Source organism: Leopardus geoffroyi, chromosome B2 (assembly GCF_018350155.1).
Source record: "Leopardus geoffroyi isolate Oge1 chromosome B2, O.geoffroyi_Oge1_pat1.0, whole genome shotgun sequence".
Taxonomy (NCBI): Eukaryota; Metazoa; Chordata; class Mammalia; order Carnivora; family Felidae; genus Leopardus; species Leopardus geoffroyi.
In genome coordinates this window covers 45659912-45732000 of record NC_059332.1, presented here as the reverse complement: position 1 = coordinate 45732000, position 72089 = coordinate 45659912, and the positions used below count along the sequence as shown (strand labels likewise).

The 72089-nt window shown below is 40.4% G+C and overlaps 1 protein-coding gene across 1 annotated transcript; it reads right to left on the bottom strand.

The window, feature by feature from the left end:
• Positions 1-22290: 22290 nt before the first annotated feature.
• Positions 22291-49492, bottom strand: OPN5 (opsin 5). Its single transcript, XM_045500858.1, has 6 exons — positions 49363-49492; positions 45286-45405; positions 41120-41290; positions 36970-37304; positions 25745-25986; positions 22291-22354 (listed from the first exon to the last, which is right to left on the bottom strand). The coding sequence occupies exons 1-6, from the start codon at positions 49490-49492 to the stop codon at positions 22291-22293; spliced, it is 1062 nt and encodes a 353-aa protein (XP_045356814.1).
• Positions 49493-72089: the final 22597 nt, after the last annotated feature.

Below are 72089 nucleotides of genomic sequence, written 5' to 3'. Positions count from 1 at the left end.
CTTTTGGGCCCTCTTACATATGGTTCTTTCCTCTGAATGTCTTGGAATGATGCTCCCTTTTATGAGTTCCACCTTTTCTCTAGATCTAATATGCAGATCTAATTAGTTCAGCACTTCAAAGCCAAAAAGGCTTTTTCTCTGTGCTCTCTTTGAACATCCTAACATCTACCAGGAAAGTTCTTTCTTACACATCATTTTTTCATCCATATCCCCTCTTTTCATTTATTTCTTTTTAGATCTACATTCGCTATTAATGCATTAATAGGGTTTGATGCTGTACTTATTATAGAAGGACATTTGGTTTCAGATTATAAAACAATCAGGGGCTATGAAAGCAGAAGAAAATCTTCAAATATTTCTTTCAAAACTTGAGAGTCGCTTTTCATCTTTCTTTGTAGCTCGTGATTATACTGGAATAACTGCCTCCGGTTTAGATCTCACTATGTGTCAGTCCCTGGGTGAAATGTTTTGCCCGTCTCATCTCATCTCAATCTTCACAAACACACCACAAAGTCAACACCACTCTTGCCCTCATTTTTCTGGTTAAGAAATTGGGGTTGAGTGGTTAAGTAACTTTCCCAAGATGACACATCTGGGAAAGCGGGGAGCTGAGGCTTGAACCCAGAGCTGACGCCCAACCCTATTTTCTTAACCATGCTATACTTTTTGAGAATCATGACCAGTTGTGAAAATGTGAGTCCCTGTCTGACACCCGCGAGTTAAAGTGAATATATGTACATGCTCTTGAAACTACAGGCAGCCAGGATCAATTTTCCAAATCTTCCGGGCTTTGACTAACAGGTCACAACAGGTGACTAGAATGATTGAAGGGTTGGTGGAGGAAAGTTAATGGAGGAGCCACTTGGTCTTTTGAATATATGCCGTGAGGTGTCACTCAAACAACAGCCATTAGGCTGAAAAGCCCGGGCCTCTCTCATAATTTTTCTTAAACATCCTAAAGCCATTTGAAAGGTGGCACCCAAAATAAAATTACAAAAGCCCAGGAAGGACATGTTTGCTCTGCATCTGAGATCATACTTTCCACGGTGTTACTATTTGAGCATCAGGCTCATTCTTATTAGTGGAAAAGAAAGAGAAATCTAGCTCTGCCAGGCCCTGAAACTTCTGGATCTCCTACCTGGCAGGCAATTTTGCTTTCTTAAGCATTTTGATAAGTTAACTTTGCTCTCCTGCCAAAAGGCTTCTGCTGAGAACACCCAGTTATTAGTACAAATCTAAGGAGCTATCACCCTGTCCTATTTTCAATTGAACTTGACCTTGAAGAAACATTAAGTATGACTTGTTTAGCAGGGAGGAGAAGAGAATTACTTCATTCTCCTGCCTCTGTCAGCGCTTCTTCATCAGAGGAATTTCACACCAAGAACAACCTGTGACATAATGAATCGCTGAAGTGTAAAATCCTCCAGAGGGGCACCTGCTGCTTTACCATTATGGGGCTAAAGACGTCAGACTGTAAATAGATTTTCATAAGACGTCCCCTGTCAGTTTGCCTAGTGGGATGAACTAATTTCCCCACTGCCGAACCTTTACGTTGGACATAGAAAGAAAAAGAAAATCCTTGCGTCTTCTTATAAGGGAAGTAAGTTTGTTATTATATTCACCTTCAACTTGATCTGCAAATCATATGAAATCCGTATTACTAACGTTTGATAAAAAAACAACAAGAAAGGTGGCAATTATATTGACCACAGATAGTTTCAGTTTTTTTTTAACTAATATTTTCCTTTGAGATTTGCCAAACTCTATCAAAACACCCTCTGGCGAGAGCTACATGTTTTTGGTCGACTTTCAGAATGCCCCACTTGCCACACATCTCAGCCCCACTTCAAGCTCACCTTCTTTTTGCTTTGTCACCAAGGACAACATCTCAGAGTCATTGAGTCTAACGCCATCTTCAGTCAGCATTTCCAGCCAGTCCCTGTTATGTTTTGAAATCTGTCTCATACCTATCCTTTCCCCACCCCCCTTTTCAGTGTCATCACCCTTCTCCTGGTGTGGCCCCACACAGTAACTGTTATACAAGAGAACTCTAGCTCCCAAACCTCTAGTTCTCAATTACCATCAGGATAAGGGGCCAACACCTCAACATCATTTACAAAGCCCCTGGTCTGGCTGTGCATTCTGTCCCCAGCTCCATCTCCTCATCCTCCCAGCCCCCAGAATCTGTCCCTGTCTTCCGCAACTCTGAATGCTATTTTTAATTATTCGGATACACAGAGTGGCCAATCGTGTATGTTCTCTCTCCCTGGTCCTCTTTCATTCCAGACTCCCACCCCTAGCCTGATCCATGAAAAAAGGAAACAGGGTTGTCTTCGTCTGTTTGTTTGTTTGTTTTGTTTCGTTTTCCTTTTCATACTTCTATCCTTAGAGCCTGGCTCAATCCCAAATGCAGAGCAGGAACACAAGATACATTTCCTACATAAATAAATGTGTGAATGGACTATATAACTTCATTATCTAATACTTAACTTAAAATGCTATCTCCTGCCAGTTTTCACTCCCCATCTGTGATAGGCAGAATAATGGCCCCTTAAGATGTCCATGTGTTAATCTCTGGAATCTGTGCATATGTTATGTTACATGGCAAGGGGGAATTAGCATTACAGATGGAATTAAGCTTGTGAATCAGCTGACCTCAAGGAAATTATCCTGGATTATCCACATGGCCCAATATAATCACATGGGGATTAAATAGGGAAGAGGGAGACAAGAAGGTCAGAAAGAGAGAGATGGCATCATGAGAAATATTCAACCACTGACTGCTGGTTTTGAAGATGGAAGACAAGGTCTGAGAACCAAGGACTGTGGTCAGCACTAGAAGCTGGAAAAGGCAAGAAAGCGGATTGTCTCCTAGCCTCTAGAAAGAGACGCAACTTAGGCGACACTGTGATTTTAGCCTGGTGACATCCATTTCAGACTGTCGACCTCTGGAATTCTAAGACAACAAAACTTTGTGTTGTTTGGAGGCGCTGAGTTTGTGGTAATTAGTTACAGCTGCAAGAGACACCGAATACAGTCTTCTAACAAATTTTCATCTTGCCTTAAGTTTTCATTATGTAGTCATGTTTAGCAATCTCCTTAGTCTGGGGCAATACTTCAAACTGTTTTGTGTGTAGTGTGTGTGTGTGTGTGTGTGTGTGTGTGTGTGTGTGTTGGATTGACACCTTGGAGGTGAATAATAGACATTAAATGCACCCTAGAAGTGCATCTTTCAAAATGCATAAACCAGGTAGTGTTAGAACAGCGTATCAGAAAATGTGTTGGTGACATTTTTTAAAATACATACATCCTCCCCACAAAACTCCCCTCTCTCTCACACACACACACACGTGTACACACAATAGAGACCTTTGCTCTAGAATCTGTGACAAATGACCACCTAGTCCTGGAACTGAGACAATTTCCTCCTTTCAGAGAAAGGAGCGCACTATAGTTCCCTAGCTTATAAGGATTTTTAGGAATGAAACCCAAAGTCCATTTGGGAGAGGAAACTGCCCTGTGCCCTGGATTGGGTAGGGAGGGACCCCCAGACACCACTGAGTCCATACAACTCCATCCCAGCCAGTGGAAAATGGGTGGAAGTGATGCATAACACTCCTGTAACATCTCACCTCCTGAGTTTCCATTCTCACTCTCTCCTTTTGCAATGACCTTGGAGACTGTTGTTGAACATGGAGATATCACCACGTGGAATGAGTCTGACTCTGAACAACTGCATGGACAGTCTCTTCTGCCCATTGATACTGAGTTATGACATGAAATAAATTTGTCTTATGTTAAACTACTGACACTGAGGATGGCTTGTTTGGAATTTTTGCTTTGGTTGGGCTTATTTATTCATATGTGTAATTACTATGTCATAGCATAGTCTTTGTTTCAATAAAACGTAGCAGCAATACTTTCAAAGGTTTTAAAATGTGGCTTTCACTACATATGAGCTGATTTATATCCGTGTTAATCCCTCTTATCTGTCCACATGTCTCTTTATCTCCCTTAGACACACACACACACACACACACACACACACACACACACACTGGCTCGCTCGCTCTCTTTCTCTCATGCATCTTTTTTTTCCTTTTCTTCAATACTCTCTCCCATGTTTTCTGTTTCCCTCTCAAAAGGCCTTAATATAGGATTGAGATATTTGTGTAGCATTGGATTTATTGGATAATATGTCTTTCTAAATTTCAGGGACCCCTGGTGCCATATGCAATGACCACTCTACTTCTAGTCAGTGAGAGAATCAGCTTTTCTAAAACTAGACAACGCTGCCTTCCAAAATGAAGGCAAAGAGTTTACAATAAAATATTTATTGGTTTTTCCAATTTTTAGAGAGTGACCTTGGGGGATCTGCTTATGTTTAGGTGAGGAAATCAATGCTATAACTCCCAGAGATATCCTAAGTTGCTTAGATAACTCCCAGGGCTACCAAATGTTTAGAAAAATTCCCAACCAGTAAACATTGTTACTTAAATTTTGTAGCTTTACAAAAGTCCACACAAATCATCATAATGGGCAAAGAGAGAGTTACTGAATAGTGCAATTCAGCTGGTCCCTTTAATGTAAGGTACCTTTATTTTAGTTCTGTCAACACCTCTCATTTATTACCCACTGTGCTGCTGAATCTTTAGATTTAAAATAAACAATACCAACAAAACCAAAATGATTCAGAGTGTCAGTGCAGTATATTTTCTTTATTGAAAAAAAATGCACTTGACTAACACAGTTGTGGCTTAAAAAGAAAAGAGAGAGAAATTATTTTAAATGTGTGGATAAAGAGAACCTGACAGAGGTGGGAAGAACTAATCCATTTTTTCCCAGTGCAGGAGCCAAATGTGCCCTTCGGTTCAACACACAACTGGGTTAGAGATAATGAATGAGAAACTAAAACATCTTCTGAATATTCTCACACAGAGTACTTACAAATGCTTTTACAAGTTGACTTGACACATTATGCTTCTAGAAGTTTTCCAGGTAATATTCAGAATTCTAACCATCTAAAGGAGGAAATAATTGGTTTCAAGGACATTTTTACAATAATAAATGCATCAAGAAGCTCAACTGCTGTCACAATGAATGAAAAGCTTAAGTTACCCCTTGCCTTCCCATTGCTTAGAATGTCCTTTCCATCCCGGGTTATTATTTCTCAGTCTTCTCTGCATATTGAAGAGTGAGTGTTTAACAATATACAGTACATACTGATAATTAAACTTCGGTAACAACACTTCAGCTGGCATTGGCCATGTATTATCTCAAGCTTAAAAATAAATGCGAATAACACACTATTTTTTTTTTAGAATTTAAGAAAACGTATTAGAATTTGGTATTTTTTCTGAAGCTCTAATGGACAGGTGTAGAGCTACTTGGCCTCAGAATATAGCTTCCAATTCTTGTCACAGTCACCATTATTACCATGACTCCCTCCACTAGTAAATCTGTACCTGCTGTAAACAGAGAACCACAACATTCTTGAGGTGCATCGTATCCATTGACTTTATCATCTTTATCATCTATTCAACATCTTTTCATGTATTTTCACAGAAGGCAGAACAATATGGACACCACAGTCCTAGAGCCATACTTTCTGAGGCCAGACTCTCATTTATCTATTTATTTACACACAGATCAGCAATTAACACTAGGGTAAAGAGGGAGAGTTGTTTGATTTTTTACAAAGCAGCACATTTAATGCTTGCCTTAGGTACTTTAGATAGATCCTGAGGATGAAAACCCTACAGGAAAGAGAAATCTCCAAAAGTAGTGTCTGAACCCAGTTGAATTTATAGCCAGAATAGCCTATCATATTGTATCCCACTAAGAAATGTGTAAAAGTTCTAAGCTAAGAAATGACTGCTAAGCTTCCTGTAAATAAAACCAATTGTCACAAGAGTAAGAAATATGCAATTTTCCCATTCCAAAGAAATTCAGAAATAATGCAATTATTACCACAATCTCTTTACAAAAATTTTTGGGTAAGATATGGTCTTATTGGATGCAGGTGTACATATATGTATATAAATATGTATATACACACATACATACATACATAGGATTATATAAATAGATGAATAGATTGATGAATAGATAGGAGATGATAGATGGATAGGAAGGAAGGAAAGAAGGAAGGAAGGAAGGAAGGAAGGAAGGAAGGAAGGAAGGAAGGAAGGAAGGAAGGTTGGAAGAAAGAAGGGTTGTTTCCTCAAGTTCTCCCATTTTGTAGCTTTTTGTATTTTAATGGTATTTGTGATCTTACAATCTGGGTAGCACATTGTAAATCAAAATCGCCAAAGAGATAACTCGGGCATAGTGGGATTACGCTCCATTGGATTCAGATTGAAATTTGTCTCTGCCTGAGAAATTAATTTTCCTTCCAGCACTTCCCTATGTCAAATTCACTAGGCAGAGGCAACTGCACGTCTGGAATTGAGGCAGCTATTCCTCTCCAGGCCCATCTTGTCCAAAAATACACCTGCACCAGATCCTTCTCCCTAAGCATTCCACACATACCACTATTAAGTCCTTGGTTCATTCTGTTAATTTTTTACTTGTTCATCTGTCGGTTGGTCCAAGATTTCTCTTCCTGTGCTCTGAAATTCAGGCCCATGTCTCCTCAGCTTGATTTTTGAATGTTTGCTCCATATAACCATAACCACAAAAAAGTCATATTAAATACATGTCGGTGATAAGAGCTGTCCTAAGGATACATGACAGTCACTGATTGCCTTCTGTGAAGCTTGGTTAAGAAAACTATAGTTGGTTAAGAAAATAAGGATTAAGAGAAGTCCAGTTGTCTAGCATCTAGGATTCTGCTCAGAGCTAATTTTCTAGAAATAAATTCCTCTAGGTCTGCTTCTCTGGGGCCCTTTTGTGACCTCTGCCTGACCCTAGCCCCAAAGCCTTCAGTCTAGGTCTTTCTATAGTAAGATTTAATCCATAGAAGGTAATTCTGGTTGGCTTTGATCTTGCTGAAAAGTCTCCAGCACTTTGGGATTCTCTGGTTTTATCTAAGATTTTGCCTATTTTAATTTTTTTCCCATACGTGTGAACAAGGATGCATATCACACTGTCATCACTGAAATAGCATTGGAGGAAAGGTTATCAATCATCTTTGCTTTTATACGTCTTTGTACAATAATGTTCGAATTGTTGCAGGGAGATTGTATTACTATTTTAGTTTCAAAAACTCGAATAAAAAAACTTTAAAAATTATTCTTTGTATTTTTGTAGTCTTTAGGATGAATTTAAATCTGTCCACATTTCTCTCACCTTAATATTAATAAAGTAAGAGACAAACTTAGTTACACAGGAAATAATTTTCCCCCAAACAATTCAACTTGCTACTCAGAATATTTTTAATCTACACAGGCTAGCTCTGAAAAATAGCTGGAAATCTTTCCTTTGGGGCTTCAGCATGGAGAGTCTCAAATGACAAATTCACCCCAAAAGCGTGATGACAACCAATGACAGCTACTGGCAATAGAAAGGCCTCCCTCAACCGCCCTCCATCCTAACCTAAGATGAAACTCCCCATCGTGCCAGCTGACCCACTCTTTTCACCTCCTCACCAGATTATAAGACCCATTCTCCCACTTCTAACCACATGTGCCCCCTGGGCCTTCCAAGGAGACATCACTTCATTCTAATTTGGAAAGATGATATACACTACCATCTTATTTAGGATATAGTTACGGCAGAACTTCTCATTTCTTTTGCCAGATCTCCACAAATCCCTCTGAAAGTTACCCTCAGCATATCCCAGACACTTGTACACACACTTGCTATGTTTTAAGGTCTCTTTTCCTTAACGATATTATTTTTGTAAAGTAACAACCATGCTTGGGATATTTTCCAAAACACATATTTGACTTCCACTAGGCAAAACAGGGAGAAGAGCCCCAATTCACAAAGGTTTCTCTAGCTCTATCACTAGCTTTCTGTGTCTTTAGGGAAAGCTTTGGGGCTGTCTGAGTTTCAATACCTTCAGGAGTGAAACATGGGTGGCCAGCTGACCTCTAGGGCCACTGAGTGCATTGATTTGAAAGTTTGCTGTCAGCAGGAACTCCTTAGGAGCACAGAATGGAGAGTTTTCATTCTGGATTATCACAACCTAATTAAACCAACCAGAAAATAAATAAGATTTACACTCTCACATTACAACAACCACTGACTACTATTACATATTGTACTATGTAATATTGGAACCAAGAACCAGGTGGCCAGGCCAGGAAAAAAGCACCTTTCTTTCTTCCTAGTATCACAGATCCCAAAGTCAGTATTTAACTGCATCACTTACGTTGATACTATGTGATGGGCTCTTCTGTTATTCTCAGCTAATTGCTCTTGGCTGACTGACCTTCATCTCATCAATGAAACTAGAGGCAGCATAAGGCACTCCTGTTTCAGAAGAGTGGGTCTCAAGCTTGCACACTCCCAGATACACCACTTTATACAGGGGACTTTGTTGGCATTTTCTGGGGCCTTTCTGTTCTGGCTTTACGACTCCATTTTTTGAGCATTATTATTAACACTTTGTTTAGGAATTTGTAGGTCCATATATCATATTATTTGATCCCCAGTAAAACATGTCAAGGGTTTATTATTATCTCCATTTTCAAATAAGCAATCAACGCTCAAACAAATTAAGTGATTTTCCCAAGGCCACATTGTCAAAGTATAGGAATAGATTCTTTAACGCTGGTTGTCTAATCCAGGGACCAATGCTCTTTTTGTTATATCATGGTGTCTCCATATTTTAATAAGTTTTAAATTTACACCGTCCTTAATTGTGAGAGGGAGTATAGTAGATAATGAGATCATGGCGCTTTACTCTATCTATCCCCTTTTAATCTGTCCAGAGACATGTATTTTAATCACTTACAATGAGTGATTGTTTGTTATATAATTTCATGGGCTAGATATAGACCAGACTAAAACATACTGAATTGCCCTTGGTAATTATAGCATGTGAGAAAAACCTATCACATTTGCTTCTCTCGACCTACTTTAATGAAGTGATAATGTTCAGTATTAGCAGTCACCCATCCAAACGCTCCCTATCTCCCATGCAAGTCTGTCTTAGCCAAAATAACTGTCCAGATAATCAGAGGTGTTTTCATTTATCTCGGTAAAGCTCAAATCATGTTGGTGCTTAATTTTGTGTAGCTATTACCCAACTGTCCTATTCCCCATGATACATTTGAAAACAATTGCATAATTTTCCAATTTCCCTGCATGATTTTGTACTCAGGGGAGAATATACCAAACATGTACTCTAGAAGGCAATACTTTGACCTTGGCAAGCAAAGTGAGATAGATGAAAAATAGCTACTCTTCTCAGCTACATCATGGTCACCTCTGCTAAGGAACCACTGAGTGGCTCCATAGAGCCCCTCCCATCACTAAGGAGACCTGGACCAGAGCTTCCAACCCAGGCTGGGGTGGGGGGAGTAAGAAAATCACCAAGAGCACTGGCAGAGTTCTCCCTGGGACATGATAGTCATAAGTTGTCCTAAGAAAACTAAATTTGTAGATTCCTCCTTTCCTACCCTAAAACATGAAAATCGTGATCTAGACACCGAGGTAAGCACCAGAACTTGCCTGTAGGATATTTTGAAAAGTGCATTATCACGAGTAGACTCTCCTCCATCAAGTAATTCTTGATTAAGGTGGTTTCCCTCGCACCCCTTTCCTTTGCCTCTCCGGTTTACATAAACTAAAACAAGCCAGAAGTCAGGATCATACTCTATTTGACAATGCAATATTCACAGTGCAGTCAAAACAAAATGCCCTGGACATAATATCTAGGTTCTAATTCCAAGTCTGTAATGAATCTGCAACCTTGGGCAAGACGGGGACCTTCTCTATGCTTTGTTGGCTGAATAGGAGTAACACTGATACTTCTTTTTTTTTTTTTTCAAGGCATTGGGAAGTTCTAGGACAATAGATTTGTGAATAATCTAAAATGTGCATAGCACAATGGAAATACAAATTATTAAACAAAATCCTTAGCCTACTGATTCTGACCAAATATGTTTTGCTGTACCTTTGCTTCCCTTGTCACTACAAGTGAAAAGAAAAGAAGAGTCGGTCTATCAATGCCATTAGAGGATGTCCCCATCATCAGTTGTAACTAACACCTCCTCTCCAAATGTGTATATAGCCCAGGGATTCCAGGAGCTGCACAGATATGGGAGTAAATCCTGCCCCAGTCTCTTCCCTACTGTGTAACCATTGTCAAGTTGTTTCATATATCTGAGCTTCAATTTCTTCATCTGAAAATCTCATCACAAAGGATTATTATAAGGATTAAATAAGGAAATGCATATAAAAATATTTTACAGAAAACTTGGCACATAGCAAGTGCCTAGTAAATGTTGTAAATATTATCTCTTAATGTTTCTTCCATATGATGTAAATAGGATCTGCTGGAAATAGAGTTCTAGACTCAATTGAATTTGGAAGATACTGGTTTAAATGAGTTCTAACATGTAGACTTCTCATCTCAGAGCCATTAATGTGCTAACATACAGGGTAGCCATTCAAAAAGGAGACAAAGTGTCTAGCATTTTCCCAAGGTATTTGAAGATTAGCACCCTTTATTTTTGCAGTATATTTGTAGGACAGGGTTTTTGTAGATCATACTTTGGGGAATTTTGTTCTCACAAATCAGATACTCATAAAATTGTGGTGACATCCCAGGATGTTATTTGCTTTGGAGGCGAGGGAAGAAGGTAGATAAGGGTATACATGATACAAGATGAGCCACGTATCAATCATTGTTGAAACTGGAAGATGGATACATCGTTCATTATACTTTTCTTTCTCTTTTATCTATTTATGGAAAGTTCTATTAAGTTTTTGTAAAGATATTAAGCAAACCAAAAAACTATGTACACACACACACACACACACACACACACACACAGAGTCTGAAAGGAATGGCTAATCTCCTGAGGTTCACAGACCCACTCAAGCAAAGGTAAGTTATTTGTTTCTCTCTCTTACTTGGAAATGAAACTCTTCATGTACCTGAAAGAACCTGAAGAGGTCCCCTGTGGTGTCAGTAGTCATGGAGAATCCAGCTAGCTGAATTGTTATTCATACATGCCTACCAGATGTGCTACTATAGTCAAAATCAACCAACGTCTTGGCAGGAGGAAAACCAGAATCAGTCCCTGGATGACAGAGCTTTGAATATATCAAACTCTCAATTGGCCTGGTGTAATAATTAGTAGGTTTGACTTCAAGACTCACGAGCATCTTTCATTTTAACGAAAACTGTATTTCGGGAATGCCCAGGTTTCTAGCTGCCAGGGAATCCCACGGGACTTATAGTTGGTCTGGAACTTATTTCACTTGCCACAGGGCCCAATTTATTATATTAAGAGAAATATTTCTACTGACAGCAATGAAACCACCAAGCAATGATCACTTTTTGGCTTTTTAGACAAATTTTCCCTAATTACTCTTTTGTTCTAGATGTCGTTATTTTAAACATTATCTCATTATTTTTAGTCATGCCCAATTAAAGGTGCTCACATATTTGCATCATGTAGTTAATGGTTTAAACTCACTTTGGGGCATTGACAAAATCCTATTATTGTTCATTTAACCTTTAGAAAGTTCACAGATAGCTGACGCATCTGTCACCAAGATTTGTGTTCACGCATTAGTCATTTCCCAACTAGACCACTTCATGGTCTCCTGGCAGGCCTTTTTATTCATTTCTTCTGTGTTTCCAGTCCACTCAAAATTTATAAGGTGCGTAAATTTGTTTCATCCTCTAAATTTCCTGTTTCCACTCTCCCTTTGGTCCAGCATAATGACTTTCCTCCTCATCTAAGCGTTACCTTTGAAATTAAGGTAGCCTCTTCTTATTTTGTTTCTGTTGTATAATACGAGAGAGAGAGAGAGAGAGAGAGAAAAGTAAGGAAAACAAAAGCTATTCCATTGGCTTATAAGTATAATGGGTCTCTATTTTCCTCTTTACAAAAGACACATTGATTCGGGTTACCCTGGTTTCATTTCTTATTCTCCAAAGAGTCCTGATAAGGGGCATTTTCAAGATGCTTAAGCAGGAAGAAAAAGAAGATGAAGTAATTCAGTTGTTAGAATCAGACCGCTTCTGCCTGCGTGAGGTCCACGTCTGGGAAACTACAGCTAGGACAGGACAATAATCTACACAGAAACTATAATGAGTGGGCACATTATGAGCATAGGAAGCCCACACTACTTTCACTGAAAATGGGGTTGGTCCGAAACCCCAGAGAGGTGAGCAGATACTGTGATTAAGGCATCAGGGACAAACCCTTCCTCCCTAATCAGGTGACGCTGCCAATCAGTAGAAGACCCTTTGCACCGCTTTTTTCGGTTATAAAAATACTTTTCTCGCCAGTCCACGCTCACCTCTGCCCGGCACCTCATCTGTAAGAGAACAAGGCAAATTACAGATGTGGAGTGAAGCTGCCCCAGATGGAGACTGAGACGGACCTCCTTTAACCCTCACTGTATCCAGCCCAGCTTTCACAACTGCCATAGCTTGGGATAATTCAACTAACATATTTTACTTCAATATTCATAGGGTGCATCGTTATTTGGATATTCCTTATTAATTACTTTCTCCTGACAAGGTACATGGGGTGGGGTTGGGAGTCCGGAGAACTAACACTTGCCAGCTAACTTCCCTGTATGTGCCAGACCATATGGGAGCACTTTAGATGCACTCTTCATTTCCAAAAGGTGTGCCATTCCTCTTGTAGGGAAGAAAAATTGAGTTTCAAGGAGAAGCATATCACTGGTAAGTGGAGAGATTCCAAAACTAAATTCAGATCCTAATCATACCCACCACGCCCCAACACACGTACACACTAGGACAGGGATTGGGATGGACATTGTCGTTGCAGACGGCTTCTCAGTGGATTCCTTTCTCTTCTTCCCAGATGCAATTAGTGCTGGAGATTCGAGCTTTCTGGATGCATATCATCCTGTTCCCTTCCTGGATATTCTATTTTAGTTCGGGCCCTTTTTCTTATCCATCCACCTCCATAGTCTCCCAACTCATTTCCTTGTGTTCTACTCCTACACATCACCTAGAATAAAATGCAAAACCTCTAAGACTAACCCAGAAGGTCCTCTAGGATGTGCTCCCTACTCATCTGCACAGCCTAATTTTCTCCTACACACCCTTTGATCCAACTAATACAAACTGTTCTCTATCCTCCAGGCATGCCTCTGCAGGGACCAGCCCCTCCATCTCCTCCTGGGCCTGAACACCTAACCCACCCTCTAAGTTTTTACTTCCTCCTTGAAGCCAGAGGGTGTACCCATCCTCAGATGCTGCTTTCCCTATTAGACAATGAGCTCCTTGAAGGTCGAGTTCATATGTTTTTCAACATCACTACCGAGTCATGGGCTGGAACAAAGTCACACAACTAACCGGAGGCAGAACCCAGTTCTGGAAACTCCCTTAACCAAGTTCTTTCCAATAAGCCTGTTGCTTGGGGGTTTTGCTGGAAACATGACAGGGATTTGTGCTATTCTCTTGTGCTATTTAGGACAGCCAAAGCAAACTAAATCCTAGAAAGTGTCTCCTTCACATACATGGGAGGATAATCCACTTCTGGATAATCTATGGCAGATCAGCTTGTAGATTTGTGAAGTTGGAGGATTTCATTTAGAGTATCTGATCAACAGCAGTGTGGGATGATAAAAACCGTCAATCAAATAACAGTTTCTCAGAGAGAGAAAAAAACCAGTATGATGTTGGTTCATAAGCAAGTCTTCCCCAGTTCTCTCGTGGCCAATCCGCCCACAGACGAGACTCCTTAATTTAACTAAACTGCTCTTCCTGCCAGGCTTCACATCCTTCACAGTGGCATGACAAGTTCAAAAAATGTAACATATTATATATCAGGATCTCCTTTCCAATAATTACACATTCCAACTAACTACTCTGGACATAGTTTTCTCTGTTTTAGGGAAACTAACCTGAGTGCTCATTTCTAGACTTCCTGGCTCATTTTCTGAAATGAGTGAAAGATAGGGAAGCTACTGAGCAAATATCTGAGTTGACTTGGGAGAGAAGGCAGAAGGAGGGACAATTGTAGGTGGGAGAAAAATATTCTCTATCTCATTGCAATTACTTAAGCCAGAATTTTTTTTTTTAATCAGAAAGGACATTTCCTTTTCCTTTGCTATCCATTATCCACATGCAATTAATTACCAACTCTTGTCAATCTTTAATTCCAAAATACTTCTAAAATCCATCTCTCGCTCTGCAACCCAGGTACAACTTTTCAGACCATCTTCAGTCCTCACCTAGATTAATTTTCCCCCTACGCCTTCTTAAAACCATTCTTCAATGCTCCTCAAGCTGTGAAGTGTATAAAAACATCATTAGATTTCAATATCCCAGAGATTTAAATGGGTACCACTCCACAGAGAGTCAGATGTGGGAGGTATGAGTAGGGCCAGGTGATTTACATTTACACAAGCCTCCAAGGCAACTCAATACAGGTGTCCCAACTGCTGTGTTTTGTGTTTTGTGGTCCAAAATGGAACTCTGAAAACAATCCTCGTGTACTAAAAACGCTTAAAGATTTTCCCACAGTCAACTGGAAACAAAAGAAGCTGTTGACCCTGAGATCATGATCTTCAAGGACCTTCATGAATTTACAACCCCTTCCCTGTCTCTATACAACTTCTTACAGCCTCTGTAATATATCATGCCTTTACATAGAGTGTCCTTTTCCTCACAAAGCTCTCTGGTTTTGAAGACCCTTCCAGCAATTTCTTCTGACCAACTCCTATGGGAAATTTCCTCTTCCAGGACAGGTCTCATCCCTTCCCACACCAGTGTGGCTTAGGAGAGCCCTCCTATGCTCATAAAGCTCCCTGTGCTCCCTCTCTCATAGCACTCTCCACAAGGTATCGCAATCATCCTTCACTCATCTGTTTTTCCACCGGACCATGACCTCTTTTCATATAAAGAGTGTGCATTCTTTTCAGCATAGCTTCCTGTGTAGTAAATACTCATTAAATAATGTTTACTTTAATTTATCTTCAAAGGTTATCACCTTAACACACCCCCATACAACTGATTCCCTTATAACATAAACAGAGTTATGACTTGATGCACCTGGTCTGGGACCTCCGGGCTCTATAAAAAGGGTGGAAATTGATTCTTAATTCCCCATCCCATTTGTAAATTGAGCAAGGAAGTAAAATTATTCGAAGAAACCTAGAGTAGGATTTTAGAGCAAGCAAGAGGGAAGGAGAAAATTTAAAGACAGAACAAATCTCTCTGTCAGCCCCTACACCAGTGAGAAGTGCAGGCTCTGGAGGCAGCGTGAGAGAGCTGGAGCCCCAACTCTTCCACTGACTGTGTGACTTTTGAGCAGGTTGCATAAATTCTCTTCACCTCAGTTTCTTCATAAGGAGCAAAGTATATCCCCCTCGAGGTCTAAAGACATGTAAACAGTAGAGCAGATCTTTGTGAGACTTTTTCTGTGAAGTGCCAGAAAACACATACTTTAGGCCCTTCAAGACAATCTCTCTCTCAACAACTCAAAAAGGGAAGCAGCCACAGGCGATATGTAAACAAATGAGTGGTTGTGTTCCAATAAAACTTTATTTACAAAAATAGGCGGTGGGCCAGATTTGACCTGAGGGCTATATTTTGCTGACCTCTGCACTAGAGCAATGCTTGTTTGTCACATGTTAAACTTAATAATATTGTAGCTGCTATTATTTCCCTTGGAGAAATTTAATACCTGGCAAGTAACTTGAGTTTCGACCTTTTACACAACCTTTAATCATATGGCTCTCACTACAATGAGAACACACCTCATCTATTTGCATTAACTGGAATCAATACAAAATGGGCTGCCATCTAAGACTCACAAGCTCAGATGATTTCCCACCACTACTCATTTATACTGATCATCTGAAATACAACGAGTAGAGTATTTTCTGAGAGAATATATCTCCCCCTCTAATTTCAACCATTCTGAAACTTAATTTGAAAAAACTCATAAGCCACTGTAACAGGAAACATGTACTGATAGTAGCAGCCTGACTGATGTGAATGATTTTATTCATTTGAAGATCATTTATATGGAGTGATAAACGATTTTAATTAATAGTTGTGCTAAATTAAATTAAGACAAAACTGAAAACAACCAAGACCCTAAACGGCTGAAAATGGAGTAAAAAACTCCCTTTCTTCCCACCAGGATCACATGTATACTTACAGTGCCAAAAATATGTATGTCTCTAACCTTCAGAATTATTCAGTTATTTCCAAACAGCAAGCCATGTCATTGACTCCACTACCTAGGAAATGTAGAGTACCCAAGGGGTGAAGCCAACAGCTAGATGTTGTCGTTGGGGATTTGAGCAACTAAACTGAGTACAATCATTTAACCACTTCTGGTATTTTCTCTAGGAGCTAAAAATAAATATATTTTTAAAGGTATTTAAAGAAGTCACACCTGCCTCCTTTTTATATCAACGTTTGCATGCAAACTTTTTGTAGAGTTTGTCTAGAAGTTGTTACTCTGTGCCCACATAGTTACCAGTTAATTAGCTCCTCCAAAGGTCTGTATCTACCTGCAGGCCCTGAAATAGGAAATTGCCCCTCCTGATCCACTCTTTCAGTGTATCTCCACTCTACCTCTTGTTTCTGCCTTACCCACTCAAGCCATTACACTCCAGGGGCTTTGACTGTGACCATGAACATTTTTGAGCCAGCTGTTTCTTACAGAGGTACCTACCTGGTCTTCTGGCTCCTGGGCTAACCTGACTTTCAGGACGTTCATGCTACCAGTCCACACGCCTTCCATTGCAGGCTCCTCACTGGGGCTTGCCCAGATACTTCCGCTAACAATAACAGCAAACGACTCAAAAGAGGTGGCTTGGGTCTTGTCTCACCCTGAACCATCTTCTTCGTCTTCAGAGAGGTATCATCTTTGGAAAGCGCCTGGTTTCATCCCCATCCTGAGCCAAGGGCTTCATCTATTCCCCACGTTCAGGCTCAACCACAGAATTGCATTCTCTTTTGGATGGATGCCCTGCCAATTCCCCCGTGGCAGCAAGTTCCTGCAAACTCCTAGTTTGGAAGTGCTTGTAGAATCTTCAGGCTTGGTCTTATATTTAGAGAAGGGTGCCAGTTTCTCTACTCCCTGGGAGTGTTGAGAGTGATTCTGCTTTAATACTATTATTCCTCACTTCCAATGCTTTAAAGCTTTTTATCAGTCTGGGCTCATACATGGCTTTGCTTCTACATGGACGGAGTGTCAAAATCCGTAGATTCAGATCTAATTCTAAGCAGTTTGGATAAATCCCACATGCTTGCTGCCAAATGTGGTTCATTTTTCAAGTGGATCAGATGCTTTTCTTTTCCCCTAACAAAATTAGATTTTGTTCATTTGGGTGTGCGTGTATGTGGGAAGGGTGGGTGTTACAAGTGGATGACTCTTCCAAAATAGAAAATACTTACAAAAGTGCAACTCTTGGTATTAAGGGAAAAAAGTCCTCCTCTCTGAACAAGATAGCTCTGACACCTACTAATACAGCTGTATGTGAGGAATATGCTGACTCACCCAACAGCCTCTTGTTCCCTTCCTCTGGTTTCTCAGGGAGGAGACTGGGAGCCTTGGTGCCAGCATTCCACAAGGGGCTGTTTTCTTAGATTTCTCCCTCCAAAACACCTGGTGCCACACTATCCCTCTGTTCTGAGGATGGAACCCAGCTTAGAGCGTATATATTCTTCAGAGTTCCACAACCTAATGAAAATATATGTTGAAAGTTGTACCATCTTTGAAAAACCATTCGAGGTTATGGTGGCGACCAGCAGTTTGGCGGTGGGGCTAATGGCTTGACATTGGACATCCCTCCAGTTTCTTACCATATCCCTTATAGCTCTTATATTTCTTGCCATTTACTCCTTTTCACAAGAAGAGTACATAAAAGTCAACTCTTTGGCCTTCCGGGCAATAGGTCTGCCTTGTTTTCTACAAAATTAGTTATTGAATCAAAGGCTCTTTCTACTTTCACTAACCTTTTTTTCTACAATGGCATTTACCCTCACTCCATATAAATCATCCTCTGACAGTTTGGCAGAATTTAAGACATTTTATTCTGTAGGCAATACAATATCCCACTCACTCTCCACCTCTTCCTCTCTACTTCCCCTTCCTTGTTGCTCCCTCATGTGCACTAACTTAATGGAAAAGCACTCCCACTGGCAGATTTGGGGTTCATATTTTTAAGAATCATTAAAGATGGCAATGCGTTTTTCCCTGGAAAAAGAACTGAGTTACCATTCAGTTCGAAATAAATATAAGGCTTGATTCTCCAAACAATTAAATTTCTAAGAGTTAAATAGCTGGGTTTTACTGTGTAATATATTCCTATTCCCTCATTCTACTTGGGAAAAAAAAATTAAAATATTTTTGGATTTTATTATGATTCTTGACACCCAACATTTCAAGTTATTAGGGCATTTCTATTCTTAATCCCCATTTCACAAATTCACGCACTTACTCATTCATTCATTCACTCATTCGTGAGACAGTCATATTAAAACAGCTACATAGAGGGGCGCCTGGGTGGCGCAGTCAGTTAAGCGTCCGACTTCAGCCAGGTCACGATCTCACGGTCCGTGAGTTCGAGCCCCGCGTCGGGCTCTGGGCTGATGGCTCAGAGCCTGGAGCCTGTTTCCGATTCTGTGTCTCCCTCTCTCTCTCTGCCCCTCCCCCGTTCATGCTCTGTCTCTCTCTGTCCCAAAAATAAATAAACGTTGAAAAAAAAAAATTTTAAATAAAAAAAAAAAACAGCTACATAGAAACAAGTGGATTTAAAATAAAGCATAAACTAGGGATCTAGCATTTTACACCCTTAATTCAGTACTTTATTCCATGCTTCCAGATCTTTCCCAATTCAAACCTGAAAGCCACTCTTTTGATTTCAACCATTTAATGTCTGAGTGCCTTTCCTGTGCCTGGCATAGAACCATGGAAACAGCTACCAGAGTCTAAAGGAGACTAAGCATAGTGTCTGCTCAAGGTTTCAGATTATCTCACGCAGCCTTATCAGCACAAAATATGATATGTCTATCTTCTAAGCTAAAGTAAGCTTAACTGAATTTGTTGAAGTGTTTGGGGACTACACAGAGCTTTCTCAAATCATTGGAAGCCCCAGGGAATGGTCAATCATCCAACAACAGCCCAACCCTCAAGGGCTCATTCTTTTCCTCCTTTATTCTACCCTAAGTTTTCTCTTTCCCTATCAGTACTGGTAACAATTCTGGTGCCTCCCAGCTCCTAAAGTATCACCAAAAAAAAAATGTGGAACCAGAGCATGTAGAATCACTTCTTAAGTCATATTTTTCTCCCAAAATTTCTAGTATTTACACTCTTCCACCTGCCCCTGCCCTCCCCCCACTCCCCACCAATAGCTGTGCTAATCGTTTCTTAATAGATGATTTTCTAAGCCACAGGAAACACTACACCCTAGTTAAACAGTTAAAAAAATGACAGGATGGGTCTATCTTCAGGAGCTTCTGTACAATGTCAGTGTTAAATTCTACCTTCTAGATGTTAATTGGAATGTTGTTTTCTACTCCCCTCCATCATTCACTTCCATAATCATGCCTTCAAAATCAAAACGAAACAAAAAATTCTTCACTTCATTTTCTTCAGGTCTTTTGAAACAGCCAATTTCTCCCTTAACGTTCATTCTTTTCCTACCTGCTTCACTTGAAAATTCCAATCCCCATACATCAGGTATGATTTTAGGTTATTTTTAACTGCCTATTTTTTAAAATATCTTCACCTGTGCTCTGGACACTAGGGTCAACATATCCCAAATTTGGTTTGTTGTCTGCTCCCATCCCTCTGCCCTCTTGCACGATGCAGTCACCACTAACCTCACCGTTTCCTGAGCAGATGCCCCCCTGTCATCCTTGGTTCCTTCACCTCCCACACAATCGTCAAGATCTCCCACTTAAAATATTTTAAACCTATATTTTCATCTCCATGTCTGATATTTTCATCTCCGTGTCTGATACCAATCCTTAATTCAGGCCCTCATAAACTGTCATGTCTTTATACAGCTACCCAACTGGTCTCCCAACCTCTACTCTTGAACCCTATCACCACGCAGAACAATCTACTCTCCACACTGCCCTCAGACTGGTCTTCCTAAAAGTCATAAACCTCATCACACCCTTCCCAGAGGGTCCCCATCCTTTTAGAGGTAAGAATCACATAACATCACCGACAAGGCCCTTGGGGTCTGATCTGGCTCTTGCCTGACTACAATTTCTTGCCCCGCTTGTGACCACCACCAACCACGTTAATAGTAATGACCACAATTGCTAATATGTAGGGGCTGCTCATCCGTTACTGTCTCGGTGCTAAGTGATTTATGTGGATATTTTCGCATCTAAGCCTCAAAAGGATCCTGTGATCAAGCTGTTGTCGCTATACTCACCTTACAGGCTTGCTGAAGGGCAGTGAGCTGTAGACACAGGCAGACTGTGCCCCCTCCACCATGCCACCCTCTTCCACACCTCTGTATTTTACTCATCTACCTCAAAGTCCCTTGCTCCTTATTCTAATGATAATCCTGCCACTTTTGTCCGCACTCAGGTAAGCAGTCCCAAGCCCCATGCAAGCGTGTCACTCCCTTTGCTTTAATCGGAGAGTGTTTTACATACACATCTATTGAGCACTTATCATAAGCCCTTCACACTCATCAACCCCTTCTCCACCCCAACTCTGGAGAAAACTAATAGACAAAGAAACCCAAGTACCATGTACTGAGGACTGAGGACTTGGAGGAGGGTCTGATCTCTATAAATCCTCAGATGGAAGGAGTGGAAAGATTACCAAGGGTTCTGGAAGGGCCTCTCCCTTCTTTCTCCCTCTTCTCTCACCAGCTGTTATCAGAAAGGTGGGATCAGAATTGTTGAGCAGGGTTTAGGGTCATAGCAGAAGAGGAAGGTGAATGGAGCAGGGAGCATGGGGGACCCCTGCCTAGGGCTTCAATGAAAAGAACTGCAAGGAAAATGGCCCTAAACCAATCCTCCTTGGATTAGGAAAGAAGACCGGATAGACAGGTCTTAAAGGCCAGTTTGGACCTAGTATTTACATGCCTGCCCCCTTGCATTAGTTCTTAAGGGGCAGGCATCTGCAACTGAAATCATTCCAATTTATTCTTATCTGCATTTCTTTCACTTGTAAACCTCACACGGTATTTGTTGAAAACAATGAACAAAAGAAACAAAAAGGTAACAGAAAACAAACAAAAAATACTTCCATAGAGCTATTTTCACTAAATTTGTTTCTTGAATAATTGCAGCTTGTAATAAATACCCTGTCACATCCACTGTTAGTATGTACAGCTTCATGAGGAAAATCCATGTGGGTAAAATTATTACCGGTAAGAATTGCTTTTGCCCTCAAATTCGGAGACATGAGAGAGTTTTCCATTTAGGGGTTTAAGGCAAAATTGATTTCCCTAGAGGACTGCTCCGTGGAATCACTACCGTTAGTATGACTCTTTGCCAACATCAGAAGAGAATGGTTACAAGAATCAGAAGCAGAGGGGCGCCTGGGTGGCTCAGTCGGTTGAGCGTCCGACTTCAGCTCAGGGCATGATCTCACAGTTCGTGAGTTCGAGGCCCGCATCTGGTTCTGTGCAGACAGCTCAGAGCCTGGAGCCTGCTTCAAATTCTGTGTCTCCCTCTCTCTCTGCTTCTCCCCTGCTCATGCTCTGTCTCTCTCTCTCTCTTTAAAAAAAAAAAAAAAAAAAGAACCAGAAGCGGATACCAGTCAAAGAACCACAGTCCCAACAATCACCCACCTGAATGAACCCCAAAACTGCCACCCTGGCCCTACATTAAGAAATAATGGTGACATAATGAAATTAAGTAACATGCTAATAAATAAAGAATTAAACATTTTTCTCAGTATCTCAGACTTCATACTTTGGAGCATGACAATTAGGTTTTAAATTACAATAAAAAGAAATTCCAGGGAGGCTCATCCTGGTAATAATATTCCTTACATAGAATCCTACAATCTAATTTCCACTTGGCCATTGGCATTCCCCAGCAAATCCTGGCTGAAGGAAAAAGAGGGAAAGTGTACAAAATATAAAAATATAATATAAAGAGAAAAGTGTAGTCACAATCAAACATCAACAGCAGTGAAGAGGCAAATAAGTGAATAATTATGTCCATGAGTGATGCTGTGCCCATCTTCATACCTCTTGATGGACTTCCAGCACAGCAGAAGACTTCCTGACTGTGGTTACAGTGTGCAGCCTAGATACAGGAGAAGAAAAACACAACTTAATATATATACGCACACACATACACATACTATGTATACACATCGGTCTTGTCTATCATGAAGATTATACACACAAGACTTGAACTAGAAAGAGAAGGCAAATAATAAATCACTTTAAAATATTCAAAACCAAAGGGCACCTGGGTGGCTCAGTCGGGTGAGCGTCCGACTTCGGCTCAGGTCATGGTCGCACTGTTTGTGGGTTTGAGCCCCACGTCTGGCTCTGTGCTGGCAGCTCAGAGCCTGGAGCCTGCTTCTGTTTCTGTGTCTCCCTCTCTCTCTGCCCCTCCCGTGCTTACACTCTATCATTCTCTCTCTCTCTCTCTCTCTCTCTCTCACTCTCTCTCAAAAATAAATAAACATTAGAAAAATTTTTTAAATATTCAAAGTCAAGAAATCCCTTGAGTGGAGCTTTCCAAAACCAGACCACTTATTCAAGGCACATTCCGCGTGGCCTAGTGAGTTTTCTGTCCCTAGAACAAACTACATCGCCTACCTATCTACCAACCAGTCAGTTGGGCCCTGTATCTTACCTACAAAGAGTGAAGGACAGCATTCAAATTAAGGTGGTGAGGGAAAGTTTATTACAACGGCAATGCCAGAATTTAGTACTTTTTTTATACTTTATCTTTACTAAACTATTAGGAATATAAAATGCCCCCGTCCTTCGCTATGTATTCCCCATGTCATTTGAACGTTTTTATTGCATCTAAGATTGGCCTAGCTCCTGAAGTCTGGTTTCCCTGTCACTGATGTAGATGACCTCATTGGTCTCTGTGTAAGTGGGGTGAGAGGCTTCTGAACTATTAATGTTTTCCTTTTCCAGGCTCTGGGTCACCGGCTTTCAACAATGGCTGGGTACGAGAACCATCTGGGAGAGCTAACTAATCAAACTAATGAAGGTCCAATCCAGACCAGCGGAAGCCAAATCTCTTTCCAGGGAGCATTAGTTTTTTTCCACATTCCCCAGGTGTCTCCAATACACAAACAGGGTGGAAAAGCACTGTTTGCAAAATACAGGAGACCTCATCTGGATACCCAGATGAGATGAATAACAGACAGCCTGTCAAAAAGGGCTCTTGGCCATGCTTTAGTTCATCAGCTTCTACCAAAATCTCAAGAGGACTCAATTCAGCGGGGGGAATTAGTTAACTTTAAATGAACTGTAAAAACCACTCAAAATTTATTTCCACAAGCTCATATTCAACACATTAGCTTTCTTATTTGAATGCAAAATATTTCCCACGAGGGTGTCCCATTATAAGCAAATTCATTCCAGAGCTCAGAAAAGGAAAAAAAAACAGGGATATCAATTAATCTAGTTTAAATTCAATTTAAACTGTTCTGGCAGTGCATTAACCACTCTGGACTGGCGTCTTACCACTTCGTCTCATTCTATAAGCATCTATGTTACCCACTTTCTTAGTTTTTTAATAACAAGAGCAACGACAACAAAATGTTTGCTTCTTCGCTTCTTTGGAAGGTTCTTCTCTGAAGAGAGCCTTCTAAAAATCGGCGACTCCTCACACTGCTTCTGCGTTCCTTTTCTAAAGATGTTCCAAACTTTAAAACCCAAGGGATTTTTAGTGCTACCGCCTGCTTTTTCCACTGAAAGCTGAGACCCCGGAGTAAGAAAACAGCACTTGTCCTTCAGCCAACCAACTGTTGTATTTCATAGCAACGGCTAACAGGAGCAAGTGAACTGAACTGACTCTTGGCTGGCTGGCTTTTCTGAAGGTCTGAGGCCCCGAGTCACTGCCTTCCTCATAAATTTCTCTCTTTCCATTATTGCGCCATTGAGTATTTATGTGCTGCCTACCCTGAAGAGCTAAGGCACAGAACACAGACTCAGTCCGAGGCAAGATTATGAGGTAGGTGCAATCTGCCTTCAGCCATTCCTGTCAAAGTCCCATCTCTTTCAGAGGAAGAAATGCCCATTATTTTCTCCCGCAACTGCTCTATGAAGAACACTGTAACCTGCATTCATAATAAAGTATTAATAGTTGATAAGAGAAAAGTGCTGTTACTGCCGAAATAGATGCATTTTAGCATTTGAGTTTATCCAATTCCACACAAAAGGCATGAACCACCAACAACGTGAAAGAAAAACAAAACAAAACAAAACAAAAACCACAAACAGTTGTCACCTAGCCCTTTCCAAACATGCATTTGGTGTAATTCCTACAGTTTCAAATGGTGGCTGTTACAATCAGCTGGTCCCAATTTTAAGTTATAAGTAGTTCATTTGCCCGGATACAGAAAAATCAACCAAACACTGATCTTCTACTTCCAAATTGTGTATTTCTTCTCTTGTACCAGCAACAATGACAATACTGTTTCTTTGTGCCTTTTTTTTTTTTTCATTTGATCTGTACCCTGCATGGTGAGGACGTTAAATGTCAAAAACGTAACCACTTTGCTCCAGCACACTGAGAGAACAAGATAATGACCCGTCTCTTCTCAAAGCTAGTTCTACCTTTCTTCCCCCTTCTGTTTCCTGTTTGATACAGGAAAATAGTATTGGGAAACAACCAGACATCCAGTGAGTAAGAATTAATGGAAATCAGAGAACGCATTCCTTCTCAACACCCCTCACCTCCGACCATGCATTCAGGTGCCTGATCTACACCCTACTAAGACTGGCCCTAACTGGACGCAAAGTCCACACATCACTCTCAACTCTTTACTCACACGGAGCCTTTGGGAACTATGGTGCAGGATCCCCAAACTCATCTGTTCATTTCGTAGCGGAAACAGTGTAGACTGTTTTGAAACCCAGGGGACCCGAATTGAAACCTCTGCTCTGCTACTTGCTGGCTGCGTAAACACAGGCAGCTCGCTTAACCTTCACCTTACTTGTTTTACCTTACCTCCATCTCCTTGTCTGACAAAGAGAAGGGACAACATGGGGCTCTTGTGGGAATAACACAAAGAACCGGAACAGAGAGCAGAATATGTCACCTCCCTTCTCTCCTTCCTTTGCCCGCCCAAATCCTAGAACTCTTAGCTAATGGCAGAAACATCTCAAACAGGAGAATCTGTTCTGTTGTGAGAACTTAATTTTGGATCATTGCCATGTGGAACTGTACTCTTGGGGCAAAATGGATTTGGTCCTAGGTAAGGAAGAGGGATGAATGGTGGTTGCTCAAATAGAGCATCCGTTTGGTATCATCTACCCATGACATTCAACCCTACATATCTGATGGCTTGATTTCAGGAATTTTGATGAACAGAAAATACAGTCCTCATTACACTACTCCTAAGTGATGAGCTCTAAGCCTAAGAAGATAGCATATCGGAGTGGCTTGAATCCCATAGGATTGTGAAACAGTATCATTCATTCCCAGCTTCCGAAATTTTACCTGAAGTCTTCCAAGGATTTCTTCTTGGTTGCTTTCAAGCCACCAGTTTGGCAACAGGCAAATTTGTAATCGATGACCTGGTAAATGATGGGGTTGTACATTGCTGCTGATTTTGCAAGTAGGGTTGGCACCACAGACAGTTGGATGGGGATGGAGTCTGGCCTTCCGAAAGCTGACCACACAGAGACCACCGCGTAAGGAATCCAGGCGATCAGGAAGCCAGCGCAAATCAGCATCGCCACCTGGCGAGGGCAAGTAACAGAACAGAGTCAAAACACTGGGTGGAAATGAAGGGTGGGAGGAGGAGCGGCAGCCCAATTACACGCAAGAAAGTCTATTACCTTTTTCACTTATCTCGCCCATAGGAGAGACATTTCAGATGGACTTCAGAGATGTTCAGCCTGAAGTTATTACAATGCCTTATCCCATTTACCACATCCTATCCAATCTCTACTCCAGAATTGGAATGTACCAAGAGACCCAAAGTTTAACCCTATAAACGCTGTCCGATTTTACATTGGGCATGAACTCATGCTAAGAAGACATCAGTGCTCCTGAAATTTCCAAGACTTCTCAACCCACGTTGATGGAAAATATGTTCCATCGTATATTCACAGAGGTACATGGACAATATGTTCACCTTGAAGAAATTTGAAATCACTCATTTGCCTCAAGAAACAGAAATTCTGCTCTTGTTGGAAATTTTAACATGAATCTTCTTCAGAGATTTCTATCAAGTGTTCCTTCTTTTGGCTCATTATCTCAAGTGTGAGGCTCAGAGAGTGGAAATTCACTAGATATAAAGTAAAACAGAATCGCCAAGCTTTAACCAAAGTGACAGAGTTGCATTAAGCAAGACTTTTCCAGAAAGGACTTTTCTCTCTCACAAAATTATAATTACCTGGGGAGCCTCTAAAGTTTCAGATCAGAGAATAATTAGAGACAGGGTTTTAAAATGCTCTCACTAGTTTCTCACCATCTGCAACCCAGCCCCCCTACTGACGTAGCCCTGATTAGTGCCCTGTAACTATCTGCCTGACCCTATGGATTATCTCGCTTGAATTCAACAACCCCTTTTTAGCAAGTGCCTTGTGCCAGACACAATGCCAAGCGCTAACGGGGACACTAGTACACCTTAGTGCCTGGCTGTATCCCTCTGGAATACAAACCACTGCAGTACACGGCAGAGTAGGATTTAAGTGCCAGCCCGGAGGAGGACCAAACTGCAAGTTCAGAACAGTTTCACGGGAGACGTGGCATATAACCTGCATGTTGGTAAGTTAAATAAAGGAATAGCAGTACGATCAGTGTGAGCAAAGGCACAGGTATGTGTGAGGTTTGTACAGAAACTAGCAAGCAATTCACTTTGGCACATGAGATGAGCCTGGAGAGAGAGACAACATGCGTATATTCAGGGGTGTGTGGAGCATGTTACCAAGCATGCACTTCATTCCATGTGCTTTGAGGCACTAGTAGGTTTTTGAACAGGAGACTTAACGAATGGAATGATTAACCTCTGCTAAATGAACTGGGGCAGGAAGAAATAGGAGGTAGAAAAATCATTGCTCATTCGTTGAATCAACAAGGGTGAGTATTCCCGCATGTTCTGTGCTGGGGATAAAGCAATGAGCAAAGCAGACACCATCCCTGGCCACACAGAATTTCCACTTGTAACAGTTTGTTTAGGCTGCAGCGTAAATACGAAATAGAAGGCTCTCGCTTCGAGTACTAACACTGGCAAATGAGGTCCGAGCTTTGGTGTCCATTTTAAACATGAGCCATTTCACGTCCTAATTGAGACAGAGTGCACGAACTTCGAAGTCTCTTTACACTATTATCTACCAGAGTATTTTTTTCTGTAGGAGAAATCATGAAACAATATTCACGTTAGGGCTGTACAGTGGACGTCTGGTTTTGTTTATTTTCCTCTGCCTCATATACCTTCTACTTCAGCATTGCCTGTATCCCTTCTACCCCTGTTGCATGGAGCTGGCTTCGCGTGACCCAAGCTTGAGCAGAGGCCTGCAGGCCCCTGGATACCACAGCAAGAACAGGGATGAGTACATGGCCAGAAAGAGCATGATCAGACCCATCTTTGTGATTTTATAAGGGATTTGTAGGAAAAGTGGAGCTTCCTTTATCCTTGAGTTCCCCAAAACCCAGAGAAGATGAAAAGATGGAACTATCCAAGGCAGGCATCACCACCTCTTTCCCCAGCCTCTTTTTTTTTTTTTAATTTTTTTTTTTTTAATGTTTATTCATTTTTGAGAGAGGGGGAGTGTGAGCTGAGGAGGAACAGAGAGAGGGAAACACAGAATCCAAAGCAGGCTCCAGGCTCGGAGCTGTCAGCACAGAGCCCGTCACGGGGCTCAAACTCACCAATGGTGAGATCATGACCTGAGACAAGTCAGACGCTTAATGGACTGAGCCACCCAGGCGCCCCCCACCCCCATCCTCTTATTCAAGAAGGAAAATAACAGCTTCCGGTATGAAGGTCATGACAAGCTAGCGTAGTGGATCAAGGATGAAGAATGAGACACAAAATGCTTTATTAGTAATAGTTAAAGCAACAACATTCATGCATGCTTTTTTGTTTTAGAAATTCAACTGGATAAGTTTTGTTTTGTTTTATAACAAAGTCATTTGAGCACATGTGCATTTCAATACCCATGAAAGCAGAGCTATTGTATGCAGGGAATGGTCCTACCCCTACTTGACCTCCGAACAGCCAGCAGCAGGCTGTTTGCCCTGAGACCCCCATATTTGTGGGCTGTGTCAAGAAAGAAGCCTGAAACACCTACTGGAAGTCTCACGTTATAAAATTCCACCCAAGAAGTTCAAGGCTCATCTCTAAAAATGAACTGCCGCTGAGACACGCATCAGTTACATTAATTTCGTTCCATTTTACAAATAGAGTCTAAATCTCAGAGCGATGAATGAAGTGAGCGCGGACCTCCTTCAAGTCCTGAGCCCTGTGTTGGGGTCCCGCAGCCTTCCTTTAGGGTCCTGATCCAAAATACTTGCCCGTGCTTAACAATTATCCACCAGCCCCAGACCACACATGCAATTCCGCTGCTTGCTTTCCCACCTCTCTGCAGAGGGTTCCCCGGGAGAAACTGTATTTGGTTTGGTCTGGCCTGTGTGACTTCATTTGTAAATAGAAAGGATGCCACAGGGCTCAAAGTAAGGGCCTTTTTTCTAAATCCCCAAATAAACAATAACTGTATAAATAACACTTGCTTTAGCAGATGTCTGGGAACTTAACATAGCTCTTGCCTTTATCCTTTGGTGACTCACATGATGATTTCACAGTATTGCAAGGGCTGCATTCTGGGTTGCCGTCAAAGTCATTGACAAAAAATAGATTGGCACTCAGTCCATAATATTTTCTGCATTTTATGTATCTTCTACTTTTATGAGAGTGTGCAATGGAAAGACGAAGGACTTCAAACATTAGCATTACGTTATCCTTTTTAAAAGAACATAGGCGAATTAACTGTACTGTGGTTTTTAAACACAGAGCAAATGCATCATCGTGGCTTTTCTGATTAGAATTAAGCTAAGTGCTTTAAATTGAATGACTAGAAATCAGGTTTAAAGCAGAAAGAGGGATAAAAGCCTAGATGGAAAAGCGCTGCAGAATGTTACTTATATGTTTGAAGTGAATACAAAGTTAACAGAAGCCACATTCATTTTTTACCATCTTCTCATGTTAAAATCTACTCCACAAAATATTAAACATTAAAACATTGAATATTAAAGGCATTTTAAGATACACCCTACAGAAATCTCGCACGTTACACTCATTTTCCCAGTGCTTTCTACTCAACATGGAACGTGTTTAATTTTTCATCAGCCTGTTCCTTGCTTTCCTCATTTCTGAGTGTATCCTCATTTCCATTTTCCAAATTTTCTTTTCCAGGTGTCCTTAAACCAGATCTAACACAGACACCTGTACCTGTCAGCTTGTTCTAAGTTGTTTATTTTTTAATCGCTTCACTTTTATTACTGCCTTGTGGTTTACTGGAAAACAGTAAAACTTCAGTTCTTAAATTAGGCAATTTTTGTGGGAGGAAATTCACAGAATATGTGTTCTGCTTCTACAAAAAAAAAAAAAAAATCACACATCTGCAACCCAGTTCACTTTAAACATACCTTGCTGCAGAGGACAAAGGGATATCTGTATGTTCCAGCTAAATTCAAGGGCATTAATTGAAGTGTCCCAGAAGCAGTACTGTCCATAATTGATTGATTCTAGCGAATCAATCAATTAAAGCAATAATAGAACGGTGGAATTGAAAGTAAATTCTCCAAGTTACGTAAGGCTCTATCTGTGGGTCCAATTCATCTTCACCAGTCCAGCAGATATGGTTTCCAAAAAGGGATGTCCTGCCCTCTCTGTGCTGAGGCAGCGTGCAAAAGTGAAAATATCACAGATGGAGAGGTACTCAGGTTTGGATTCCAACTGTGTTCGGCTCCATAGTGTGAGTGAGACAGAACCCCGGGTTCTCTGAGAATGCCCTTTCAGTTCCTTCCACCAGGCTCCTTTGCCCAGATATGAGTAAGCCTTCTCGTTTTGAATCTGTGTAATACCTTGAACAATGAAATGGATGGTTGGGGCACCCAGGTGGCCCAATTGGTTAAGCGTCTGACTCTTGGTTTTGGCTCAGGTCCTGATCCACCGTTCGTGAGTTCAAGCCCCATGTCGGTCTCCATGCCTAGTGTGGAGCCTGCTTAGGATTCTCTCTCTCCCTATCTCTCCCTCTGCCCCTCCCCTGCTCACTCGCTGCCTTTCTCAAAATAAATAAAGTTTAAAAAATAAATAAATAAAAGATGTGATAATGCGAGAGTCAATGCCAGGTATGAGGCTACCACCCCCCACAAACAAGCAGCCTGCCATTGAGTGACACCACCAATGGTAAGGAGGAAGGAAGGTGATAAACTTAACAACCATGACCTACCTTCACTGGAACCTCAGCTCCTGACAGGTACAAAAATAAGGGTGGTGATAGCTTGCACGCCACCTTTGAAGAAATAGAGGAATTCAACAACCCTAAGCATGTCTCATTTGAGTTTCTTCCTCCCTTCTCTTTAATCGATAGAAGGACCACTAAGGCCAACCATCCAAGGCCCTTCTTCACGCACTTAGAAAGAAAAGAATTCTGACAGCTTTGATGTGTCCACCATCATGTGAGCCCTGGTTGTGATCCAAGTAGAAAATATTGATTTGTACTTAAAAAAAATAAAAGACATACAAGAAGCAGGAGTGTTCTGCACTTCCCAGCTGCAACCTTCTCAAATCTTAAAATACCACTATTCTATAAACAAGCAAAAGCTGAGATTGAAAGGAGAGGATGTAAATTAGGTCATATCGCTCTGTACATCTGTGTTTTGGGGTTTTGGTCTAAAACTGAACACAACATTCCCCAATGAGGCAGCGGCTGGCTTCAAGAACTCTCACTATCTGGTTCTGCAAAACAAGGGAGACTCCACTGGTCATTACAGATAAACCAAGCCCTTAAGGTGAGGAAACTGCTACTCAGAGGGAAAACGTACTGAGGTGGAGAGGTAAAGTGGTTTTAGCAATAAGAGTGATCGCCATGGGTGCTTAATCCACCGATCTAGCCATTTTGATACAACCTGAGAGTTTTAGAAGGTAACTTAGACAGCATTTAACTCCCCTCTCCCACCTTCTCTCGCAGATGAGAAAACAGAAGCCCAGCCAGGTGAAGTGGTTTTTCCGAGGTGAATCAGTTAAGATTCTGAGTTGCAAGTAACAGAACTTGACTTTGGCCAAGGGAGACAGAAAAGGAATGGGCTGATTAGGACAGAGTGTCACTGGGAATGCTGGACATAGGACTGAGGCCAACCACACAGAAATGACACCCAAAATGGATGGCCTGAGCTGGCCCTGATGCAGAAACCACTGCTGCTGCAGCCATGCCCCCCAGGGGACATCTCCCTGCCCCTTTGCTGGTGTCACTGGCTCCTGAGACAGACTGGCTGGAGCCTAGGGTTGTGGCTATACTCCAGCTGCAAGGGAATCTGGGAAAATTAATGACTGGTCCTTCTGTATCTTTTAAATTAGGAGTCATCCTTTGCTCAGACATATTGTTCCTCCCCTCCACCCCCGAGCAAGACTCAAAATGTTGGAAGTTCCTTAACACAGAAATTCCAAACATGGAAAGGGGTTCAGCCACTGGCAGCCAAAATAAATAACAAATATCAGCTCACTGAGACCCTAAAGTGGGCCACAGGCAAAACTGGGATTGATTCTTAATTGAAATTCTTTCCTTCAACAAATATATATTTTTAACATATATTTATGTATACATCTTTATTCATATTTATTTATATTTAACTTACACTAATATACTATAATCAATTATATGTTATACCATATGACATTATTATATAATATATATATAATTGTGTGTGTGTGTGTGTGTGTATATATATATATATATATATATATATATATTTGAGGCATTGTGCTATGTCCTGGGGACACAAAGCAAACAAAATGGTATAGTTGTTACTCCACAGTAACAACTAATGACTAATGTTAAAACCAGACATTGAGCAAATAATCACAAAAATAAATATGCAATCATAAATTAATTATAAGTCAGAACCAGCTCTAAGAAGAAAATGTAAAGACAGCAGTGACACGTTGTAATAGGAAGATTTGAATTCAATTCCGACAATGCTCTTCTGAGAAGTGACATTTAAACTAAGAGCACTTATGAAGAACCAGAGGAAATGAATTAATTGGTTTAAAAAATAAAAAACAATGCCGTTCAACTTTCCCACAAACTGACCCTAGAAGCCTCCTCGGGGCGGGGGGGGGGGGGGTCTCTGAATATGACCCCTCCATGATAAATAACACTCGATGCGCAATAAGAGATAATCATTTGAGGAAAGCGGAGATTTACATTTGTGATTTTTAAAAAGACTTCAGGGTGAAAGAACAAAGCAAAACAAAATGCCTCTCAGCTATGAAAGGGACAGAGGATCTCCAGCCAGGGGTCAAGGGACCACTTACCACTCATCAAGGTAATTAGATGAACTTAGTTTATTCAATTATGTATTCATTATCGTGATCATGATTAAGCATCTAGGAGGCCCTAGGCAGTGAGGCTCAGAAGCACACAGGACACGTAGCACTTGCGATCACCTACCTACTAGCAAAGAAGAGGGACCAGCGTGTGATTCAATAAAGCAAATGTTCCAAGTGCTCCTATGGCTCATTACAGAGGGACTTCAACTAGCCAGGGGCAATCGGGAAGGCGTTTTGGTGGAAATAAGGGAAATGAGCAGAAATCCAGATCCCAAAGGATCTAGATACTAATTACAGACCTGAAACTTATAGATGATCTACATGTGTTAAATGAATAAATATGAAGTACTAATCCATACCACATAATAATATTTGGAAAAATTAGTCTGTGCTTCTGGTATTTTCTTCCTGTTACTCCACCACCCCCCTCATTAAAGCAGAAGCAAGAGTGTTCAGTGCATTGTGTGAAGATTTTTTCAAGCAGAAATATCTAAAGAAGTAAAACATTCATTTCTCAGCTTGTGAGTTTTAAAATAGAAATTTGAAACTTACAGGAGAGAAAATACTTGAGAGAAAGGGGATTCGGATGTGCGAAAAATGACATCGAGCATCCACAGCCAGAAACTTGCAGGCCTGGAAGCATCAATCTTACTGAATGGGAACAATTTTAGAGGCATGCACGTGGTTACAGGTTTCCCACCCAAGAGTGGGTAAAAGGCCTACAGCTCAAAGGTGAAAGGACCGCCGAGGAGCTGGTAACTGACCTTGAGAAATTATCCTGAGGGACTCCACTGAACTACACACAAGGGGCCAGGGTTGGTGTTGGGGGAGCAAAAGACCCTTAATGCATTTAGGGATATCTTCCCAGGGTCCTTCCCAGGGTCCCAGGGTCCCAGGGCAGGAAACTTCCCAGGGTCCCAGCCAAGCTCCAAAAATACACATGATGAGTTGCAGTCAAAGGACAGGGAAGTAACTAGAATTGCTGACAAGCCTAAAGAGACCTTCTAACTGGAACAAGCAGGATGCAAAGTGACCCATGACGGCTGATGACTGAGATGAGAAAGAAACCTAAATATCTCATCAATACCAGGGTCAATAAATGAACAACCAGACCAAGAGCCCCCACCCATTGGCACTACGGAATTCTGAAAATCTCCCTGGAATTTATACATAGCCCTGGGAGAAGGAGGAAAACCCCAAAGCAACTGAACTTATGCTGATTGTCTAATATTAAGTTTGTTTTACAAAGTCAAATGTAGGCACGAAAATGAGATTATACTGAGTCATAGAAATATAAAGAGATTTGTTTGTTTGTTTGTTTTATTTCTTGGGCTTTTTTTGCACACCTCTGTTTGCACTCTTGTGAAATCTCAGCCTACCAGAAAAGGCTGGCAAAAGCATCATTTTTTAAAAAATTAATTAGTGGAAAACTACAAACTACAGAGATATTTGTAAATGGAATGTCAATTTCTAGGTTGATAAGACCAGCCTGGCAAAATGCAGGCCCAGATAATAACCCAGCTGGAAATAATTAGAGCCCCAGAAAAGTAAATGATTTTGACCCCAGAATCCAAGGAAGTGGGCTTTAAGTAGTAAGCTTTCAGACCAGGCTGTTCTAAAAGATCAGAAGCACCAACTGAATGAGCAAACCGCTCCGTTCTAAGAGGTAGTTGAATGGAGGAAAAGCTTTCTCACACGATGAAAAGGCCCGGTATGAGGTTGTCTTTACTTATTTTTACTCAGCAGAAAAAAAATCAAGATCAAAATTAACTAGTAATTGAAAACATTTCAAATTTAGCACAGAAGATGCCAAAATAGAAAGCTATGTTTATCAATGTGGGTTGAATTTTGATTTACATTTTTTGTGTTTAAGTGTAAGTAATTAGAAGCATATTATATTCAGGCTATTTTAATATAAGTTTTATATATACAAATGAGATGCAGACATATTGGATAATATATAACATATACAATATAGACATTATATGTAATATAATGTCACTTAGTGTATGTTAGAAGAAGATGCGTATAAAATAAAATCATACATATATATGCCTACACTTTTCATTTAATATCTCTCTGGTTGATCTGGGCCGAGTAAGCCTGCATACCTGATCTATACAGTCCAGTCCAGGTCAAGGAGAATGATGACCACAACCCAAATTAAATGGTGTGTGCCGAGTTTCACCTCTTATGCATAATGATTTTCAGAATCATTCACCAAATTGCCCACCCACCAGAATACACAAAGAACAAGATGCCAGGGTATTTATAAAAGTTGGCTGTGGGTAGAGTTAGGCAATTCCATTAACCAGAGACAAGATGATGAATAACAACAGACTCAGAGAAACTGGAGAAGAACCCCATGGGAATCAGGATCTGGACTCACTGATCAAGACCATCAAAATGCCTTGAAGCCGATACCGTTGGAGGGTAGCAAGAAGTGAGAGGAAGTCAGATGACAACTGAGCAGCTTTCTGCTACACCAAATAATGGGGCTGCAAGGTGAACTCAAATCCACCTACGAGTATGACAGATGTTACGATGTTTCTCTGGGCATATTTTCATAAAGTACCTAGAAGAAAAATTTTTATTATTGTTGTATTTACTGTGTCCCGAAAACAGTACTTGGCCCTGAGTAGGGTTTGGATTAAATGTAATCTGAAATTAACTTGGATTAATTTATTTGGATTAATTTTTGTGTTTTTTTTTTTTTAATCACAGATAAGAGCACAAAGGAGAGCTAGAAATGAAGAACTGAATTCCTGATCCTGGATTTTATGGAAACATTTCTTTACATTTTACAACCAATTATAAGAGAGAAGTAGATTATGATTCCTGATTCTGCATTTTCATCCCAATAGAATTACTCTATGATTAGATTATGAGCATAGATTTGCAGTGATGAAAACTTCCCTCGGAGCTTGTTTTTATTCAGCAGGTGGAGCTCAGGAAGGAAAAGTCAACTGGAACCATGAAGAATCTCTAGCTCACACTTTGCAACCAAGACACCCTTGCACCATCTTGAAACATCTGCAGTGTGAAGAGAGGAATATTACTAGAACCAAGGCCCTGACTTATTAGAAGCGACCCCGGGTCTAGAGGGAACTGTTACTATAGGTCCCGAGACAAGTGGTCCCCAAGTAGGTTGTGAGGACACGTGAAAGTGGGATATCAGTAATATGATTGGTTGGGACCAAAAGGAATGGTTAGAACCTTAATCTGCATTTATTTCTGCATCTTTAAAAGTAAAATGGAAATTAGCATGTCCTAGTGTCAAATATACAGTTTGACGGTGTTAGCTGCATGTCATTTATATTGATGTGTGTGCAGAAAAGATATTTTTCAACGTAAAGGTAAGACAGGATGAAAGTGGAAAGACCACTGCCTCATACTTTCCCAGAATTCCTTAAAATTACAAGAGAATAAAGGAACTGTGGCTTCTTCAACACCTTCTATGCACCAAATGACAGAATAACATGCTTTATCTCGTTGAATCTCCACCACAATCCAATGAGATCAATGGTACTATTCTTGTTGCCCAAGTGAGGAAACGGAGATTCAAAGAATTTCAGTGTCTAGCTCTGGGTCACAAACTTCACAGGTGTTGGTCATGGAATGAAAACCCCAGTCTGTTTTCAAACTGTGTGTTCCTTTCCTTACACTACAATGTCTAAACAGCTGTCAACTCTTGACGTTAGCATTTACCAAGAAACTCAACCCTGCAGGAATTATGTTGCATTAAGATAAGCTTCCCATAGGACAGCAGACATGGTAAATAATGCGAGGTGACAGAATGTCCTTCACACCCACCAACGTCCGTACAAAACTATAAATACTCTGAGGCATCTCATGATGCTTAAAACTTATTCTTATTACGACTTAAATAATTTTTGAGAACCAAGTGTATCTTATTCAATAGAGAGAATAAGCTCCCAGTAGATCCACCATACAAATTAAGTAAATATTAGTGTGTGTGTGTAAATGAGAGACAGACACAAGAAAAAGAAACACTACAAAGGTTTAGATAAATAATAGCAAAGTTGAGCAGTACGTAAAGAATAGGGACTCTAAGTTCTCCCAGTCCCTAGCATCCCCTATCCTCTTTGCCCCACGATGTTTTAATTGATTACAAAACACCTCTGTAAACTGTTACTGTAGTTACCTTGGTCAGTTTCATTTCCAGCACATGGCTGCTATGTATCCGACTGTCGAAATGAGCTACTTCTTTGGAGGAGGACTTAACCTTGGCAATGATCTTCACATAGGAGAACACAATCACAGCCGTTGGGAGCAACAGGCAGAAGAAGAGGATGTTCAGGATGAAAATCTGGCCGCCCACAGAGGCCTGGGCCAGCCACCAGTCCAGGGTGCATGAGGTTCCGAAGGGCTCAGGCGCGTAGTCCCCTAGACCAACCAAGGGCATGGTGGTCCAGAAGGAAGCATAGGCCCAGATGACTGCCAGGCAGATGTAGGCGTGCTTTCTTTTCAGCCAAACCCCTGGAGGTAGAAGAAAAGCGTTACCGGGATGTAATCTGCCCTGTACCCAAATACCTCCCCTCGATATGTCAAATTCCACATCCAAAGAGTTATTCCATTGGATTCTGGGAGAAGTGGTCAGATAACTGAGCTCTGAGGGAGAGTGGAGTGAAGGGAGAAAAGTTCCAGAGCATGGGCCTTTTTCCACGCAAATAAAACTAGAAGTGCTTTCACAGGGAAGGTTTCCATAGGCACGCGGGAGCCTTGGGAGGGGAAGGGACAAAAGCTGAGGAAGGAGGGGCAGTAGAAAGATGAGAGGGTGCTGAAGACAATGAAGGAAGGATCTTAAGAAAGCATCTAGAATGACCTTTGAGATCCTATCCAATATAAGGCCCATTGGCAGACCAGAAGGACCAAGCGCCAAAAAGCATGTTATCAATGGTTCATCCAAGATAGAGTCCTTTGGGAAAGGTGGAAATGGTAACACATTGTTTGTGCCTTTAAATACCCTTCTCCCTAAAATCTCCCATGTCTTTCATCTCATTTGTCCTCATAAGCACTTGTTGGTGGGGGTCGGTGGGCCACCACCATTACTGCCTGTGACCTTAAAGTGACTGACCCTGCTTCACGGGAGCAGATTTTGAACCTTCGAACATTACTAACACAGCAGTCATGCTCACACAGCCATGGCAAGAGAGGTAGAGGATTTAGTTAGATTGTATCATGTTCTGCAAAAGTAATTGGGGTGGAGTGGTGCCTGCGTGGCTCAGTCAGTTAAGCATTTGGCTCAGATTGTGATCTCACGGTCATGAGATTGAGCCCTGTATCAGGCTCTGTGCTGGCAGCACAGGGCCTCCTTGGGATTCTCTCTCTCCTTTTCTCTCTGCCCTTCCCCAACTGGCTCTCTCTCTCTCTCTCTCTCTCAAACAAATAAACATTAAAGGTGACTCAGTTGGTTAAGCCTCTGACTTCAGCTCAGGTCATGATCTCATGGTTCATGGGTTTGAGCCTCACGTAGGGCTCTGTGCTGACAAGCTCAGAGCCTGGAGCCTGCTTCAGATTCTGTGTCTCCCTCTCTCTCTGCCCCTCTTCCACTTGTGCTCTGTCTCTTTGTCTCTCTCTCTCTCTCTCTCTCTCTCTCTCTCGCACGCGCGTGCACTCAAAATAAATATACATTAAAAATTTTTAAAAAAGAAAGAGTAGTTCTGTGGAAATATTTTCAGGAAAACAAAATTAACCTCTAGGTTTTTCAGGAAAAGTTTCCATCAACCAAAAGAGAATTCCAAGAAGAAGAAACAGTGTAGTCATCTAAAAAAAAAAAAAAAAACGCTGTAGAACACTAGTGATCATTTTCCAAAGTTCAACACACCCACCAAAGACAGGGTAGCCTGATCTAAGTGCTGCAGCCTACTGGGAAAATTACCTTCACACCCTATTTATCACCTCAAAGAGAAAGGGCTGGAAAAGGGAATCCTCACTGCCTTGGTTTGGAGTAGCAGAGAAGAAATATCGGAACACATTCAACAAAAGCCAAATAATCTCTTCATCACAGACTCCAGCCTGCCTCTGCTCAGTGCCACGTGGTTTGGGAAGTCAGTACGGCCTAATTCTCGTTTCTAGGACTTGACCCTTTTCATGTAACCTTTCTAGACACCCATGTTCTTAGCAGTAAAACAGAGTAAATAAGACGTACATTGCTGACAGGTTTTGATAAGAGTTCGATGAAACAATGCCAGGCCTGATTTGCAAACTACGAAGGACCACAGTAGCATGATTTTTTAGTCTTGTGTTTGCCTCAGCTCTCGCAAGAAATATAACAGATTGTATCTGTATTCTATTGTCTCTATTTTTCTCAAACACATGGCATTTTTTTATCACAAAATGCAAATTTCTCAAGCCCAACCAGATAGAGGTAAGGATCAGGTAGCCACATTTATGTCAGCTCTTGTTTGTCCATTATAATGGGTAAAACACTGGCACGGATAACCACATATATTTAGGGGGATGTGCATAGGCATACGTATAAGCATTTATGGTTAGGGTTACTTGGCGAGGTGTTGGATACTTACATTCGAGTATGGTGAAAGGCTGTCAAGTACAGGAGGGAGTAGATTAGTAGATTGGTTCTGTGTTGCTCCAGAAGTCAGAACTAGGACCAATGGGTGGAGGTTACTGGGAGGCAGTTTTGTCTCAATATAAGGAATAACATTGTAACAATGAGAGCAGACCAATCAGAGAATGGGCTGCCTTGTGCAGTAGTAAGCTCCCCGTCACTGGTCACTGGAATTATTCAAGAAGAGGCCAAGTGGCTGTCTGTCAGGGATGCCTTAAAACAGTTTATCACATTAATGGGAGAAAGGTCTACATGTTCCCAAGCGGTCTTCTAATTCCAACATTTTAAGACACTGTGTAGAGGGCTTAAGCATGAGTCAAAGCAAATGGTGAAACCATTCTATTGAGGTTCAATCTTAAAAGAAGCTGGAAAAATATATACAGTTCCCATATGGAGAGATGCCCTGCAATTATTCTGGGGGTGGGCAGGATCATCTCTTTCATTGACACCACGCCTACATTCAAGAAAATATTTAAAAAGCAGAGACATCAAGGTGTAGAATTTCTTAAATATCCCCAAGAAGTGGAAATTCTGCCTTCTCATCTATAAAATCTATAAGTATATTTAAAATTTATTTGAAATAACCAAAAATAAGTTTATAGAAAGAATTTGACTCTGAAGTCATCCAGTATATATACAATCGAATATTTTTTTATATCATTGGAAATTCTGATTTAAGTTGTTTCTAGTGGAAGTTTTAATCTGTTTAGAAAAAGAGATGCAAATTTAAAAACAACAACAAAAAAGTGCTAGGTCGTGAAGATGATGGTCCATGACCTTACCCTCCGTCTGAACGGTTTCCTTGGAGTTTGGGACTATAAACTCTTAAAATATAAAGGAAAATTCTACCACACTGAAAGCATCAAGTTGACTTGATCTTTCCCCCCTCAGGCTCCAGGCCATCCTCCGACTCCATGGTCGCAACGTCAATGAGACGGTTGACAGATTAACACACAGAGCAGTTTTATCCAGAGGGAGCCAGTATTATTCCCTGGTTGTGCCTTGTTCTCAATATTAAACGTGAGGGCCCAAATGCTTCTCTTTTGGGTTCAATAAGTTCGCAGAAACCCAGGAAGCAAAAGCAATAAAAATGTATTTTTAGCATGCTGAATGCTCTAATTATTAAAAACAAAAACAAAACAAAACAAAACTTTAGTCCCTGAAAAATTTTTTATGGTGGGCTCTTCCCTCATCTTTCTACCTACAAGACTACAAAAAGAACGTTGTTTGATATTTCTGCACGTGCCCTTTCTTGCCCCCACGGCAGCACAGCTCTCTAACTTGGACCCGGACTCTTTGGAATTCCTTATCTCTGAAATCATGGGGAGCCTGAGTCCTCAATGAGGATCAGAAACATCTTTCTAATAATTACACTTACCATGTGGGGAACCAACTAAACCATCTCAGAACTAACATCCTTTCAATGCATTTTATTTCTTTGTTTGCACAGCAAAGCTTACACACTTTATACAAGGAAATGATACTTTCCGAAAGCATTGTAGCCACACACCAGAATTTCCTATAAAAGTAGAATTAAGAGAAACCTACATGGACACAGGTTCAAGTCTTTAAACATATGTTAGAACAAAATGAGCTATAAATAGAAATACCCTTGGTCTCTTAGGTTATTAGCAATCTCTGTTCATGACCTATCGGTACAATAGTTACAGTCTGACAGTCCACTAGTTTTGTCTATCGGGGAACGAGAAACCTTCGTACTTACCATAAGATAAATAGCAGATTTTCAGGTATCGATCCAGGCTGACAGCAGTCATGGTGATAAGACTTCCACAGCCAAAGAAAAATCCAGCCCATCCATACCAGCGGCAGCCAATCCAGCCAAACACCCAGCGGTGACAGAAGCAAGAGATGATGGTGAACGGTTTGCCTACAACTAGAGGGCCAAGCAATTTGTCAAGGGATGTTCCCTCCAGTTAAAATTACCCACCTGCCTCAACTCCCTGTTGAGTTAGTCTATTCAGACAAGAGATACAGCTATTTTAGTCGATGGTAGGTTCCCTTGGTCTACAACCAGACCCAGACTTCCGGGATTTAAACTATTTATTCCTTCAGCCTCCATTAGTGTTTTTGTGTTTTTTACATTCTAGAAAACATTCCTCTATTTTTTGCACCCTTCGTATTCAGCTATCACATTCAATCTTCACGCTCCCAGAGGGAATAGTGCTGAGGAAGCTCTCTAAAACCTCCATCTGATCTATTCTATCATGAGGTTCTCTAACCTTTCTGCACCAGGAAAACCGAGGAACCCCTAGTCACGGGTGCCAGCCCCGTCCTACGCCCTTCCAGGTGTGGCCCTTCTTCAGTAGACAGAGGTACACCGAGTTCTTGAGAGTGGAGCCAGTTAACACGTGTTTCTCGAGTGCCTCTGCGAGTGAGACACACATCTCCTCTAGTGGTCGTGACAGCTCCATTGTGCTAGACTTACACCCCCATTTCAGAGCTTTCAATCCCAGTGGTCTTGCCCTCTTGTCAGTGAGGATACTGAGTGTAAAAGAACTGGTTCTTATTCAGCAAATAATGATTCAGTGTCTCTTATGTAACAATAACCTCAGAGCAAGGTGCTAGAGGACAAAGTGGAGGTCAAGACAGACAAATGCATTTTATAATAGGGAGGGCAGAGAAGAGAAATACATAATTTGTAATGTAAGATACGGCACGATGGAATGATCGTTAGTCATTAGTGCTGTGAGGAAAAATGAAACAGGAGGAGATAGATAGAAATTGTTTTACATAAGGGGATCCGGGAAGACCTCTCTGAGAACATGACATTTAGGAAGATGTCTAAATCACTGCTAGAGAACTCAAGCAAGTATCTAGAGGGGAAATGTTCCAGGCAGAGGAGACACGAACTCAATGCTTAAGGTTAAGTGTCAGCTGGGTGGGTGCTAAAGGCTGCAAAAGACAAGTGAAGGTGACTCGGATGTAGTGAAATTAGTATCTGTTGTGCCTGGGACTATTTTAAGCTTCCGTCTGGAGTAGAGCCTTTGGTAAACCTTCGGAATGTCATCTAGAATGCCTCTCCCTTCTCCACTTAATAAAATGGTTGCATTCTGGCTGCACACTAAAATCACTGGGGGAGTTGTTTTGTCTTGCTTTGCTTCCTTTTGTTTTACTTTACTTATTTTTTATTTTTTTTAATGTTTATTTTTGACAGAGAGAGACAGAGAGACAGACAAAGAATGAGCAGGGAAGGGGAAGAGAGAGAAGGAGACACAGAATCTGAAACAGGCTCCAGGCTCTGAGCTGTCAGCACAGAGCCCGATGCTGGGCTGGAACTCACGGACAGCAAGGTCATGAGCCCGGTCCAACGCTTAAACAACTGAGCCACCCAGGTGCCCCTGTTTTACTTTAAATAATCAATGTCCAGGATTCCAACCCCCAGAAAGTCTGATTTAATATATGTGGAACAAGCTCAGGCATCAATATACTTCAATATAGTTTTTGTTCTTTTAGCTTCCCAGGTGATTCTACTTCATATGCACAATTGTGAGCCATATTAGTTACATAGATGAAATACACCTGGTCTCTAGTATGCACTTCAAGGTGCTTATAAGGGAATACAGTGGGCCAGGAAAAAATAAATAAAACAGGCAAATATTGTTAAGGTTTACTGGAATGGGAAATGTGTTAGAGATACTCAGAAGTTGAAAAATGATCTGGGTTCATCAGCAAAAGCACATGGAAGAAAATGTTTTCTTGGTGAATTACTCTGAAGACATTTGCAGAATAATGAGGTGGTTTGTGCAATTGTAGAGCAGGTTTGCTTGGTGGGAAGCATTTTCAATGTATCAGAGCAATTAAGGACCTTTTTATTCAAGTTTAGTCTAATTCGGCCTTAAACATGAACCTGGTAGTATTTTCTGGTGAGGGATGTGGATGAAATGGCGGGTTTCATTTGAACATTTTATGTTCAATACCAGGGAGAAACCGGTTGGGGGTGAGCAGGGAGGAGTTGACCGGGAAAGCTATCATTTATGTTGTGACACCGCCATCGTGTGGCCATTGCTAAAATGGCAGCCATTTTTCAGCTTTGCAAATTGCCAGGGTTCGTCTTGGCGATTTTCACCCCTGGGGTATGATGTAATATGTTTCTCTTAATGTGCACGTGCATTTCCAATAAGAGCTCCTGATATTTAAGCCTGTCCATACTGAGTAAAGTCTTCCCAAGTAAGAAAGGCCATGCAAATTCTCAGGGGTAGCACATCTGGTGATAAACAGTGACTCAACAGTAGAGGCTTATTATTGAGCCTTGTTTTTGGACATTGGCAGCTGCAGAAAAATCCACTGATGAAGGAAGAACCAAGTATCAGAAAAAATTTTAATAGGGACGTTTGAGGTGGGAAATTGCTGAAAAGTTTCCAGTGGAAAGAGTAGTTGATGTGTGCTGTTTGAACTCAGTTTCCCCAATTCTAGTAACTTAAGACCATACTCCAATCAGCAGAATTTGGGATCCAAAGGCACATTTGAGTGTATCTAGGCAACCCTGTAACTTTATAGATGAAAGCAAAGGGAAGCTACTTATCCAAAATCATTTATATTTATAAAAGTGAATTACAGTTAAAGAGAAATTTTATTCCAATTCCTCCTTGGCTGGGTTATCAGAGGATCCAAAGAAGCAACAAATAAACCAGTGGTTTCCAATTTGGGCCACACATTAACTTACCTGGTAATACCAATTTTAAATATCCTGATGCCCAGGTAACATTCTCAATCAAGTAAATAAACACTCTGGTATGAAACTCAGTGGTGAGGTTTTAAGGGGGATTTTTTTGTGTGTGTTTTATTGTTGCTGTTTGTTTTTTTCTTGTTGTTTTTGGGTTTTACTTTTGTTTTTTGTTTGTTTAAGTTCCCCAAGTGACTTTTTTGTGCAGCCAATTTCCAGTTTCCAGAACAACTGAACTGGAAGCTTCCTACACTATCAATCAGTCCTGAAGCCACATTTCAATATGTCAGCAAGACAGCCCTCCCCTCTTCCTGTACTCACCTCTCAGACCATCTCAAGACTGTTTTGTTTTTTTTTTTTAATTTTTAACATTTATTTATTTTTGACAGAGCGAGAGAGAGAAAGAGTGAGGGCAAGTGGAAGAGAGCTGGAAAGAAGGAGACAGAGGATCTGAAGCAGGCTCTGTGCAGTAGGCACAGAGCCTGATGGGGGCTTGAACCCATGAACCATGAGGTCATGATCTGAGCCGAAATCAAGAGTTGGCCGCTTAATTGACTGAGCCACCCAGGCACGCTTCTCAGACTTCTTCACCCATCACTGAAGCTTTTTTTTTTCTTATGTTTATTTATTTTTTGAGAGAGAGTGCGAGTGGGGGAGGGGTAGAGAAAGAGGGAGACACAGAATCCGAAGCAGCCTTCAGGCTCTCAGCTGTCAGCACAGAGCCCAACGTGCGGCCCGAACACATGGACTGCGAGATTATGACCTGAGCTGAAGCCGGACACCCAATCGACTGAGCCACCCAGGCACCCGTTCATACTGAAGCTTTAAGACCTACTCCCTTGGTGTTTAACAGATTTCCAAAAGGACAGCAGGGGTATAAAAGAGCTCAAAACCATGATCTGTAAGTTTCTGTCGTCTAAATCATTTAGCTGGTACACTCTGAGGTGTAGCCTTAGAAGGTATCATGCATTATTCCAAATTGTATTCCTGGCACCTCACGTGCTCAGCACACAGAAAGGACTCAATAAATGTTAAATGGATGATCTGTTTAGCCTGATCACACTCTGTTGACTTACCACAAGCTCTGTAAAGATGATGTGTGAAGGGAGGAGCAAAAGGAGATGGGGGAGGGGTGATCTCTGGGCCAGTGAGGACTTGAGAATGGGGCACAGCTCAAACCCCCAAAGAAGAAACGGTTGTGTTACCTGAAATCCCCAGATCACAGATTGCTAAATTGATAGTCATTATTTCCGCAGGTCTCAGCTTCTTCTTTCGTCTAGAAGACATATAAAGGACATACCCATTTCCAAATGTGGACAGAATCCCTACAAGGAAAAATATAAATTCCCGCCGTTAACACTAGGATTTGGGGTTCCCTCGGTTATGAAACACTTCTCAATTTCAAAAATGGACACCATAGGTTTAGAGGGTAGTGAGAGGACTCTAAATAAAAATCTCAATTAAGAAGATGAAGTAAAAAGCATGAGTTGCGAGTGACAGGCGAGGGATGGGTTGCCTCCAAAGGGATAGGAGTCAGGGATCATAAGACTGCACTTACCCAGAAAAAGGAACTGCTAATTTCCCAGTGAAGCTCAGGAGGGTGTGGGAATCCCCATGGTCAGTTCTTGTACTGGCCCCCAAGATGGAGTACTTCCTCAGCCACTTTTACCAAGTATTGGCTTTATAGAACTCCCTCCCTCTAAGAAGTAGGGTTAACCCCTTGGCTCTTGATAAATTCTGACGCTGAAGTGACCCCAACCAAACAGGGTGCTTTCACTATCGCCGTGGACTCCTGAGGGAGCACCAGCAGTCAGGAGAGGCAGAGGCCAGATAGGGCTGGCGTAAACCACTGCAAGGAAAGGGTCATCTCCTGGAGACACATCCCGGGACTTCTTGCCTCCTGAGGACATATGGACGCTGGGTGTCTGCTGCTTCTACTGGACTAGGTCTTAAGGGGAAGTGGGTGACAGTTGATAGTATGGGCTCTCCCCCTCCCACCAAAGGGAGGGAAAGTGACCCTCAACCCTCCAGCCTACCAATAATGGTATAAATGTGTTCCCACTTTTTTATATCCTTTTATTAATGACTAATTGGCTTTGGCATTACAATGATACTGTTCAAAAGTTCTTACAAACCCAGTTTAAATCCAAAAAAGACCCAATCCCTACTGACTTTATTTAAGAAAAGAATACACCTACTTCCATAGCTTAACATGTAGAGTAGATTTCTTCAGGAATTCTTGCTTCATAGTGTAGCTGTGTATAAATGAGAATCTGGTACAGCTGCCTTTAGTAGTAAGGAATAAGGAGAGTATTAACAGGAGAAACCCAGATTTTTCTATGTTAATTTCTACTTCTCCACCACAATTCATTTTAGGGGCAAGGAAAGAAATGTGTGTTTCAGCTGATGGTATGAAACCACCAGGAACGAACTGCATTGTGCTCTTAGGAAATTATGAATTCCTGGAGTCAGCTCTGCCTAATGGTCTGTTAAAACCTCTTTAGCTTTCTTAAGACAGAAGAGGAAAAAAAATAGAAGAGATTAGGGAGTTCTAGAGCAAAGCACCTAAAATGAAGCCTACATCTCATTAAAGGAAACCAGCTAGCAAGGCACACTGGGATATTAAAACGTGAAGACATGGCTTGAAGAAGTTCAAACAAATGCCTTCTACTTTGTATCCAAGAAGATTAAAAACGGTAAGTATGCATATATATTTGATACACAAAGCTCCTTTAAACACCCTTTGTCTTGTGCTCGCTTCGGCAGCACATATACTAAACACCCTTTGTCTTTCTACTTCTCTTTTGAGAATATGGATTTTCTTACTTTTTCTTTCTTCAATTATCTTTACTAATGTTTCATAAGGCTTCACCCAGTGCCCAAAGCATTACCACAAAAAAAAAAGTCAACTATCAGCTGCGTGTAGATTATTCCCATAGGCAATCTTCTCTGGAGGGGATTATCAAGAGAATGCAAACTTATTTTCGATGATAAAGGAAAACAAGATTAAGAAGCTAAAGGGGGGGGGGATGTTTTTTGATGATCAAAATCCTGACTCTCACTATGAATACAAAACAATGAAATCTCATATACAGACTGTTAATAATAAACCAAGTATCTATAGTAAAAGGGTTGAGGGTGGAAATGGGTCTCTAATTAATTGATTTCTCCTCTATCCAAGGTCACATCTGTCTTTTCGTCTTCCAATTTTCCCTAAGACTTCAGTATTTAACCAAACTCACCAAGAATGTCATTGAACTCTGGTTCCTTGAAAGGAATCTGGGCATATTCCCATACCTATCTTAGGAGGGGTGAAAAACAGACATAGCACCAAATCCAAGACTGGGTCTAGGATGAGTCTAAATCCCTCCAAATGACCCTGGCCTCACCCTGAATGGCTGTTCTGGAACATATCTTTGGCTCCACTCCCAGCTCCCTGAGTCATCTGATATTCCCTTTGTTTGGGGACTCTTTTTGGACCTATTTTTCTAGCTTCACCCCAGCATGCCCATTTCAAACTGTGGATTTTCCTTCCATCCCCAAATAAAACAAGTGAGAAATTTTCCTGATTGCCCAACCCATCCAGCCTAGTTACCTCTCTTCCTGAGATCCTCCCTGCCAGCGCAGGGAATGGACTGTGATCCCTCCCTCTTTTGTGTTATCTGGAGAAATTTGTCAGGTTAGAGATGCTACTTTAAAAAAAAAAAAAAAAAAACAATTCTTGCAATTGACTGAGACAAATTCAATTTATAAGATGTCAATTGTTGTGCCTTTTCTGATAATTGAAAGTACTTGTGTTTAATGAAAATGCAGTGTGGATTTTACTATCAGATGGTCCCTGTCCAGAAAGAGAATTTGCCCATTTTGTTCACTGCTGTATTCCCAGAAATTTAAACAGTGGCAAAGAATGAGCACTCAATATATACTTGTGTTTGAAAGGACATGAGGGTCCATTTACAAGAAGCAGAATTTAAATCATCTGATAATAACTAACAATCAAGCCAAGGACCCAGGGAATCCCTCTGCATGGAATTTCTGATTCAATCTCATCAATTCCTTTTGCCTCAAGCACTGACCATAGAGGTGTCTCCAGACTTTTCTAATGAGTTTTCTAATTTCAGGAGGTTAAATGAAATTCTTAGCCCGTAATAAATAGATGGGAGAGAGAGAAGGGGACGAAGAGAGAGGGAGAGAAGGAGAGAGAAACAAAGCTTGACCCAAATCTGAAAAGATTAAAGGCAGACACCCCCAAAGACATAACCCACCTGTGCACTGGTTACCCAAATGTAGAACACCAGTTTTAAATTTAAGAAGTTTTGTGGTTGAATTCTAATCGGCTAGGCTACTGCTGTCCGATAGAAATACAGTGTAAACCAGAAACTTGAGCCGTATGTATTTCAAACTTTTCTGTTAACCGCAGTAAACAAAGTAAAACAATTACTAAGTTGATTTTAGTAATATATTTAACCTAGTATACCCGAAATGTTATGAGTTTGACATGTAGTCAATTTCTTTACATCCTTAATGAGCTGTCTTTACATTATTTTCTCTAGTGCTAAGTGTTCAGTATCTCGCGTATATTTACACTACAGCACATCTTTTGGAAAAGTCACCATTCAAGTACCCAGCAGCCACACATGGCCACCACATTGGATAGCACAGTCTGGAAGCAGGTGCACCATGTTCTGGATTATGCATAAAACTTTTTGACCCTGGGCTTACTCCCATTTTATTATCAATACATTTTTCCACCTCTCACCAAAATCACTTAGTGATGCCATCATGGGGCCACTCTACTTTGGGTGCAAATAAACTTAGCGTGTCTGTTGTCACCACAGTCCGGGGACAGTTCCTCAATTATGAGAAGAGGAGGTGATTTCTAGGGTCCTTTCTGAGCCTATCATCTTATGATTATATCGAAAGCATTTTTTAAAAAGTAAACGAACCACTGTATTTAAATAAGATATCATTAGCATTAATTTTATTATTCAGAAGACAAACCTACTCCCAAAGCAACCAAAATAGTCTCAGGATAAGTGATTTTGCTATAAAACTTCTATGATGATCAAGGGAATATCCATCACTAATAATGAAGATAATAGAGTCATTTCTATGAAACATTCACTGAATTTCACAATGCCACCCCATCCTCTACCTTCTTCCCACTCTCCAGTTCCACTCAAAATATCTACATAAATATCTGAATCCTTGTGCAAAGTCAACATGTTAGCCCATGAATTTCCTACACGCAGCCTTTGCACAGAAAAATTAAGGAAGCTTACCAATTATTGTTAAGTAAAAGCCAGCCACTAGATCCGCTTCCCAGGAAAGTTTGGAAGCAAAGGGGTCCCCTTCTCGAAGGTAGTGTGGCAGGCGCTCATCTTGGGGCGGGGCAGTGTGGTTTAGCGCCATGCTCTCTTCAAGCGACCAGGAGCCTGAAAAGCAAATCAGTAGAAATGGCAACAGACCCGAATAAGCCACTTGAACCATCCCATAACCTGTTTTACAATGCAAAGCAAGTTCCCGGGGTCAGACTTGATTCCCCAACTAATAACCAGTGAGTATTTTAGTACTTTTCTTCAATGACCCAGATATGTCAGTATTCAACTATTCAGTGTGCAGATAGATTATTCAAGCCTGCATTATCTTACTTCTTTATCATTGCTACTCTCTTGTCACTTCACTTCACCCCTCCCTTGGGTGAATAAGACATTGAAGACCAAGCTCCATCCATTTTACTGTTTCTTAGCAATTTTTATAAAGGTCTGAGCTAAGAGAAGATATTATAGGAAGTATACATTTTATATACTATATATATATATATATATATATATATATATATATGGGAAGAGAGGGAAAACATTCCATCAATATTTAAAATATATCATAGGGGTGCCTGGATGGCTCAATCGGTTAACTGGGTGACTCTTGATTTTGGCTCAGGTCATGATCTCACAGTTTGTGAGAAATCGGGCTTTGTGCTCACATTGTGGAGCCTGTTTGGGATTTTCTCTCTCTGCCTTTCTCTCTGCCCCTCCCATGTGCATGTGCTCTCTCTCTCTCTCAAAATAAATAAACATTTTTAAATACATATTTTATAAATATATAAAATGTTTTTTTAATTTGACAGATTATGATATATTTTTAATTATCCAAATTGCCCAAAAGAGCATCTCTATCAGTTATATGTTCAGCGGACTTTGGCACTTTTCTAAAAGAAGAAATAGAATCATTAGTTATTAGAGCATTGAATACAAAAGAACGTAGACTCTTTACTAAGTGAAGTTAACAACTAGAAGATTTTAAAGGATATATTGACATTCTTAGAGAGGAGTGCAATCCTGGTTGTAACTCACAAGGCTCATGCACAGGAAGATTTGGGGTTCAAGTTTCCTAAAGCAGAAAGCAATTTCATTATTCCATCACCCCTTCAAATCCATTTCCTAAATTATCTTATTCTTGCTCCAGGATGAGCTCTTGAGCGATGAGAAACTCCTGAAACACACAGGCCCTAGTGTTTCTACTGAATTTTGATTTTAAAAGCCTTACAGAAAGTCTTTGATGGGCCCTGTAAAAAAATAACGTATACATTACACAATATCCCCAATGCTGGAAGTTGATTGGTGCTATGCTCCTGAGATAGAGCATCCTGCTGATATCTTAACTTCCTCTGGTATGGTTATTATTATTTGTTTGGTTGGGGGGGGGGAATACTAAGCATGGATGTTTCTACCACTTTTGAACCTATGTCAAATTGAACCAATAGATGTCATTGTTCAGCCCCCACATTTGGGACAGAACCCATCGGCCTGCAAGTTGAACTTAGAGTCCTGTGCCCCACAGTTGGCGAAAGACTGATGAGCAGAGATCTGAGGATGCCATTCAACTTCTCCAAAAGACGCAGATCTAACCTTTTCCTAACTTCCAACTTAAAGCCTAAATGGGACTTCTCCACCCACCCGTGACCCTCCTGATGAACCGGAGTCTGGAGTGACTGTCTCCTACCACGCACAGTTTGAGGACAGTCACGTGGTTAGTGTTCATTCAAAATCCTTCTTGTTGGGAGCTGTAAGAACTAGAGCTTCTGGAAGGAGAAATCTCTGGCTGCCAACTTCCCGCCCCCCCACCCCCCACCATCTCAAGTCTTGCCCCACGTCCAAATTCATCTTTAGAACTCCTAATACCCTTTTGATAGTCCCTCCTTCTGGTAAATTCTCTCCTCACCACAGATTTCCCCATTCCCACTGCCTGCCCAGTCCTGTCCTCCACTTTAGATTCAGAACCATAAGATGAGGGTTTGAGTCCTGCTGTGACATCCACCCTCTGATCTGGAGCAGATTATTTCAACTCTCTGGACCACAGTCACTTCATCTATAAAATGGGTAATATCATGCTTACCCACCATTCATGCTTCTTGTAGAAACAGTATGACACTGGATATGAAAGCACACTGTACATGGGGAGTGCCATCTAGTTATTGCGGTGCTAGAACACTTAACTTTTCTGAAACATGCCTAGCCATGAGAATGCAGCTATTGAATGACAAGTTTCCTCAGGGTCTTATGCTAAATAAATGTATGCTTTGGTCACAATTGAAGTAATTATTGAACATCTATTAACCCAAGATAAGGCAGGATAAGAGATATGTATCATAGATTTAGCTAGCCTGAAGGACTATATCATTTTGGACAGAAAAAAAAAAAAAAAACAAGATGCAATTAATGATCAGAAAATAATATAAGAATATAAAACAATAGGATGCTGACTTATGTTTTTGATTTTTTTTTTTTGAGACAGAAAGAGAGAGAGAGAGAGAGAGAGAACATTAGTTGTGGAGGGGCAGAGAGACAGGGGGACAGAGGATCCAAAGCAGGCTCTGTGCTCACAGCAGAGAACCCAGTGCGGGGTTTGAACTCACAAATGGTAAGATCATGACCTGAGCCAAAGTTGGACGCTTAACCAACTGAGCCACCCTGGTGCCCCTGGAATGCTGACATACTTGGTTTTAGACAATAAGATTTTAAAACATAAGGCAAGGAAATAATTTTATAATCTGAGAAACTAACTAGATGGGCAGGTTAATGGGCAATGAGAACCACAGAGGGTTTTCTGTGCACAGAGGGCATAAGCAAGGATTTAGAGGCAAAAATGACCATAAAGTGTGTAAGGACTGGAAGACGTCTGCTTCATTGGAATAGAGTCTGTGATGGTGAGAAGTGAGAGCCACCATGGCTTGGTAAATGGGATCTTGTTCTGTAGGGCCTAAAATGCCTGGCAGAAGACTGGCTTTTGATGCATCATAGGTCAGCTTATTTCCTTCTGGACCCACTGATCAGAATTTGTATTATTCAAGTTTGACAATAAAACACTTGAGGGTAGGTGTTTCCGGTTCCTTTCAAAAACATGACTTACGTAGTTTCCTGAGGCAGAGTGAGAGAGGAAGTAGAAACCCCTAAATACATTGGTTGTTTGGGGACTCTTCACTCTTCCTCATACACCACAAGCTCATTCTCAACTCTCCCCTTTGCACATGCTGTTCCCCCTACGTGTAGCATCTGTTCCCTTTCTTCCTAGTCTACTTATATTCCAGTTGACCTTCAGGCCCCTGCCCACAGTCCACATCCTTCGAAAGGTGAATCTGCCTCCTTCGCTAACCTACTTGAAAAAAGAGCCTCTCTTCACTCCTTAAAGTTCTCTGAGCAGTCCCTCATCACGCTTAATCTACTTCATTCTTCTGGTTTACCTACCCGTGTGCAGAATAACTGTTAGCCCTAAAGGAGAAAGGCAGAGGAACCAATGCATAGAAAAAGAGCACCACTGGCAATGGGATCACTGTCATTACTCTGTGGAGGTGATGTTTCATCACTGGAGTAGGATCAAAGCAGGATGTAGCAATGTGACCATCATGAGTTTGTCTGTAGAACAACACTAACTGTACCGCTTAAAATAATGACTGCAACATATAGGCATGATTCTACTTGTTCAAAGATCTGTCTTAGGGAATTTCTTTTTCAGTACTGAATAGGACTGAGTTACGTCACTGTGTAAATCCAATAAGGCTGTCTGGGTACTTGTTTTCCCATTTTACCTCCTATGCTTGAAGACCGCCCATGACACATAGCTTCCCATTCCATCTTCCCACGTACTCAGAACCCCCATCCCCATATCTCCCGTGCCCTGGGATAGGATCCTGCAATCAAAACCGACAGTTCTCGCCCAGCTGCACATCTGAATCACCTGTACACTTATTTTTGCTTTTTGATATGTTGGTTGCTGACTGCGTTCTAGTTGTTCCTTAAGTACTGTGGTCCACGGACAACTTCCGGAGACTGTGATAGCTACAATAAGATCATGTCCAAGAGAGTCCAATAGCATACAGGGTCTACCAAATTTTGTAACCATGGAAACTTCTTTTCTGTCACAATACCGTCTTCTGGTATTGGCGTTCCGAGAGACAGCATACGCAGGGAAATGCTGCTGGAGTAAACCACATTAAAGAATCGAGAATTAAAATAACACATCTGTGACGAGATTCTCAAAGTATATGGCAGGTGGAGAAACTTAGCTTTAAATTGAAATACAGGGGCGCCTGGGTGGCTCAGTCGGTTAAGCGGCCGACTTCGGCTCAGGTCATGATCTCGCGGTACTTGAGTTCGAACCCCGCGTCGGGCTCTGTGCTGACGGCTCAGAGCCTGGAGCCTGTTTCCGATTCTGTGTCTCCCTCTCTCTCTGACCCTCCCCTGTTCATGCTCTGTCTCTCTCTGTCTCAAAAATAAATAAACATTAAAAAAAATTTTTTTTAATAAAATAAATTGAAATACAGAAGTTTTTGGCTACTGCGGAAAAACCGTATAACACTGTAAGTACTTATTTGAAGGGACTAAATATTTCAGGGAAGGTGTGAGAAGGTTACAAGAGAAATCTCCTGTCCAAAGGTGGAGAAAATATAAATGGCTTCTCAAGATCCCCCCCTGAATTTATGATTCTCTGCAAAGATATAAAGTAAACCTTTTGGAGTAAATTATATGTTATTATTCACATTATTCACAACAGCATGAGCCTTTAAGCAATAAAATATACTCTACTGCTCTCACATTTGCTAATTAATGGTCCTTTTGACCATGAGTTATACTCGTTAAGACTGTTCTCATAACAGCCTTATTACTGAAAAATCTGAAAACATCCCCACTCCTCATCACTCATAAAAATGTTAAATATTTTGTGTTACTAAAATTCACCTGAAACAAAAAATCCTTTATGATTCCACAATAAAAACTAAAAGGTGGGGCACCTGGGTGGCTCAGTTGGTTAAGTGGCAGATTTCAGCTCAGGTCATGATCTCACGGCTTGTGAGTTTGAGCCCCACGTGAGGCTCTGTGCTGTCAGCTCAGAGCCTGGAGCCTGCTTCAGATTCTGTGTCTCCCTTGCTCTCAACCCCTCTCCCTCTCACCCTCTGTCTCTCTCTCTCTCTCTCTCTCTCTCTCTCTCTTTTTTCTGTTAAAAATAAATAAACATTAAAAAAAATTTAACTAAAAGGTAACTTGAGGCATAGGCAGACCCAAGTCCTCATGTCCAAACCGAATGGACTTACAAAACAGCTATTTAACAGCTATGGAGAAGACAACAGCAAAGAGGCCCCTCCAATGAGGAGATAAACACAAATAAATTAGTATCAAGGATGACAGTGCAGTTCTGTTGAAGCTTATTCAGTCTTACAATTGATTATCTTCAAAAAATGTGAGGCAATAGATTTTCCCTTCGGTCCGCTAAGTTTTCTCTGGGGTTGGGCAGGAGTTGGCAAAAAGCTTGGGCATGTGGATGGCTATTTATGCAAAGTGTTTTCAGAGTTCTCTGCCCAAAAAGAGCTTGCCCACCTGCTTTTATCCTACTCTGGCCTCTGAAAGTTTTGCCATTTTTTTTTACCTTACAGGATTATCACCCCCAAATTTATTGCCAGATACATGTTATCTGAGAATAAAAGAGTTTAATCTATTGGCACCCGTGAAGACTAACATGAGGGAGTTTATAAAATTAGTTACTTGATACATTGCAACAGCCAATAGAGCTGAAATTAGGGGTGATACGGCTGTCATCAATTACAGCCCAGAGAAAGGAGCTGGAAACAATACAATCTATGGGTACCTTTGAAAGAGCATGAAGATGATGAAATGTCCAAAAAGTTAACAAAGAGGCAACCAGGAGCTAGGAGAAGGATGTCAAAGAAAGATGAAACAGTTAAAGTTGAAATTCGAGGGGTAAATTTTCTTAGCGTTAAATAAAATGTATGCAAGGCAACACAATTCTTTTAAAAATTTAAAAGTCCTATGGATGGCTTCCATAGGTCTTTGTCAGGTGGGGGTTTGCCCATTTTTACTACTGACTCAGGATTACCCACAATATGCCTGCAGGAGAAAGGGTCTGTGGCTAGATTCATTTTGACATCAACTCCAGAAATTTGTGCCACTCGTTAGGCTAGTGTTTCATGATGAGGTAGCAACAACACAGAACCAAACATCTCTGCCCCTCACCCCCAGCGATCGGCCATCATGGTACAGGAAGGAGATTACTAAGGACAAGGAAGTGGAGTTTTCCTTGGCTCTTTCTTCTACTGTCTCCTCTTGAGACAGTCTCCTCTCTACCTCACGCTCTGCCTCTCGATTGGACACAGGTGTCTCGTGCCATGGCCCCTTTCCTTTCCTGTCAAATTCTTCCCTTAAAAACTGAAGTTGATATATTTTGTTGACATAGTAGGAGGTTCACAATATATTTGGTAAAAAAAAGAAAAGAAAAGAAAAGAAAAGAAAAGAAAAGGAAAGAAAAGAAACTATTGAAGAGCTATAAAACTTTTTATAAAGAAAAGTAGAGAGAGAAATATTTACAAAAATGTATGTCGAGAGATTCCATTTTTATTATGAATGGTGAGGAGAGCTATCCTGTAGAGTGATGTTAGGAGCAATTTTTCCTTTATTTTTTATGGGGGTGGGGGTACTTGATGATCCATCCATTTTCTAATTATGTAACATAGCTATGTTACTTTCATATTTATTGCCCATATTTTAAATAAAGGATTTGTGTCAGATCATTTATAACATCCGTGAAAATTTTACACTCATCCATGCATTCATTTGTATAAATATTTAATGACCACAGATTATATGGCAGGCCCCTGTTGAGACCATGAGTTACTTCCCCTGGGGCTTTGCCATTTACAGTGTATCTAACAGGAGCTGAGATAGAGTTTTCTGCAAAGGACTCTACTCAGAGCTCTGAAATCCTACCACACAGGCAGCAGCTCAAATCCGTGCTCTTGATCTTGTGCCGGCGCTGCCTTGGCTGCGTGTCAGCCAAAGGCCAGAGCCCCAGGTGACACTTTGGGGATTTTTCTCCCTAGTAATTGTGTCTCTTCTTACTCACTGGATGTTCTGTAAATTCAATAAGCACAAGCCGTGCTCTTCATAATGATTTTTTTTTTCTGTGTCAGCAGCTACAGGTGCATAATGCGCATCAAGCTATAATAATACCTGTACAAATATGTTGTAGAGCAAATCTATAATCCAAATCTTTGGATTCTGGGTCTATATAAGGATATTGTATTTTTCTCTTCTACATTAAAAAGGAAGCCACAACACTCCACCAGGCAAAGTAGCAATTAAGAAACAAAATAAATAATTTGGGGGTTCAAAAACCCCAATCCAGGTCTCCAGAGAGGGAAACTTTATCCATTAGTTGGTGCTAATGAGATCCTTGCCCTCTCTACAGGGGAACTGTTCACAACCACAAAGAAAACTTTTGATCAGCTGAAGTTAGCTGTCAAACAGAAATGCACATACACTATTCGGGTTTTTCCACCATAGTTAAATATGATGCTAGAGAAGAAAATAAAACAGTTCAAATTTTTTCAACCCGCTTAACTAGAAATACAGCAAGAAACATGGGAAGGGAGGGAGGGAGGCAAAAAGGAAGGAGAAAAAAATATTGTTCCTCTACAGAAACAAGCCAGCAAGAGAGCAATCAATTCAACTCAATATCTTCTAAGTCAAGTAAAAAATGGGCAGAGTTGTCTGCTCAGAATAATAGCCACCGAGTCAATTTATTCCTAAGTAGTTCAGCTTGAAGCAAATTGGCAAGTCTCGGGTAATGGGGAAATTGTGAGCCATAGAAAAGCCTGCTTTAATATTATCTTACATTGTTCATATTAATTCCTTTAAGTATCAACCGTCATGGAACTCCTTATTACAACCATATCTCCTCTTCTGAATTGCTGAGTAATAAGTTTCACATTAATTTACTCCCACATTCTCTCCAACCCAGTCACTTCCCCCAGGTAAAAGGGACGAGGCCCAAATTTCATATAATGATGACTCTTTGAATTGCCAGCCCGTGACACTTTTCATTCACAGAACAAGAGGCCCCTCCAGCTCAAGTTCCAGATAATGTTGTAGGCTGTGACCTGGGGTGCATTCTCTTCCTCTCCCAGGGGACCCAATACACCCACCAGCCCCTCCTAAGGAAGCAACCCAACAGCCCAAACATCTGCAGATAATCAAGGTAGCACCTGGCCTCAAAATTGTAAACCAGAGAAATGAAACTAGAAGTTCAGGGTTACTGTCAGCATCGTTACAGAACACCAGACGTGCACATCCTGATCAGGCTGGGAAAACTTTGTTTGCACCCTCACTGGGGACATGGTATTTCCCCCACCAGACCTCAAATTTTAGTGTAAAAAGGACACTTAGATGAAATAAAGGAATGTTTACAAAAGGATCGGAAATTCCCTTCTCACTTCTCAAATTCTAACACTCCAGCCCTGAGCTCACACATCTCTACACACCATGTTAGCTGTGATATGTAGTCATGAAGTTGCCCTCAGTAATTATGACGGCCAACGTGAAGCATATGCAGAATTTAAGCAGTCCCATCCATGCATTCCTTCTCAAAGAGAAATAAACCATACCACGCAAGGTTTAAAAAAAAAAAAAAAAATACCGGGAGGAACAAGTAGACGAGAAGATAGTTTTTGGCAAGAAATTCAGAGTAATTTGGGACAGATCAGAACCTGCAGTTTTACAGTTTCTCACTATTCTGCTGCTCGGTGCCTGCCTTGTTTTATTCCTGATCTGAAATTGGGTTTCTGAGATATCTTCCAAGCATAAAGCTGATAAGCATTACTTGGTAGATTTTGGCCTAAACTCAACAGGAGAAAAAAAGTCCAATTAACGTCATCAATTACACAGTGGTATTCAGAAGAAAGATTCAGATGGAAGGACTGTTACTTGCTCCCCGTCCTTACAGACACAGAGAAAAAGGAGAGGAGGGGGGATTCCATTGTGTCCGTTCCCCGTGAATCATGCCTCACCTATCCTCATAATTCCCTTCAACCGACCATTCGATTCAAGGTCCTATTCTTCCAAACAGGAAATGATAGAATCTGTTGTTTCTTAGCTGTTTCATCTCCTGGTTAAAACTCACCAATTGGAGGGACTGCCAAAAAGAAGTTTCTCTCCCTGGGCTTCTCCGGCTGGGTTTGCTCAGATCTTGCGATGTCTTCTTACTGGTTCTTTCCAAAGCAACCTCTATCACCGGGCACTTCAGCTGCTTTTAAACGTTGTCAAGTGAAAGGTATTCATTTTCTAGACTTTCCTACTCTCTCCACCCCTCTGCCGAAAGGACCAATCATATCTTTGGAAAAAATAATCTCATCTTATTGAATTATGAGGAGAGATGCAATTTTTGGAAGCTTCACTTTTTGGTGATTAAAAAACCTGCCGCAGCTACCTGGCCCTTATATTGATCAGAAACTAGAATAGCGCTGTTTGCTGACCGTGCTTTAAAACATCATATACTCGCTCCTGCTCTTCAGTTTTAAACATCTCAGATTCATCTTTTAAAAATCAAGAATTAAATCCTAAAGCTTTTGTTAATTGTTTGTCTTCTTAGGTCCTTTTTTGTTTTAATCAAAACATACTCTCTTTGATTACCTAACATAATTGCTTGAGAAAGACCACGAAAATAGGAAAAGAGAAACTCACACATCATTTTGTACTGACACACTGTGTCCTGACCTGGGTTACAGCCCTAATGGTATGTCAGGATTGAAAACGAGGCATTGGCTCTTTGACATTAAGCAGCCACGGGATCTTATGTCTAGCGCTGAACGAGTTCGCTCACTCCCATAAGTGGCACCGCGTTTAGCGTTTGCCATGCATTGTTCCATAGGACACCGCTACAGTGCTCTGAGGAAGGTTTTGTTGGTATCACTTTTGTTGTCAATGAGACTACTGAGGTGCAGAGATATTCAGCACCTCCACAAAGTCATATCGTTCAGCTCCTAGTAGAATCTTGCTAAAGGTTGGCTGACTAAATCAATGAAGCCCTTAACTACACATACCATTGCTTCAAATAAGTTTTCACGGAGAAAAGTGGGAAATTCTGTTAAAGAAAAAAAAATGTAACATGTCAATAAACACAATCATTTTAGGCAAGCCTTCTCAAAGATAAGATGATTTCAGACCAGGTCCCAAAAAGAAGTATTCCCAGATTTTCCAATATAATCTGTTTTTTTTTTGTTTTTTTTGTTTTTTTTTTTTTTGGTGGGGGGTTATTTATTTATTTATTTTAGAGAGAGAGAAAGAATATAAGCGTGTGAGTAGGGGAGGGGTAGAGGGAGGGCAAGAGAGAGCGAGAGAGAGCGAGAGAGAGAGAGAGAGAGAATCTTAAGCAGGCTCCATGCCCAACACAGAAACTGACACAGAGCTCGATCTCACGACACTTGAGATCATGACCTGAGCCAAAAACAAAACTCAGGTGCTTAACCTACTGAGCCACCCAGTTGTCCTCAATATAATCTGTTTTAAATATCCTATCCTATCAACACTATAATTGTGCCTTTCCAATCATATGTTCTCATTTTTTTATTTTAACTTTATTGAGGTATAGCTGACATACAAAATTCTAAGATATTTAAAGTGGACATCATGGTGATTTCATATGCATAGTGAAAACATTCCCTTTCACTGAGTTAATTAACATTTCCATCACCTCACACACACACACACACAAATATATATATATATATATATATATATTTGCTAAGAGAATAGCAAATAAATATATTTGCTAAGAGAATAGAACCTCAATGGTCTCACAAAAAAAAATATATGTATATGCATATATATGTATATATATACATATATACATATGCATATATACGTATATATATATTTTTTGTGAGACCATTGAGGTTCTATTCTCTTAGCAAATTTCAACTGTCTACTACATTGGTATCAACTAATGTTTTACATTAGATCCTCAAGCATTATTCATCTCGTAGCTGAAAATTTGTACCTTTTGCCAACCTCTTCCTATTTCTCTCAACACCCAGCCCTGGCAACCACTTTTTTAATCTCTGTTTCTATGAGTTTTGTTTTGCTTTTTTTTTTAGATTCCACATATAAGTGATACCATCAGTATTTCTCTTTGCCTGGTTTATTTCATTTAGCATAATGCCCTCAAGATACATCCATGTTGTCACAAAAGCATTTCTTTCTTTCTCAAGGCTGAATAATATTCCATTACATACACACACACATGGTATGTGTATACCATATATATACACATACATATACATATACACTTATATGTGTGTGCATGTGTGTGTGTGTGTGTGTGTGTGTGTAGATAGATAGATTGATTGATAGATAGATAGATAGATAGATAGATAGATAGATGTCACATCTTGATCTGTTCTTCCCTTGATGGACACTTCACCTGCTTCCATATCTTGGCTATTCATATGATCCCATTTTTTCAAAGACTCTTGTAAGTCATGCTTCAATTCATCTCCCATTCACCCACTTATGCTTCACCTGGAGCTAAGATACCTAGCTTTCAAAAGCCTGGTCTTAGAGGACAAATTTGTCTTTCTTGGAATATGTGATTTTTTTTTTTTTATTATTTAAAAGTCATTATGTCTCTGGGGAGCCTGGGTGGCTCAGTTGGTTAAGCGTCCAACTTGGGCTCAGGTTGAGTTAGAGCCCTACATGGGGCTCTGCACTAAAAGCGCAGAAACTTCTTCTGATCCTCTGTCTCCCTCTCTCTTCCCCTCCCGCTCTCTCTCTCTCTTTCTCTCTCTCTCTCTCTCTTTCTCTCCCCAGAAATAAATAAACATTTAAAATCATTCCTCTCAGGGTGCCTGTGTGGTTCAGTCGGTTAAGCGTCTGACTTCAGTACAGGTCATGATCTCAATGGTTCCTGAGTTCAAGCCCCACGTGGGGCTCTGTGCTGACAGCTCAGAGCCTGGAGCCTGCTTCAGGTTCTGGGTCTTCTTCTCCCTCCATCCCTCCCCTGCTCATGGTCTGTCTCTCTCTATCTCTCAAAAATAAATAAACGTTAAAAAAAAAAAATTTAAAAGCATTCCTCTCTTTCATTGTCTCCCTGTTTCTCTGCCTCTATTTCTAAAACAAAACACACAAAAAAGTCATTATGTCTCTCCAAAGAATGATGTTGGAAAGAGAATAATGAAAAGATGTTTAAATGAAGGGGGGGGTGGGGGGGTAGGTACAGAACAGCACAAAGAACATTGACTTCCCTGATTAGTCTGCAGATGCTCTGCTAATGCTAAACTACTATGCCTTGCGTATAAATTCAGGCTCAGCACAAAATGAAATCTCTGACCATAGATTCAGCAGATCCAAGTTCCAGGGTTATAGTCTATATGACAAGTTAACTAATGGTTACAGAAAGTCAGAGTTAAGTGTCCAAGGAGAGGCCCAAATATGGGAATTCCAAGGAAGAAGACACCAATTGTTTGGAAGATGTTGACGTCATCTATGCAATATAATAGTGTCCATATGACAAAAAGGGTAAGATTCTCTCTTTCACAGAAAATAATATCAGTTTCTCCACTTTGAGCCCAGGATATATGCTGGGTGCTCAGGATCCAACTGTGAAAAAAGACAAAGTTTATTCCTGCCTGCACAGAGCTTCCATTTTAATGGACATGCAAGGTCACTACACAATTTTTTTTCTCCGAGTTTTTATTTAAGTTGCAGTTAGTGGGGGGGGGGGGGGGGGGGTGTGGCTCAGTCGGTTAAGTGCGCTGACTCTCGATTTCAGCTTAGGTCATGATCTCACAGTCTGTGAGTACAAGCCCCACTTTGGGCCGTGTGCTAACAGCATGGAGCCTTCTTGTGATTCTCTCTCTCTGTCTCCCTCTGCCCCTCCCCTGCTAGCGCCCTCACTCTCTTTCTCTAAAAATAAAGAAATAAACTTTTTAAAAAATTTAAAAAATAGTAATAAAAATTAAATTCCAGTTAGTTAACATACAACATAATATTACATGTAGAATTTAGTGATTCATCACTTACACAGAACACCCAGTTCTCATCACAAGTGCCCTCCTTAATGTGATGAGGGCACTCATCACAAGTGCCCTCCTTAATCCCTATCACCTATTTAACCCATCCCCCACCCACCTCCCCTCTGGTAACCCTTAGTTTTTTCCTCTATAGTTAAGAGTCTATTTCCTGGTTTGCCTCTCTTGGTGTTTCTTTCCTCATGTTCCTCTGTTTTATTTCTTAAATTCCACAAATGGGTGAAATCATATGCCATTTGTGTCTCTGATTGACTTATTTCGCTTAGCACTATACTTTCTAGCTCCATCCACGTCTTTGAAAATGTAAGATTTCATTCTTTTTTATGGGTGAATAATAGCCTACTGTATATATATATATATATATATATATACACCACATCTTCTTTATCCATTCGTCAGTCAATGGATATTTAGGCTCTTTCCATACTTTGGCTATTGTTGATAATACTGCTATTAACATGGGGATGCACATATCCCTTTGAATCAGTATTTTCGTATTCTACTACACAAAAATTTTTAATTACAATGGGACAAGTACCTACCCAACAACCATTAATAGGAATTTAAAATGTCTCCAAAATCTTGTGGCAGCAAATCTCTATTTCTGAAATAAATAGGCTAAGGGAAGTGAGAGGGTATGCTTCCTAAGGGTACTGAGGTTGGTAAAAGCATTACACCCAGCACAAAGGTCCCTTTATCAGATCAAGCACCCTCTGTTGGGACCTCCAGTATCCACCCAAGACAAGAACATGTACAGTGTGCATCTACACATCTCAGGGTCTCAGTCAAAAGCATCCCAATGCCACCACCAAGACAAGAGTTTCCAACATCTGGTCTGCTAAACTGTGATCCCCTGTTACAAATTCCCTAATAATCTCGAACTTCTCCTTTGTAAACCTGGCAACTACTTTTTTCATGTGTGCCTCTTGTACCTGACAGGAAAATTCATGAAAGCAGAGACTATGTCTCTTGATCATTGACAGTGTTCTCAAGGCCACGCATAGTAACAGAAACATACTCTGTAGGCATTCAGTAAATATTTGTTGGATGGTGCAAAGGGGGAAGGAGAAGAGTTCTGCGTTAGAATTAGAACAAGAGGTAAAGGGGCGCCTGGGTGGCTCAGTCGGTTAAGTGTCCGACTTCGGCTCGGGTCATGATCTCGCGGTCCGTGAGTTCAAGCCCCGCGTCGGGCTCTGTGCTGACAGCTCAGAGCCTGGAGCCTGTTTCAGATTCTGTGTCTCCCTCTCTCTGACCCTCCCCCGTTCATGCTTTGTCTCTCTCTGTCTCAAAAATAAATAAACGTTAAAAAAAATAATAAAAAAAAAGAACAAGAGGTAAGGCACCAGGATGACATTGCCGAGATCCTCTGCAGTGAAAGATCCTCTCCAGTGTTCACTTGTCCCCTCATGAAAAAAATGAAAGAGTAGGAATCTGAGTTTACTTTTATCTCTTCTCTCTTGCTTCTAAATTCTTCAGATGATTAGTCATGGTGCTATTTTTCTGATCCTACAATACAGCTTTTTATTTATAAGCTCTGTGTTTAGCCTCGGGCTCCAGAGTTTGATAAAGGAAGATATTCTTGTTTGTTCATTTTTCCTTAATCTCCTCTGACTGTCATTTTGACTCACCACCAACACTCAAGCAGATGGTTGCAAGTTAATGCTGCATCCCTGGAATTAAACACATGAACTTGGGCATCAAGAAAGATGTAGAATTGTTCCTCCTTTTAGATAAGGAAAGCAATCACTGTAAAAATCCATCTCAATAAATGTTCCTTTCATACAGAAATAAAAAAAAAAACAACTATGCAAAAACTAAACTGAGGTAATCCAACTAGTCGCTTGAACTACAATAAATATCTAACAAAATTTTATTTTCACAATGTTAGCCTGGATTCAGTTTCTGGAACCATGGTTTTGAAGGATTCCTTCCATCTTAGCTGTGAAAAAACTTGAATTTATCTAAATCATTTCAAGGGATGTAATAATCATTTCAGATATCCCTGCCCCATAACAAATTACTTGATAAATAAAGTAGTACAACATTTAAGTCTTATGATAGTTACCTATTTTTCATTTTTTTAATATTCATTTATTTAGAGAGAGAGAAAACGAGGGAGGGACAGAGAGGGAGGGAGAGAGAGAGAATCCCAAGCAGTTTCTGCACTGTCAATGCAGAGCCTGATGCAGGGTTCAATCTCAGGAACCATGAAATCATGACCTGAGCGGAAATCAAGAACTGGACGCTTAAACAACTAAGCCACCCAGGCACCCCATAGTTAACTATTTTTCAATTTTTATTATTTCCTCTTCAGAAATAATAACCTTCCTTTCTGTGGCTGGAAGGTTCATGTCACAGACATCTTCAAGGATTTCCCTCTCACCTCCCATGAGACTATAAGATTCCTAGGTCACTCTAGCCAATGACACGTTTATGATGTGTCCTTCCCTGGCACTACTTTCTGCCTTGAGAGTTTCCACGTGTGACCCAGGGAGGAAGAATCCAGGCTCCCTGAGTTGAAGAGATGGAATTGGTAGGTTAAAAAGCAGGAAAACACCATCTCCAATGAGGAGGTAAATCAACCAATCAAAACTGACCCAGATCTGAGACAGATGTTTGAATTTAGCTGACCAGGACACTAAAACAGTTAGCATGACTGGGTTCATATGTATGAAATATATATCTATGTTCGAAGGTTAGCTAGAGGCATGGAAAACATAAAATATAAAAATATCTCTAACCAAACTTCTAAAAATGAAAGCTACAATGAGATTTAAAAAACAAACAAACAAAAAACTCTGGTTCAGAGTAACAGTGCATTAGACAAACTAGATCAGAAAAGACAGGTTGAATTTGAAGAAAAAACAATAGAAACTCAAAATAAGGCATATAGAAAAAAAAGAATTTTGAAAAAATTCAAAGTCAATAGGCTGTAGGACAACTTCAAATGGCCTAATATATGTGTAATTGGAGTTGCTTCGGCAAGAAAATGTTCCAAAACATAGCAACTGATTTTTTTTTTAATTTGAGTGAAACTCTAAACTCATAGAGCCAAGAAGTTCAACAAACTCCAAGTATAAGACACACGAAGAAATACTACACCAAAGCAATCACAACCGATTTTCTTAAAGCCAGTGATTGTGAGAAAATTTTAGAAGCAGACAGAGAAATAGGGCACGTTGTACACAGAAGAACAAAGATAGGATAATAGGAAATTTCTCACTAGAAACAAATGCAAGAGCAAAAACAGTGGAACAGAGTGTTCAAAGTAGTAAGGGGAGACGGATAGTATTTACCCCGAATTCTATGACCAGAGAAAATGCATTTCAAAAGCAAAGGCAAATAAAGACATTTTGAAACATAACAAAAGCTGAAAGAATTCAGCAGCAGCAGACCCACACTACAAAAAATGTTCGAGGAAATCTTTAAGGTAGAAGGAAAATGCCAGATTGAAATACAAGCCTACAAAGGAATGAAGAACAACAGAAATATAATTATAGCATAAATGTATGATACTTTTCTTATTATTTAAATCCCCTAAACATTTAATTGCTTAAGCAAAAATAATAAAAATGTACTATAGGATGTATAGCATATGTAAAAGTAAAGTGAATGACAACTTTACAAAGAACAGGAATGAAGAAATATAAGTATCGGGGCGCCTGGGTGGCTCAGTCGGTTGAGCGTCCGACTTCAGCCAGGTCACGATCTCGCGGTCCGTGAGTTCGAGCCCCGCGTCGGGCTCTGGGCTGATGGCTCAGAGCCTGGAGCCTGCTTCCGATTCTGTGTCTCCCTCTCTCTCTGCCCCTCCCCCGTTCATGCTCTGTCTCTCTCTGTCTCAAGAATAAATAAACGTTAAAAAAAAAAAAAAAGAAAGAAATATAAGTATCATATTGTAGGGTTCTTACACCATATGTGAAGTGTCTATCACTTGAAGGTAGACTATGACCAATGAAAGGTGTATATAATAATTCTTAAAGCAACCACCAAAATAACAAAACAAAGAGTTGCAGCTAATAAACCAACAAAGGAAATAAGAAGATACCATAAAAGTAGAAGAGGAAAGGAGGGACAAAGATTAGATGGTGTCTTAGTAAATGTTCTCCAGATAAACCGAACCAATAGGGTCTGTGTGTGTGTGTGTGTGTGTGTGAGAAGGAAAGAGAGATTTATTTTTAGAAATTCACTCACATGATTCTGGAGGCTAAGCAGTCCCAAGAACTCCAGTAGGCAGGCTGGGGAACCAGAAGAGTGAATGATATAGTTCCAGTGCGAGCCTGAAGACCTGAGAGCCAGGGGAGCTGATGATGCCAGTTTCAGTCCGAATCCAAAGGCAGGAGAAGATTGAAGTCCCAGCCTGAAGACATGCCATCTTCCTCTACTGCAGGAGGACCTTTGTGATCTATTCAAGTCTTCAATTAATTGGATGGAGCCTATCTGCATTAGGGAGGGCAATCTGCTTTACTCAATATACAGATTCAAAGGTTGATCTCATCCAGAAATACCCTCGTAGACACACCCAGAATAATGTTTACCCAGATATGTGGTACTCTGTGGCCCAGTCAAGTTGACATTAGCCATCACAGATGGGACAGGTACAAAACAAATAATAAGATGAGAGATATAAACTTAATCATGTCAATAACCACATTCAGTGTAAATGGTCTAAACACCTAAATTGAAAGCCAAATATTGTCTGATTGGATAATAAAGCAAAAGCTAACTATTTTTTGCGTACATGAAATGTACTTTAAATATAAAGACATAAATAGGTTAAAAAATTAAAGGTCAAAAAGATATATCATGCCAACCAATCAAAAGAAAGCTATTGTGCTTATATTAATATCAGAAAAAGTAAATTTCAGAGCAAAGAAACTTACAAGGAATGAAGGTCATTTCATAATGATAAAGGGTTGAATTCATCAAAAGTACATAAACACATAATTGATAAAGAAGTTTCTCAAATCAGTGACTTAAGTTTCTATCTTAAGAAACTAGGATGAAACAAGCAAATATAAACAGAAGAAAGGAAGTAATAATAAATATGAGAATCAGTGAAATAGAAAATAGGGAGAAAAACCGTAGAGATAAAACAATAAAACCAGCAATAGCCATTAAAATGTTCCCTGAAAGAAAGAACAGTCCGTGGAATTGTGTATCCAATGGCCTTTCCCTCACTGAATGATTGAACAGTGGGAGGAAGAAATTTATAATTATGAAGGCTTAGCTCAGTGATTTAAAACTTTAACTGAACATTAGAATCCCTTGTCAAGCTTGTTAAAATGCTTGTACCTGGGTCCCACTGGGGACTCTAATTCAGGTCTCATTATGCATACTTAAAGCACCCCTTGTGACTCTTACGAACACACATCTCATGAGGTAATGAGATAGAGTTCTCCTAAAGCAAACAATTCCCCCAGAAATGACTATGTGTAAGCAGTAACAAAACATCAAAAGAGTAGGAAGTGGAAAGAGCGTTAGACCCTTCACATCACAACACGCCCCAAGTCATAACATAAGATGCTATTCATGACTTCCAAGAGGAGAACCCAGTGCCCTCCAGGTAATTGCTTAAAACATGATGTGATAGAATATGAAACACAACTAACCAGGAAATCATCTACATACATTATGAAATATCAGTCAGGGCCTGCATGTTCTAAAATAATGGGAACAAAACAAATTTCTTATCAAAAGAAATAAAGATCCAACAGTACCTCATGGAGAAATTTATCACAACTACCCAAAGAAAATTTCTTTCACCTGATGAGTATGACTAAGATGATAGTTAAAGAATAATGGTGATGATGGTAATAATTCTTACTGGTTTTCTTAAGATTTTATTTTTAAGTAATCTCTACACCCAACGTGCGGCTTAAACTTTCAACCCTGAGATCAAGAGTCACACACTCTGTCAGCTGAGCCAGCCAGGCACCCCAATAAGCCCTACTGTTTTATCGAGTGGCTGCCCTATGCCCAACCTATACCTGTGTGAGTGTATGCACATGTATGTAGGAGGAGAGAGAAGGACTCTATTTGCCTAACAGTGGCGTTTGTCTTGTGAGTATGAGGAAGGAAACAGTCCCAAAAGCTAAGTTCACAAGCATTTTCCACCCTAGATCAACAAGCCAATTATGCCCATCACAACCATATTTTAGGTTGTTAAACGTTATTATTGCTTGCTTGAACCACATAAAATTCCACGAACTATCCTGGGTTATCCTCCCAACAGGAGGTGGGGTAGGGCTGTTCCATCCAACAATCCAAAGAGGAGCTTCTAAAAGCACTCAGAGAAGATGAAGCAAGGGTGGCCGGCACCCCAGCCACCAGTCTTAATTCTGTACAGCTTCCTGCCCAAGTGAAGCAGCCAGGAACATGGAGTCCAAATGGGCTGACATGTTACTGGGCACACTCATGACTTCCAGTGCAAGTTCCCAGCACTTGTGTGAATATGCCGAGTGTGGTGAATAGACGAAACATGAAGCCTGTCAGATAAAACAATTTTTTTTTTAACTTGAAAAAGAGCTGTGTGGGTGTGTGTTTTGAAGGGAATTTGTAGAAGTTCTCGTGGAATTGGCTCTCTAGAGATTTGTAAGGAGCAAAGTGTAGAAATACTTCCCTTCACAGAAACTTTCAAAGAGGAAAAAAAGGGAGTGAAGTAAATATTTTTTTAAGACATAGTTATTTTAGTAGCAACCGAAGTTTCCATTCAGGCATCATTGGAGAATCCCTCAGGTGATACTTCTACTCAATAAAAAAATGCTATCACAGGGGTGCCTGGGTGGCTCAGTCGGTTAAGCACCGACCCTTGACTTTTCGGCTCAGGTCATGACCTCACAGCTTGTGAGACTAAAACCCGCATTGGGTTCCGCACTGACAGCACAGAGCCTGCTTGGGATTCTCTCTCTCCCCCTCTCTCTGCCCCTCCCCTGCTCTCTCTCTCTTCTCTCTCTCTCTCAATAAGTAAATAAATATTTTTTTAGTGTTATCACATAATGACAGAATTTTTTAAATCTATCAACTCTCAAAATCTATTTTTTCTTCTTTTTTTTAAATAATTTTTTAACGTTTATTCATTTTTGAGAGGCAGAGAGAGACAGAGCATGAACGGGGAAGGGGCAGAGAGAGGGAGACACAGAATCTGAAACAGGCTTCAGGCTCTGAGCTGTCAGCACAGAGCCCGACGCGGGGCTCGAACTCACAAACTACGAGATCCTGACCTGAGCCGAAGTCGGACGCTCAACCAGCTGAGCCACCCAGGCACCCCGAAATTTATTTAAACCTCAAACTTCCCAACTTCTCTCTTGTCAATCAGGGACATAGCTATGACAGCCAGTCAGCTAATAACAGTGGGTGTCATGAACCTCGACATAATGACTTCTAAACAATAGATTTTATTTACAAATTTTACATAAACTATTACTGCTGTTCATCATATATCTTCCACACCAAGTGAAATGCAAACATTTTTTGCTTATTCCTATTTTCTAGTTATATTCTCTACATTGACTATAATTTTGTAACAATGTATAACATGAAGAATAAAATATAAAATAAGAATAATCAAGAAAAGTCTCTACATTCATACATATTGATGTGGGCGTGTGCATCACAAAACCTCTTCGATCAGATCTGTGTATCTCTTTACTCTTACTTTAGACAATTCTAACAAGCTTAGTTGTCTGGTTTCCTTGATTGCAAGACATTAAAAGTACAGAGATAGCATAATGTCCTCAAAGTCCATCCATATTACAGCATATGACAGAATTTCCTTCTTTTTTGAGGCTGAATAATACCCCATTGTATGCAGATACTACATTCTCTTTATTCACTCATCTGTTGATGGACATTTACATTGTTCCCAACTCTTGACTATTGTGAATAGTGCTGCAATAAACAATGGAGTGCAAACATCTTTTTGAGATCCTATTTTCAATTGTTTTGGATAAATACTCAGACATGGGATTTCTGGGTCGTACGGTAGATAAGGACAACTACTGCCCAATCACTTATATGAGGCTCTGAAGTAGTCAACTCATAAAAGCAGAAAGTACAATCGCGGTGGCCAGGGGGGCTGCTGGGAGGTGAAAACGAGGAGTTGCTGTTCAATGGAGATTGTCTTTAAGTCACGCAAGGTGAAAAAGTTCTAGAGATTTGCTGTACAATAATGCGCATTTAGTGTATAATACTATCCTGTACGCTTAAAATGTTGAGGGTAATCTTATGTGTTTTTACCACAATAAAAAAGAGTACAGAGGAAAACTAGAGACCCCAGAAACAGAAGTGGTTGCAACAGCTACTTTGGAAGACAAGTTCGTGGTTTCCTACAAAACTGAACAAGCTCTTATTAGATGAGCCAGCAATCACACTCCTTATTTACTCAGGTGAGTTAACAACTATTGTCCACATAAAAACCTGCACACAGGGTGTTTATAGCAGCTTATTCATAACTGCCAAAAATTGGAAGCATCCCAGTTATCCCTCATTAGGTAAATGGGTAAAAAACAACAACAACAACTGTGGTACCTCCAGACAACAGACTATTATACAGCGTTAAGAGGAAATGAGCTATCAAGCATGAAAAGACATGAAGAAAATGTAAATGCATATTAGAAAGTGAGATAAGTCAATAAAAAGTCACACACAGTATGATTCCAACTATACGGTATTCTGGAAAAGGCAGGGCTATAGAGACAGTAAAAAGATCAGTAGTGGTCAGGAGATATGGGGAGGAAAGGAAGAATAGAGTACTATGGATCGTCAGAGCAATATAACCAGTCTGCACGATCCTAAAATGGTGGATACATGTTGTTGTACGTTTGTCAAAACCCATGGAATGTACAACAGCAAGAGTGGAACAATGGATTATAGATGATAATGAAGTGTCGATGTAAGTTCAACTGTAACAAATGTACTTCTCTCATTGGGGATGTCGATAGTAAGGGAGGTTGTGTCTATGTGGAGTCTGAGGATATATGAGTACTCTGTACTCTCTGCTCAATTTTGCTGTGAACCTAAAACAGCTCTGAAAAAAAACTGAATTTGTCAATTAAAAGAAGACATGATTGCAGGCCACCAGCCAGCAAGGGAAAGACAAACATATATATTATATATTATATATTATATATTATATATTATATATTATATATTATATATATAATATATATAAATATATATAATATATATAGTATATATTATATATATAACATATATAAATATATATAATATATAGTATATATGTTATATTTATGTAATATAATATATAATATATTATATATAATACATTATTATATAATTATTATATATTATTTATATATTATGTATTAATATATAATATAATATATTATATATTATATATAATACATTATTATATAATTATTATATATTATTTATATATTATGTATTAATATATAATATAATATATAATATATTATATATAATAAATATATAATATATATAATATATTATATAATAAATATTATATATATTATATATAATATATATTATATATATAACAAATAAAGAATTTTTTAGAAGATTAAGATGCAGGGATTCTTAGGGTCAAGATAAGCATTTCTGCATATGGTGACAGCACCTGGGATCATCGGTGTTTTCTAGCACAATGCAATAAGGAAA

Coding starts and splice junctions, on each gene's coding strand:
- OPN5 (XM_045500858.1), bottom strand. CDS start 49,492: ATGGCGCTAAACCACACTGCCCCGCCCCAAGATGAGCGCCTGCCACAC. Junction 41,291..45,285: donor CTGTGATCTGGGGATTTCAG/GTAACACAACCG, acceptor TTGGCCCTCTAG/TTGTAGGCAAACCGTTCACC. Junction 22,355..25,744: donor AAATCCTTGGAAGACTTCAG/GTAAAATTTCGG, acceptor TCCTGTATCTAG/GCTGCACACTGTAACCACAG.